General features: G+C 48.2%; 1 protein-coding gene across 2 annotated transcripts; it reads right to left on the bottom strand.

The window, feature by feature from the left end:
* Positions 1-16,911: 16,911 nt before the first annotated feature.
* Positions 16,912-68,093, bottom strand: LOC134966170 (transmembrane protein 11, mitochondrial-like). Of its 2 annotated transcripts, none has more exons than XM_063942717.1 (2): positions 67,920-68,093; positions 16,912-17,472 (listed from the first exon to the last, which is right to left on the bottom strand). In XM_063942717.1, the coding sequence occupies exons 1-2, from the start codon at positions 68,045-68,047 to the stop codon at positions 16,956-16,958; spliced, it is 645 nt and encodes a 214-aa protein (XP_063798787.1). In that variant the 5' UTR covers positions 68,048-68,093; the 3' UTR covers positions 16,912-16,955. The 2 variants fall into 2 exon arrangements, with proteins under 2 accessions (XP_063798787.1, XP_063798788.1); XM_063942718.1 differs by lacking the exon at positions 67,920-68,093 and adding an exon at positions 66,546-66,624.
* Between the last annotated feature and the right edge of the window lie 3,996 nt (positions 68,094-72,089).

Raw genomic sequence — 72,089 nt, 5'->3', positions numbered from 1 at the left:
CATAATAAACATCATTGACTTTTATCTAAGTTGTCGTGGTCACGCCTTCGGGCAGTTATTATTCATGTTACTTACATGTCCAGGGGTCTGATACAACCTCCCAGGTTCCGGTACATCTCAGCCCCTACAACTGAGGCTGCCTCCCGTCAGCTCAGGCCCTCAGTTGTGACAGTAAGCACTGACCTAATGAATCCAGCCGGAGACCAGGATCAAGCGGCCAGGCCGATGCAAGAACTGGCAGCCCGACTAGAACATCAGGAGGCTGCACAGGGCCACATCATCCGCTGTCTCCAGGATCTCTCTACTCGGCTGGATGGGATTCAGACCACTCTCCGTGGATCAGGCGCGTCTGGTGCGTCAACCACAGTGACTCCAGCTATAACCCCACCCACCTTACCCATTCCTGCTCCACGTCTTCATCTTCCAACGCCAACAAAATTTGACGGATCTCCAAGATTCTGCAGGGGATTTCTCAACCAGTGTGAGATTCAGTTTGAGCTACAACCTGGCAATTTCCCCAGTGACCGTACAAAAATTGCCTACATTATTTCTCTTCTCAGTGGCTCAGCCCTCGATTGGGCATCACCGTTATGGGAGAGGTCCGACACCCTGCTATCTTCTTACACTGCATTCGTGTCAACATTCAGGCGCATCTTCGACGAGCCAGGCCGGGTAACTTCAGCTTCGTCTGAGATTCTCCGTTTACGCCAGGGATCACGTACTGTAGGACAATATCTTATACAGTTCCAGATCCTGGCATCCGAACTGGCATGGAACGACGAGGCCCTGTATGCTGCATTCTGGCATGGTTTATCCGAGCGTATTAAAGATGAGTTAGCTACCAGAGACTTACCCTCCAAGTTAGATGAGTTAATCTCACTTTGTACGAAAGTTGACTTACGTTTCAGAGAGAGAGCAACTGAGCGTGGAAGATCATCTGCTCCAAAATCTTCTGCTCCTCCTCCTCGCCAACTGTCACCAACTAAAGATGAACCCATGCAAATTGGCCGTTCCCGTTTAACTCCTGCTGAGCGCCGAAGACGTCTCTCCGAGTTTCTCTGTTTGTACTGTGCAGCTCCGTCTCACACCATTAATGCCTGTCCCAAACGTCCGGGAAACTCCAAATCCTAGCTCGCCAAGGAGAGGGCCGGCTAGGAGTAATGATCTCCTCTCCATCTCCTCAAGATTGTAACCTCCCAGTCTCGCTTCAAGTTGCTCAACGTTATCAGAACGTCATTGCCCTCCTGGATTCCGGAGCAGCTGGGAACTTTATTACCGAAGCCTATGTTAAACGGTGGTCCCTACCCACCGAGAGACTTCCTTCGTCCTTTTCCTTAACTGCTGTGGATGGCAGTAAAATTTTTGATACAGTTATTTCTCTAAGGACTCTACCAGTTCGTCTGAGAGTGGGAGTTCTTCATTCCGAACTTATTTCACTTTTAGTGATTCCAAGAGCCACACATCCTGTGGTCCTGGGCCTTCCATGGCTCCGTCTTCACAATCCTACAATTGATTGGACGACTACGCAAATCCTGGCATGGGGTTCCTCCTGTACTAAGACATGTTTGTTTAAAGTGTTGCCTGTCTGTTCCTCTTCCCCCAGGTCGTCTGATGTTCCACCTCCTCCATATCAAGATTTCACGGATGTGTTCAGTAAAGCTTCTGCTGATATCCTTCCCCCTCATAGAGAATGGGACTGCCCGATTGATCTCGTTCCAGGGAAGGTTCCACCTCGAGGCCGAACTTATCCGTTGTCTCTCCCCGAGACGCATTCTATGGAGGAATACATAAAAGAGAACCTAGCAAAGGGGTTCTTTCGACCTTCTTCTTCTCCAGCCGGCGCAGGCTTCTTTTTTGTAAAGAAGAAAGATGGTGGTCTGCGGCCGTGCATCGACTACAGAGGTTTGAACGACATTACCATCAAGAACCGCTATCCTTTACCCCTGATTACTGAGCTCTTTGACAGAGTTAGCGGAGCTACCATCTTTACAAAGCTGGACCTGAGAGGTGCATACAATCTCATCCGGATCCGTGAGGGTGACGAGTGGAAGACCGCATTTAACACCCGTGACGGACATTATGAGTACCTCGTCATGCCCTTCGGATTGAGCAATGCTCCAGCTGTCTTCCAGCATTTCGTCAATGAGATCTTCAGAGACATTCTATACCGTCATGTCGTGGTCTATCTAGATGATATCCTCATTTTTGCCAACAATTTAGAGGAACATCGTTTCTGGGTAAAGGAGGTTCTGTCCCGTCTCCGTGTCAATCATCTCTACTGCAAATTAGAGAAATGCGTCTTTGAAGTCAAGTCCATTCCGTTTCTAGGGTACATTGTGTCCGGTTCCGGACTAGAGATGGATCCTGAGAAACTACAAGCAATCCAGAATTGGCCAGTACCCTTAACCCTCAAAGGGGTCCAGAGGTTCTTAGGGTTCGCCAATTATTACCGAAAGTTTATACGAGACTTTTCCACCATTGTGGCGCCTATTACTGCTTTCACCAAGAAGGGTGCTAACCCGTCCAAGTGGTCTGAAGAAGCCATGCAAGCTTTTCATCTTTTAAAACAGAGGTTCATCTCTGCACCTGTCCTGAAACAGCCTGACGTCGACTCTCCTTTCATCTTAGAGGTGGATGCCTCCTCCGTTGGAGTAGGAGCGGTGTTATCTCAGAGGGCTAAAGATGGTCATTTACATCCTTGCAGTTTCTTCTCACGGAAGTTCTCCCCAGCGGAGCGCAACTATGCCATTGGCGACCAGGAGTTGCTAGCCATCAAGCTCGCTCTAGAGGAGTGGAGATATCTGTTGGAGGGAGCTTCTCATTCAATCACCATCCTTACAGACCACAAGAACCTTCTATATCTAAAAGGCGCACAATGTCTCAACCCTCGTCAGGCCAGATGGGCACTTTTCTTTTCCAGGTTCGACTTTAAACTCCAGTTCTGTCCGGGCTCTCAGAATCGCAAGGCCGATGCCCTTTCCCGCTCATGGGAGCAAGAAAATGAGTCAGAGTCTTCAGACAAGCATCCTATTATAAATCCGTTGGCATTCTCCACGGTAGGGATGGACTCTACGCCCCCATCAGGGAAAAGTTTTGTGAAGCCGACACTAAGGAAGAAGCTCATGCATTGGGCCCATGCTTCCCGTTTTGCCGGACATACAGGTATCCAAAAAACCCTGGAGTTTATCTCTAGGTCCTATTGGTGGCCAACTCTGAAAAAGGACGTTTTGGAGTTTATTGCATCTTGCCCAAAGTGTGCTCAACATAAAGTATCCCGCCAGTCGCCTGCGGGGCAACTGGTTCCACTATCTGTTCCCCGTCGACCATGGACCCATTTGTCGATGGATTTTATTACAGATTTGCCCATGTGCAACAAGTTCAATACCATCTGGGTGGTAGTTGACCGGTTCACCAAGATGGCACACTTCATTCCTCTCACCGGTCTTCCGTCAGCTTCCAAATTGGCTCAAGTATTCATACAAGAGATCTTCCGACTCCACGGTCTTCCAGAAGAAATTATCTCAGATCGAGGAGTTCAATTCACAGCCAAATTCTGGCGAAGTTTATGTCAAGTCCTCCAAGTCAAGTTAAAGTTTTCCACGGCTTACCATCCTCAGACCAATGGTCAAACTGAGAGGGTGAATCAGGACTTGGAGGCCTTCCTCCGCATCTATGTGTCCTCCTCTCAAGATGACTGGGTTCAATTACTTCCCTGGGCCGAGTTCTGTCATAACAACCAGTATCATTCTTCATCTTCTTCAACACCATTCTTCACCAACTTTGGATTCCACCCTAAAGTCCCTGAGTTCCAACCGCTTCCAGCAACTTCTGTTCCCGCAGTGGATATCACCTTGCATCAGTTTGCCAATATCTGGAAGAGCGTACGATCAGCTCTGCTCAAGGCATCGTTCAGGTACAAGAAGTTTGCGGATAAGAAGCGTCGAGCAGTTCCTGCTCTCAAGGTGGGTGATCGGGTATGGTTATCCACGAAGAATTTGAGGTTAAGAGTTCCCAGTATGAAGTTTGCACCTCGCTACATCGGTCCTTTTAAAATTGATCAAGTCATCAATCCTGTTGCTTACAGACTCCAGTTACCTCCCTTCTTAAAAATACCCAGGACATTCCATGTTTCCCTGTTGAAACCGCTAATCTTGAATCGGTTTCATTCCTCACTTCCACCAACTCCGAAAGTCCAAACTCAACGAGGCGTTGAGTATGAAGTGGCCAAGATCCTGGACTCACGTCACCGTTACGGTCAACTTCAGTATCTCATTGACTGGAAGGGCTATGGTCCTGAAGAACGCTCTTGGACCAATGCCTCTGACGTCCATGCTCCTGCCTTGGTCCGAAATTTCCACGCAAAGTTTCCTTTAAAGCCTAAGAAGTGTCCTGGGGCCACTCCTAAAGGGGGGGGTGCTGTCACGATCCGGGTATCTGGACGCCATTACTTACCCTTCAGATGCCTCCTAAGGCGGGCTCAGCGTTCCAGGACCAGATTCCGCTGTTCCTGAGTTTCCACATGCAGAGTGTCAGAGTGGTGTTTTCATCAGCCGCGGCCTCCGCTGTGCCCGCGTGGTTAAATGTGCATCTATCAGCCTGGCGTCTCCTGTCTCCGGTGGCCGGCGCCGCCATTACTGTTTCCCAGACCACATGGATTACAAACCAAACTTCCCTCCAAGTGTCTGCATGGGCGCAGCCATCTTGGATTCTGTCATCTGATCATTTCCACCAATCTGCTGTTTGTATTGTTGATTTGCATAATTGCCTAGCCAACCCCTTCCTTGCTGCAGGTATAAGTAAGCTGTGCCTGAGCAAGGAAGACGTCAGTGCTTTGGTTGTCAAACCTAGTTCCTGTTTGTCTCTCTTCTATGATTGTCTTCCAGGTTCCAGCTCCTGTCTCAAGACTTCCACCATAGAGACCCGCACCAGCATTCCACCTGCGGTGTAGCCTGACTCTCCAATCCATTGTGGATTCATCTGTTTCCAGCTACAACACTACCTGCTTCCAGCCTCAGCTTCCAGCAGAATACAGCTTCCCTTAAAGGGCCGGTGTCCTTTCTACACTTTACCACTCTCCACCGGAATTATTATTTCTCCGCTCTCAAGTTCTACATTTCAGTTCACATTTCATCGCTCCCAAAGTTCATTTATTATTTAACTGGTTCCAGCCAGTATCCACTCCGTGCTAACAACAGTCTGGTTCCAGCCAGTATCCACAGCAGCTGTTTTACCTTCAGCAACCCAGCTCTTCCTGGAACACCAGCTGGTACAATCCTGGGTTATCTCCATTGCTACAGCCGGGCCTGGTAAGGACTTTCCATCTAGAAGATCATAAGAACTATCCCACACTACCAGTGCCCTGTGGCTCCTGCCATGCTGTAGTACTCAGGAACTGTATTTATTCTTTGCTGACTTTTACGTTTTCCTTTATTGCTGCTGTGATGCGGAGTTGTCATAATAAACATCATTGACTTTTATCTAAGTTGTCGTGGTCACGCCTTCGGGCAGTTATTATTCATGTTACTTACATGTCCAGGGGTCTGATACAACCTCCCAGGTTCCGGTACATCTCAGCCCCTACAACTGAGGCTGCCTCCCGTCAGCTCAGGCCCTCAGTTGTGACAGCTCATGGACAAGTACACCATTCAAAGGAAGCCATGGTGAATAGAGTACAAGAGCATTGGATAGCTCCAGGCTTCAATAAAGCTGCAACAAACTTTGTAGCAGGATGCTGGATCTGTGGAATTAGCAATCCAGGACAAAGAACCAAGACACCTCTAGGAACTATTCCCAAAGCCTTTTACCCATTCCAGAGACTACAAACTGACTATATATAGTGGCCACGAAGCAGTCCATATGAATATGTACTAGTAGCAACGGACATGTTTAGTCACTGGGCCAAAGCCTGGCCAGTAAGCAAAGCCACAGCAAAAACCACTGCAAAGAAACTGATAGCAGAAGTAGTATGTAGATTTGGGATACCTGAGGTTATAGAATCAGATAGAGGTACACATTTCACGGGAGAAGTCATGCAGCATATAATGAAAGATTTGGGGGTACAGCAGGCCTTCCATGTGCCTTACCAGCCCCAGGCGAGTGGGAGGGGGGACATCTGAACTTTGACCTTAAGCTAAAACTACAGAAAATGACAGAAACCAAAAGAACTTGGCCAGAATGCCTACCTATAGTCTTGTTTAATATTAGGACCACACCCATGAAACCTAGTAAACTGACTCCATATGAAATATTGTTTGGGTCAGCTCTAAGAACAGGTTGTTATTATCCACAACAGTTACAACATAATCATGGTGATTTTTACAGGTTATGTACAGGAGGTCTGTAAAACATTGACTAACCTCCATTGCCGAGTGTTTTCTTCCATTCCAGAACCAAAAGGATCAGCTACGCATAAGCTAAATCCAGGAGATTGGGTCTATTTAAAGAGACATGTGAGAAAGACCTTTGAACCAAGATATGATGGTCCATATCAAGTGCTGCTAACCATGTCTACCTTAAATTAAGGTGAAAGGTCGTGATACTTGATTACATGCATCCCACTTGAATAAGTTGACAGTGACTCTCCAGCCAGAAGAATGAAGTTGCTTATCCTTTGATTGTTGTTAGGGGTAATCCCCAAGGTTTGGACTATAAGTCCAGGGGACTGGTTTACTGAAAGAGAATAGTTCAGGCCTAGATAGTGTAGGTAGAATAGGGAGAAAAAGTGGAATCAAAAAGAGGGGAAATGATGGTGTAGGAGCTTCCTTCTTTAATGGCAAATATATATTGATTCAAGCTTTTTCACATTAACTAAGATATTTACTGCTCCTCACTAATATAGGTTCGTGTTTCCTTAAAAGCTTCACAGATATATTATAAGCAACATTGTATTTCAAAGCATGAATTACTCATTGTTATAACGCCAGATGTATCCAAGGCCAGTCAAGCATATCGCCAAAAGTTCTGAACATCGAGGAGGATTTTGACCTGTCCTGACCTCCAGAAAGGATGTTCCGGGAAAGCTGATAATCGCAAAGCAATAAATATATCTTAATTGCAAATTATAATCTTGTTTGACAAATGACGCGTTTCAGTTTTCCAGACATACATGGTGTATTCTGATTGGCTAATTGTATTGGCACACATGAATCCTTTGTTCTTTCACTATAAAATAAAGCTTATATGGCCCCTAAGACAGATCAACTATGAACTGCTTAGGTTACACAATGATCCTGTGTCACCTTTTCATTCACTGATCTCCAACCGGTTGCTAAGGGAAAACAGAATTCTGACTGATGACTGCAGAGAGTTTATAATCAGACCTGAATAGGTTAACATACCCTAACAACTTCAAACGGGCTCTCAAGACCCAGTTCTTCACCAAACTGCCCTCCTAACCCTCGTCTACGCTCACTATCAACCCCCTTCTGTGTCACCACACCTTTTAGATTGTAAGCTGGCAAGAGCAGTGTCTTCTCCCCTTATGTTCTTTCCTTTTCTTACTTACACTATCTTATACTCCATACTCCCTCTGATGGCACCTGACCCCTGGTTTTCTGTATCTGTCCTATATTGTCTTGAACTGTAAGTGCTGTTTTGCTCATTTGTGTATGTACTTTGTAATGGGCGCTGTGGATCCCTTGTGCCATATAAATATAGGACAATAATATCTTTGCTAATAGTCAATCTGGCTTGGCATCCTCCCAAATCTTCCTCCTCAACAACAGTCTGTGTAGAGCACACTGCATTGTGGAAAGCAGTAGGGAGGCATTTATCATAGATTGCATACAAGCTCTACCCCAACTTCTCCCTGCCTCTACCTCCAGCTCTAACCAGCTTCTCCCTGCCTCTCTCTCCATAATATGATGGGACCCAGAAACAGTGGAGTAGGACCCACATTTTTTATAGTAATGGGTCCCTGGGACCCACATTTTTTTTCGCTCACCGCGATCACTGATAACCCTGAAGTAATGCACCGTTTCTTAACTAACACTGTCAATAGACATGTAGAACACTTAAGTGTCCTGTAAAATGCACAGCGCTGATAATGCAGGCGGCTTTACAGAGGAGGCTTTGCCCAAACAGTCCCAGGATCAGCTCAGCATGTGAAGATGGTGCCCAAACACTGATAGGGAGTGAGGGAGAGAGAGATGCAGCTCCAGGGCGGGAACATTTACTCTAAATGGCGCCCTGGGGGAGGGGCTATAGGTCAGAGCCTTATCCCCTTGCTGGACTTCACCACCAGGTACTGTGGGCCATATGAAAAATGTTTTTTAGTAAAACCGACCTGTGCCCCTGCCCTGGTGGTCTAGTGGGGTCCCTGTACTAACACAGTGTCCACGCCAGCGTGTGCTGCCCGCCTCGTAATGGCCGCGCCGGATTGCGATTTCCAGCGGGTCTCCTCGCTGAATGCGGCCACGTGATCCCGGAGAGCTGCGGCTGGTGTGTGTGCCTGAAGTAGAGAACCGGAGCCTCCGTTGTAAGTACCCAGCAACCAGGGATACGGGAGTATACAGCGGCGCTGGGGGAGGTGAGGGAGCTGAAGCAGGAGATGTCAGAATGACATCTAGCACGGACAGCCCTTGAAGTCTTCAATCTTCACTTTTAAAAGCTCTTTTCAGGGCGTCTGTTAGCTGCCTGCACTGCAGGCACCAACTTACAAACTGAGCTCCTGTGCACGGAGGCGGGTTATAGAGGAGGCGGCGCTAAGCATCTTGGGAACAGTCAAAGCTTTAGCCTGTTGGTGCTTCGGATCAAGATGCTACTCTACACCACAATGTTATCCCTGTGGAGCCCAGTGTACCCCGCTGCAGAAATACTGTTTTTTTTGTTTTTGTTTTTTAAATCTGTGGCCCAGAGATAGCTTAAGGCACATTCAAAGCAACACTTGATGGGGGCTACCTTAAATAGACTGCATTAAAACAATTTGCAGTCAAGCAACAGTATCTGAAATATCTTCAGTTAAAGCTTACATTACAAGATGGGGTTCCTATGATAGATAGTAGCCATTAGGTCGACAGAGTCAAAAAGTCAGCAGTCAAAAGGTCGACATATTTTTAAGGGTTTTTTCATGCTTTTTACAACTTTTGCATCATTTACTATTCATGTCACAAACTATTACCTTTAGTAACCGTGTGGCAAGTGAAGACACCGAGTCCGAAGCGTGGCGAGCGGATGCATTTCAACAAATTTGTATAAAAAATAAAAAATATTTAAAAACACAAAATATATATTTTTTTGACATTTTGACCCTGTCAACCATTTGGTCTCGATCTAATGACTGTCTTGTCTTTTAAATGTCTAACTTCTATACCACAACCACAAGATCACCATGAGCTTTGAAAGAAGAGCAGCTTCCTAATCATCTTGCAATTCCTTAAAAAAAAATGTAAGAAAGTGGAATACTGCAATTTACACATCTGGTACATATTCCTGTAGGGCAGTATTAGAAGGAATCCAGGATTTTTCCTTGACGTGCAAAATGCTCCTGGAGGATCATTGTTCCTCAAAACAATTTCTTAAGGCAAATCATTTTGGTCATACTGTTTAGCCTTTTTTCTCATTTAAAATAATTCTTTAAGCACAAATCATTATACTGCTAAGGCATCTTCCCTGGTGCAGTACTAGGGAGGGTAATTAATTACTGAGCCGTACTCCTGCTACCCATATTCATGGGCATACAATTACTTGCTCATAGGTGGGATACAAAGACACAACTGTATATATTTTGAATGATTGATGAGATGAAGGGGGGTATTCAATTATCCACAGTAATTTATTGTTGATAATGGATTAGCCGGGGGGCTATCCAATTAGCCCTGATAATGGCACTTATCAAGGATTATGTTGTACTTAATCCATGACAACAGCCCCATTTTTCCGCAATAACACGAGTCCGGATGCTTATCCCGGATCCCATGTGTTATCGCCTGAAAAAAGGACATTTGTCGGCCAATAAAAACGGACTATAATGACCAGTCCATTTTTAATCAGCCGAAAAAATAGCGCCACTAATTGGATACCCCTAAACTTTGAAAGAGCTTATACTCCATTTGTTTTGTTGAATATTTGATTTTTTTTAATCAATAATTTATATTACTTCTGAACCTGTGATAAAATGGTCAGATGGCTACATTCGTTATGTAAGAAATGTTCATAAACATTTACAGATAATGAAAAAAACAGGATTTTGATATACAGACGGTTCCGCAGGAGCCATGGGCACTCTTAAGACTTTTCAATGGGTGTGAACTGGCTCCTCCCTCTATGCCCCTCCTCCAGACCTCAGTTATAGGAACTGTGCCCAGGGAGACGGACATTTCGAGGAAAGGATTTACTTTAATACTAATGGTGAGATACATTTTAGCTCAAACCTCAACCATGCCACACAACATGGCATTCAACATAACACACGCCAACAGGCATGAACCAATTACAGCAACATGCTGAAAACTAATATAACACAACATGTGTAACCTAATGAACAAAAAACTGCAGGTAAAGTACGCACTGGGACGGGCGCCCAGCATCCTCTACGGACTAGAAGAAAAGGATTTACCGGTAGGTATCAAAATCCTGTTTTCTCATATGTCCTAGAGGATGCTGGGGTCCACTTCATGACCATGGGGTTTATACCAAAGCTCCAGTACGGGCGGAAGATTGCGGATGACCCTGCAGCACCAATTGACCGAACTTGAGGTCTTGATCAGCCAAGGTGTCAAACTTGTAGAATTTTGCAAACGTGTTTGACCCCGACCAAGTAGCTGCTCGGCAAAGTTGCAATGACGAGACCCCCCCGGGCAGCCGCCCAGGATGAGCCCACCTTCCTAGTGGACTGGGCCTTCACCGACGTCGGTAACGGCAATCCAGCCGTAGTATGAGCGTGCTGAATCGTACCTCTGATCCAACGCGCAATAGTCTGCTTGGAAGCAGGACACACAATCTTGTTGGGAGCATACAGGACAAACAAAGACTCTGTTTTCCGTATTCGAGCTGTTCTAATGACATAAATCTTCAAAGCCCTAACCACATCTAGAGACTTTGACTCAGTGAACGTGTTAGTAACTACTGGCACCACAATAGGTTGGTTTATGTGAAAAGATGAAACCACCTTTGGAAGAAAATGTTGACGAGTTCTCAACTCTGCCCTATCTTCATGGAAGATCAGGTAAGGGCTCTTGTGAGACAAGGCCCCCAATTCAGACACCCGACGTGCAGATGCCAATGCCAAAAGCATCACCACTTTCCAAGTGAGAAACTTCAACTCTATCTCTTGTAGGAGGCTCAAACCAATCCATTTGAAGGAACTACAACACCACATTAAGGTCCCATGGTGCCACTGGAGGCACAAATGGAGGCTGGATGTGCAGAACCCCTTTCACGAAGGTCTGAACCTCTGGAAGAGAGGCCAATTATTTTTGGAAGAACACTGACAAGGCCGAAATCTGGACCTTGATTGATCCCAATCGGGGGCCCACCTCCACACCAGCCTGCAGAAAATGGAGAAAACGTCCCAACTCAAAATCTTCCGTAGGAGCCTTCTTGGATTCACACCAAGACACACATTTTCTCCAAATACGGTGGTAATGTTTCGACGTTACTCCTTTCCTGGCCTGAATAAGGGTGGGGATGCCTTGGGAATACCCTTTCGGCTAGGATCCGGCACTCAACAGCCATGCCGTCAAACGTAGCCGCGGTAAATCTTGATACACGCACGGCCCCTGCTGCAGCAGGTCCTCGCGAAGAGGAAGAGGATCTTCTATGAGCAACTCCAGAAGATCTGGGTACCAAGCCCTCCTTGGCCAGTCTGGGGCAATGAAGATTGCCCGAACTCTTGTTCTTCTTATGATCCTGAGCACTTTTTGGGATCAGCGGAAGTGGAGGGAAGACATATACCGACCGGAACACCCACTGGGCCACTAGTGCATCCACTGCTATTGCTTGAGGGTCTCTCGACGTGGAACAATATTTCTAAATCTTCTTGTTAAGACGAGATGCCATCATGTCTACTTGAGGAACTCTCCAAAGACTTGTCACCTCTGCGAAGACTTCTTGGTGTAGGCCCCACTCTCCTGGATGGAGATCGTGTCTGCTGAGGAAGTCTGCTTCCCAGTTGTCTACTCCCAGAATGAAAACTGCAGAGCTCTTACATGTCTTTCTGCCCAGAGGAGGATCTTCGTCACCACTGCCATTGCCGCTCTGCTTTTCGTTCTGCCCTGCCCATTTATGTACGCGACTGCTGTTACATTGTCCGACTGGATCTGCACACGGGATGATCTTGAAGAAGATGTACCTCCGGTTGAAGGCTGTTGTAAATGGCTCTCAATTCCAGCACGTTTATGTGAAGGCAGGCTTCCTGACTTAACCATTTTCCTTGGAAGTTTTCCCCCTGAGTGATAGCTCCCCAGCCTCGGAGACTTGCATCCGTGGTTACCAGGACCCAGTCCTGAATCCCGAACCTGCGTCCCTCTAGTAGGTGAGAAGGTAGCCACCACAGGAGCAAAATCCTGGCTTCTGACGGCTGGATTATCTGCTGGTGCATGTGTAGGTGGGATCCCGACCACTTGTCCAACAGGTCCCACTGGAATACTCCGGCATGGAACCTGCCAAACTGTATGGCCTCGTAGGCTGCTACCATCTTCCCCAACAGCCGAATGCACTGATGGATCGACACACTTGATGGTTTCAATATCTGTTTTACCATTTTCTGGATTTCCAGAGCCTTTTCCACCGGAAGAAATACTCTCTGAACTTCTGTGTCCAGAATCATCCCAAGAAAAGACAATCTTGTCGTCGGTTCCAACTGTGACTTTGGATAATTTATGATCCAACCGTGTTGTTGGAGTATCGACAGGGAGAGTATGATGTTTTGTAACAACTGCTCCCTGGATCTCGCCTTTATCAGGAGATTGTCTAGATAAGGAATTATATTGACTCCTTTTTGACACAGGAGAACCATCATCTCCGCCATCACCTTGGTGAATACCCTCGGCGCTGTGGAGAGACCGAAAGGTAACGTCTGGAGTGGTAATGGCAGTCCTGAACCGCGAATCTCAGATAAGCCTGGTGAGGAGGATAAATGGGAACATGCAGGTAAGCATCCTTTATGTCTACAGACACCATGTAGTCCCCCTCCTCCAGACTGGAAATCACTGCCCTCAGTGATTCCATTTTGAACTTGAATCGTTTCAAGTAGAGATTCAGATTTTTTAGGTTTAGGATCGGTCTGACCGAGCCGTCCGGCTTCGGAACTACAAAAAGACTTGAATAAAACCCCTCCCCTTGTAACACAGGTACTTGTTGTAATTGGGGGTAATTCTGAGTTGATCGCAGCAGCAAGTTTGTTAGCAATTGGGCAAAACCATGTGTACTGAAGGTGGGGCAGATATAACATGTGCAGAGAGTTAGATTTGGGTGGGTTATTTTGTTTCTGTGCAGGGTAAATACTGGCTGCTTTATTTTTACACTGCAATTTAGATTTCAGTTTGAATACACCACACCCAAATCTAACTCTCTCTGCACATGTTAAATCTGCCTCCCCTGCAGTGCACATGGTTTTGCCCAACTGCTAACAAAATTCCTGCTGCGATCAACTTGGAATTACCCTCTATGACCTGATCCTGACATAATTTTTGGATTGCCGCTATTACTGCTTCCCTTTCCGGAAGAGAAGCTGGCAAGGTCGATTTGAAAAATCGGCATGGGGGAACGTCTTGAAACTCAAGCTTGTATCCCTGGGACACTATTTGCAACACAACAGTTTGAGAAGTGCTCCCACCCGAGCGGCTTCCCGCAAAGGAGACCCAGCGTCATGCCGAAGATTTGGCAGATGTAGGGGTAGACTTCTGCTCCTGGGAACCTGAAGCCACTGTGGACTTCCCTTTACCCTACCTGCAAAGAAGGGGGAACCTCTCGCTTTTTTGTATTTATTGGGCCGAAAGGACTGCATGTGCGGGTGATATGTCTTTTTTGCCGGTGCAGGGGGCAAAAATGTCGACTTACCTGCGGTAGCCGCCGAGACTAACGCATCCAGTCCATAGCCAAATAAGGCCTCACCTTTATATGGGAGAGCCTCCATGTTTCTTTTGGAATCTGCATCCGCGTTCCACTAGCGAATCCACAACGCCCACCGAGCCGATACTGCCATGGTAGCAGCTTGAGAACTGAAGAATCCAATATCTTTCATCGCTTCTAGCATGTATGCGGCAGCGTCTTTGATATTCCCTAACTTAAGGAGTATCTCATCTTTATCAATCGTGTCAATTTCTGATGACACGCTTTCTGGCCATTTTTCAATAGCGCGACTCACCGACGTTCAAGCAATTGTGGGCCTGAGCAGCGTACCATTGGCAACATAAATGGATTTCAATGTAGTTTCCATCTTTCGGTCTGCCGGCTCTTTTAGTGAAGCCGTGCCAGGTGCAGGGAGAATTACCTTCTTTGTCAACCTGGACAGTGCACTGTCTAACACAGGGGGTGACTCCCATTTTTTCCTGTCCTCCACTGGGAAAGGAAAAGCTATCTGAATTCTCTTGGGAATACGAAATTTCTTTTCGGGTTTCACCCACATCCCTTCAAAGAGAGTATTAAGCTCGTGAGAAGGCGGGAAAGTGACCTTAGATTTCTTTTCTTTATAGAAATAAGCCTTCTCCTGAGGTACAGGAGTGGCTTCCGTGACTTCCAGAAGTTCCCTTATAGCTACAATCATATATTGTATATTTTTTGCCAATGTATGATCTATTTCTCTGGAGTCACTATCGTCGACACAAGAATCAGTATCCGTGTCGGTATCAGTATTCACAATATTCGCAAATGGTCTCTTATGTGACCCAGAGGGGTCGCCTGCGGATGGAAGAACAGAGCCCTGAAAAATCACATCTTCCACAGATTTTCTCCAGCCCTCAGCATGAGATTCAGACTTATCTAATCTCCTATTGATATGATGCATACTATCACATATTTCTTTCACCCATGCAGGCTCTTGGTGTGCCGGCAGCGCCACCACATTACACTTCTGTGTCCCTAAAATGGTTTCCTCCGGGGAGGAACTCCCTGCCTCAGACATGTCACACACGTTTACAACACCCACACAGACACACTGGGACTTATAGGGGACAGACCCACAGTAAAATCTGTCAGAGGGACACAGTTTAGGAGCAGCCAGTTCACAACCCTAGCGCCAGTATCTAATGCCTGTAAACACAGAATGCCCACTGACATGCAGCGCTTTTTACACAGTAAAAACACACTTGTAAAGCACCAAAACAGCTTGTGCCCCCCCTTTATACACCCTGATATTTGTAGTCAGAAGTGGAGGAGGACCAGCGTTGTCTCTGCAGACTGAGGAGAGAGAAAACGGCGCTGAGCAGTGTGCTGGCTGCCTGAGGAAGAAGCTCCGCCCCCGCAATGGCGCGTTTTTACTTCAGAGACTTTGCATAATATTTATACTGGCGGAGTAGGGCTGTGCCTGGGCATCTTATGCCCCCTTTTTGCCAGTTTATATAGGTATTTTGCTGCCCGGGGCTTCTTCTACTCACCTGTCTTCTGACTTCTGGCTCTGTGAGGGGGGAGACGGCGTGCTGTGGGAGTGAGCATCTAGACACGGCTAGCGTTCAGTACCCTTCAGGAGCTAATGGTGTCCTGTCAGCCAGAAGCAGAGCCATGAAACTCTTCAGGAAGTTGGTTCCTACTTCTGCCCCCTCAGTCCCACGAAGCAGGGAGACTGTTGCCAGCAGTTCTCCCTGAAAATAAAAAAACCTAATATGTCTTTTCAGAGAAGCTCAGTAGAGCTCCCCTAGAGTGCATCCAGTCTGCCTGGGCACAATTCTAAAACTGAGGTCTGGAGGAGGGGCATAGAGGGAGGAGCCAGTTCACACCCATTGAAAAGTCTTAAGGGTGCCCATGGCTCCTGCGGAACCGTCTATACCCCATCACCCTCTAGGACGTATGATAACATTTTTTTAAGTAATCAGCAGTTGTATTTCCAGTTTCCATTACTGTATCATGATCAATTCATTCTCTACCACATATAGATCAGAATGACTGCAAATTGCTTTCTCCTGCTCCCTCTCACTTATACCCCTTTTCCACTAGCTCTAGTGGAAATGGCCCCCCCTGAAAATTCGCGGATCAAGTGATCCCGGGAATCCTACCCGGGTAGCTTGCCAGGTTGAACACGTGTTCAACCCAGTAAGCTGTGTAGTGTAAACGGGAGCCGTGTAGAGGCGACACAGCTCCCGTTCACAGTGAATGGAAGGGCGGTGCTGGGAGATCATGTGATCTCCCAGCGCCGCCCCTGCCGTGACAGCAGCAGCGTCACCAACCCGTCAATATGCCGGGTTGGTGGAGCTAGTGTAGAAGGGGGCTGTAGCACGGGTCGCAGCCGTGTCAGGCTCCCGGCTGTGACCCGTGCTACAAGTGGAAAAGGGGTATAACTAATACCCCTTTCACACATGCAGCTATAACCCGGGTTTTTGAACGTGAATGCGCATCAACCCAGGATTTCTGCATAAGTGAAAGGAAACAATGTGGGACTAAGTCCCAGGTCCGCGACACTGCTCCCGACCAGGGTCATGCAGCTGAGACCTAGGAATTGGCCGTCTTCTAGATTCCGCATATTCCCAGGTCACATGTCTGCAAGCGACATAACACGTGTGTTTTTAACCAAATACAACTTCTTTAAGCATTTAGCTATTTGCCGTACTTCTGGTAGCCCAAGAGGGCTCCGTACAAAAATCTAAAGCAATTCACACCCCTTGCGGCTAATTAAATTGACCCGTTTAAAGGTAACCGAAACAAGTGTCCTGCCAGTTCTAGAATCTCTTATTGGAGAACACTTATTAATCAGCAACAGAATTTTGAGCATGAAATTATACATTTATAACTATATCTCTTTGATATAAAAAAGGAAACCGGTATCATTGATCAATATCTTTACTGTAAGAGCCAGATGTATGCTATTAGTCTGTGCACAATTCAAAAAGCTTCTGGGCACAATATACTAGGGCAGTCAGTGCAATGACATTATGAAGTCTCTTTCTTTGCGTGTCCTCGTTGCGAATTAATACTACTGGTGAGGAAGTCCTTAGCGTCCCCGCAGGGAGTAGTGCAAGCTTTTTCCCGCTCAGATCCACCTGATAATGGCAGCATGGGTCAGACTGCCAGGAGACACCATAAAGAGCAGCACACGCCACACTTAAAGCTCCAGCTGATAGTCCTACATAATGAGCACAGCTATTAGGAAGCCCAAATGGTGATAAGAGGCATACAACCCCTGTTATAACTGAAGTCCTGTGTATGCAGTTGCCCACAGAGATCCAGCGAGCAGTTTCATCTCCCAGGCGTGCTGGTTCAATAAAAATGTACTGATAGTGGTGTTCCAGGGCAGCATCTAACTCCGCTTCAAACTGCTCTTGAGAGAAGTCACCATCATACACTTCATGAATGACATAGTAATCCATATGGGGTGGAAAGATTCTGAATACAAAAGAGGTAAAAAAAAATATATATGTCATTACAACAACATCATGTATTGCAAATTAGACTTAATAGCATTTGATCACATTCAGGAGTATAAAGGTCAATATTTTTAAATGAAAACATAAGGTCAACAGAGTTCAAGGTCAAAGAAAGCCATCTCTCACAAGATATGTTCTTGTGACAGGAAAATAAGAATTTACTTACCGATAATTCTATTTCTCATAGTCCGTAGTGGATGCTGGGGACTCCGAAAGGACCATGGGGAATAGCGGCTCCGCAGGAGACGGGGCACAAAAGTAAAAAGCTTTAGGACTACCTGGTGTGCACTGGCTCCTCCCCCTATGACCCTCCTCCAAGCCTCAGTTAGGATACTGTGCCCGGACGAGCGTACACAATAAGGAAGGATTTTGAATCCCGGGTAAGACTCATACCAGCCACACCAATCACACCGTACAACCTGTGATCTGAACCCAGTTAACAGCATGATAACAGAAGGAGCCTCTGAAAAGATGGCTCACAACAACAATAACCCGATTTTTGTAACAATAACTATGTACAAGTAATGCAGACAATCCGCACTTGGGATGGGCGCCCAGCATCCACTACGGACTATGAGAAATAGAATTATTGGTAAGTAAATTCTTATTTTCTCTAACGTCCTAGTGGATGCTGGGGACTCCGAAAGGACCATGGGGATTATACCAAAGCTCCCAAACGGGCGGGAGAGTGCGGATGACTCTGCAGCACCGAATGAGAGAACTCCAGGTCCTCCTCAGCCAGGGTATCAAATTTGTAGAATTTAGCAAACGTGTTTGCCCCTGACCAAGTAGCTGCTCGGCAAAGTTGTAAAGCCGAGACCCCTCGGGCAGCCGCCCAAGATGAGCCCACTTTCCGTGTGGAATGGGCTTTTACAGATTTTGGCTGTGGCAGGCCTGCCACAGAATGTGCAAGCTGAATTGTACTACAAATCCAACGAGCAATCGTCTGCTTAGAAGCAGGAGCACCCAGCTTGTTGGGTGCATACAGGATAAACAGCGAATCAGATTTTCTGACTCCAGCCGTCCTGGAAACATATATTTTCAGGGCCCTGACTACGTCCAGCAACTTGGAATCCTCCAAGTCCCTAGTAGCCGCAGGCACCACAATAGGCTGGTTTAAGTGAAAAGCTGAAACCACCTTAGGGAGAAATTGAGGACGAGTCCTCAATTCTGCCCTGTCCGTATGAAAAATTAGGTAAGGGCTTTTATAGGATAAAGCCGCCAATTCTGAGACACGCCTGGCTGAAGCCAGGGCTAACAGAATTACCACTTTCCATGTGAGATATTTTAAGTCCACAGTGGTGAGTGGTTCAAACCAATGTGATTTTAGGAATCCCAAAACTACATTGAGATCCCAAGGTGCCACTGGAGGCACAAAAGGAGGCTGTATATGCAGTACTCCCTTGACAAACGTCTGAACTTCAGGAACAGAAGCCAGTTCTTTTTGGAAGAATATTGACAGGGCCGAAATTTAAACCTTAATGGACCCCAATTTGAGGCCCATAGACAGTCCTGTTTGCAGGAAATGCAGGAAACGACCCAGTTGAAATTCCTCTGTAGGGGCCTTCCTGGCCTCGCACCACGCAACATATTTACGCCAAATACGGTGATAATGTTGTACGGTTACATCCTTCCTGGCTTTGATCAGGGTAGGGATGACTTCATCCGGAATGCCTTTTTCCTTCAGGATCCGGCGTTCAACCGCCATGCCGTCAAACGCAGCCGCGGTAAGTCTTGGAACAGACATGGTCCCTGCTGGAGCAGGTCCTTTCTTAGAGGTAGAGGCCACGGGTCTTCCGTGAGCATCTCTTGAATTTCCGGGTACCAAGTCCTTCTTGGCCAATCCGGAGCCACGAGTATAGTCTTTACTCCTCTCCTTCTTATGATTCTCAGTACTTTTGGTATGAGAGGAAGAGGAGGGAACACATACACTGACTGGTACACCCACGGTGTTACCAGAGCGTCCACAGCTATTGCCTGAGGGTCCCTTGACCTGGCGCAATATCTGTCCAGTTTTTTGTTGAGGCGGGACGCCATCATGTCCACCTTTGGTTTTTCCCAACGGTTCACAATCATATGGAAGACTTCTGGGTGAAGTCCCCACTCCCCCGGGTGAAGATCGTGTCTGCTGAGGAAGTCTGCTTCCCAGTTGTCCACTCCCGGAATGAACACTGCTGACAGTGCTATCACATGATTCTCCGCCCAGCGAAGAATCCTTGCCACTTCCATCATTGCCCTCCTGCTTCTTGTGCCGCCCTGTCTGTTTACGTGGGCGACTGCCGTGATGTTGTCCGACTGGATCAACACCGGCTGACCCTGAAGCAGAGGTCTTGCCTGACTTAGGGCATTGTAAATGGCCCTTAGTTCCAGGATATTTATGTGAAGAGACGTTTCCATGCTTGACCACAAGCCCTGGAAATTTCTTCCCTGTGTGACTGCTCCCCAGCCTCTCAGGCTGGCATCCGTGGTCACCAGGACCCAATCCTGAATGCCGAATCTGCGGCCCTCTAGGAGATGAGCACTCTGTAACCACCACAGGAGAGACACCCTTGTCCTTGGAGACAGGGTTATCCGCTGATGCATTTGAAGATGCGATCCGGACCATTTGTCCAGCAGATCCCACTGAAAAGTTCTTGCGTGGAATCTGCCGAATGGAATCGCTTCGTAAGAAGCCACCATCTTTCCCAGGACCCTTGTGCATTGATGTACTGACACTTGGCCTGGTCTTAGGAGGTTCCTGACTAGGTCGGATAACTCCTTGGCCTTCTCCTCCGGGAGAAACACCTTTTTCTGTACTGTGTCCAGAATCATCCCTAGGAACAGCAGACGTGTCGTCGGAATCAGCTGCGATTTTGGAATATTTAGAATCCATCCGTGCTGTCGTAGTACTACTTGAGATAGTGCTACTCCGACCTCTAACTGTTCTCTGGACCTTGCCCTTATCAGGAGATCGTCCAAGTAAGGGATAATTAAGACGCCTTTTCTTCGAAGAAGAATCATCATTTCGGCCATTACCTTGGTAAAGACCCGGGGTGCCGTGGACAATCCAAACGACAGCGTCTGAAACTGATAGTGACAGTTCTGTACCACAAACCTGAGGTACCCTTGGTGAGAAGGGCAAATTGGGACATGGAGGTAAGCATCCTTGATGTCCAGAGACACCATATAGTCCCCTTCTTCCAGGTTCGCTATCACTGCTCTGAGTGACTCCATCTTGAACTTGAACCTTTTTATGTAAGTGTTCTAGGATTTCAGATTTAAAATGGGTCTCACCGAGCCGTCCGGCTTCGGTACCACAAACAGCGTGGAATAATACCCCTTTCCCTGTTGTAGGAGGGGTACCTTGATTATCACCTGCTGGGAATACAGCTTGTGAATGGCTTCCAATACCGCCTCCCTGTCGAGGGGAGACGTTGGTAAAGCAGACTTCAGGAACCGGCGAGGGGGAGACGTCTCGAATTCCAATTTGTACCCCTGAGATACTACCTGCAGGATCCAGGGGTCCACTTGCGAGTGAGCCCACTGCGCGCTGAAATTCTTGAGACGGGCCCCCACCGTGCCTGAGTCCGCTTGTAAGGCCCCAGCGTCATGCTGAGGACTTGGCAGAAGCGGGGGAGGGCTTCTGTTCGTGGGAAGAGGCTGTCCGCTGCAGTCTTTTTCCCCTTCCTCTGCCCCGGGGCAGATATGAGTGGCCTTTTGCCCGCTTGCTCTTATGGGGACGAAAGGACTGAGCCTGAAAAGACGGTATCTTTTTCTGCTGCGAGGTGACTTGGGGTAAAAAGGTGGATTTTCCAGCCGTTGCCGTGGCCACCAGGTCCGATAGACCGACCCCAAATAACTCCTCCCCTTTATACGGCAATACTTCCATATGCCGTTCGGAATCCGCATCCCCTGACCACTGTCGCGTCCATAATCCTCTTCTGGCAGAAATGGACATCGCACTTACTCTTGATGCCAGAGTGCAAATATCCCTCTGTGCATCTCGCATATATAGAAATGCATCCTTTAAATGCTCTATAGTCAATAATATATTGTCCCTGTCCAGGGTATCAATATTTTCAGTCAGGGAATCCGACAAAGCCACCCCAGCACTGCACATCCAGGCTGAGGCGATTGCTGGTCGCAGTATAATACCAGTATGTGTGTATATACTTTTAAGGATATTTTCCAGCTTCCTATCAGCTGGTTCCTTGAGGGCGGCCGTATCAGGGGACGGTAACGCCACTTGTTTTGATAAGCGTGTGAGCGCCTTATCTACGCTAGGGGGTGTTTCCCAACGCGCCCTAACCTCTGGCGGGAAAGGGTATAATGCCAATAACTTTTTAGAAATTAGCAGTTTTTTATCGGGGGAAACCCACGCTTCATCACACACCTCATTTAATTCATCTGATTCGGGAAAAACTACGGGTAGTTTTTTCACACCCCACATAATACCCTTTTTTGTGGTACTTGTAGTATCAGAAATGTTCAAAACCTCCTTCATTGCCGTGATCATGTAACGTGTGGCCCTACTGGAAAATACGTTTGTTTCCTCACCGTCGACACTGGAGTCAGTGTCCGTGTCTGTGTCTGTATCGACCTGAGGTAACGGGCGCTTTAGAGCCCCTGACGGTGTTTGAGACGCCTGTACAGGTATTAACTGATTTGCCGGCTGTCTCATGTCGTCAACAGTCTTTTGTAAAGTGCTGACACTATCACGTACTTCTTTCCATAAGACCATCCAGTCAGGTGTCGACTCCCTAGGGGGTGACATCACTAACACAGGCAATTGCTCCGCCTCCACACCATTTTCCTCCTCATACATGTCGACACAACGTACCGACACACCGCACACACACAGGGAATGCTCTGATAGAGGACAGGACCCCACTAGCCCTTTGGGGAGACAGAGGGAGAGTTTGCCAGCACACACCAGAGCGCTATATATATATATATATATATATATACAGGGATAACCTTATATAAGTGTTTTTCCCTAATATAGCTGCTGTATATATTTATATGCCAATTTAGTGCCCCCCCTCTCTTGTTTTACCCTGTTTCTGTAGTGCAGGACTGCAGGGGAGAGTCAGGGAGCCTTCCTCCAACGGAGCTGTGAGGAAAAAATGGCGCCAGTGTGCTGAGGAGATAGGCTCCGCCCCTTTTTCGGCGGCCTTTCTCCCGCTTTTTTATGTAAAAATAGGCAGGGGTTAAATACATCCATATAGCCCAGGAGCTATATGTGATGTATTTTTTGCCAAAAAGGTGTTTTTATTGCGTCTCAGGGCGCCCCCCCCCAGCGCCCTGCACCCTCAGTGACCGGAGTGTGAAGTGTGCTGAGAGCAATGGCGCACAGCTGCGGTGCTGTGCGCTACCTTAGTGAAGACAGGACGTCTTCTGCCGCCGATTTTCCGGACCTCTTCAGTCTTCTGGCTCTGTAAGGGGGACGGCGGCGCGGCTCCGGGACCCATCCATGGCTGGGCCTGTGATCGTCCCTCTGGAGCTAATGTCCAGTAGCCTAAGAAGCCCAATCCACTCTGCACGCAGGTGAGTTCGCTTCTTCTCCCCTTAGTCCCTCGATGCAGTGAGCCTGTTGCCAGCAGGTCTCACTGAAAATAAAAAAACCTATTTAAACTTTTACTCTAAGCAGCTCAGGAGAGCCACCTAGATTGCACCCTTCTCGTTCGGGCACAAAATCTTAACTGAGGCTTGGAGTAGGGTCATAGGGGGAGGAGCCAGCGCACACCAGGTAGTCCTAAAGCTTTTTACTTTTGTGCCCAGTCTCCTGCGGAGCCGCTATTCCCCATGGTCCTTTCGGAGTCCCCAGCATCCACTAGGACGTTAGAGAAATATGTTTTGCTATCAATTGTTACATTCTGCTAATTTAATGCAATGAAAGCGTTGGATATAGACAGTTAAAAGCACTTTTCACATGAAATAATTTGAAGTAATAGTTTTCAATAGAGCTCTATATGTACCATGCAGTGCATAAAAGACTAGAACATCTCTGTAGATAGGGATGGAGCAGCACCTACTTCCCAACCATCCTGATTTGAGGGCTCTGTCCTGCCTTGGACTGCATTGTCACTATTGGGATGTAGTTTGCATCCCGACAATCAAGATGCCGGTGGTCAGAAGACTGGTGCCGGAACACCGGCAACATCCCGAACGTAAGTATGTCGGGGAGGGTTAGGCTGCAGGTGGTGATGAAGGGTGGGTCTGCGGGATGGGAGGGTTAGGCTGCGGGAGGGAAGAGTTAAGGTTAGGTTGCAGGTAGGGAGGGTTAGGAGAAGGGTTAGCATACTTACTAAAATGTTTCGGATTTTGACCGTCTGGATGCCGCTGTCGGGATCCCGTACCCAACATATCACATTATGCTGCTGCTCAGTGGTGCGTGTAGCAGTGAACATGTGATTGGAGGGGAGCAGAGATGGATAAGACACAGCCTAGCTCTACTCGCCATATCCACAAAGCCTTTCCACATTCTCTCACCTAAGGTGTACAAGACCTATGCCATTTACCAAGTGTAAGCAGGAATTATCACCTAAAAACATGCTTTACTGAGCACGTGTCCTAAGGAAGGAATGACCCAGTATAAATAAAATCATGGTAGTAATCACATCTCTAAACCCCGTCAGTGCACTTTTAATAAAAGTAAAGCTATCCTACATAATAAAAGGTTAACGCTTCTTCTCACCTCTATTGGGGGAATGCAAGTGTTTTGCACGCCAGCAGCCACTAGATGGCATCCGACAGAGCTGACATTAGTTATGTTGTTCCGTCATTTTGACGGGTTGGTAACTAGTTACTTAGAAATGTCTTCTAGTGTGAAAAATGGGCTATTTATACTCCTCCCTAATTCCGTGTGTGAGGACTGGCATGTCTGTTACAGAGAAAGTGTGCAGAGCGCAGAAGAGCACTAGGTTCTCCTACAGAAACCCATGTGCAGCTTACACTATCTTCTCCCCCGTTTTGTTCCACCTCCATTGATCTCACCAATTTCCCTATGGACTGATCTGAGGTTATCCATGCAGTTTTGAATTGTGGTCATCATCCCCGCTCCCCCTTTCTTCACTCGTCCCCCACATCCATCCTCCCCTATAGCTACCTAAGTTTATATTGTTGTTTTTTTTTAGGTTATCATTCATATTAAAATGTGATCACGTTTGTGTCTACTGATATGCATCCATGGGCCTAATTCAGACGTGATCGCAGCAGCAAATTTGTTAGCAGTTGGGCAAACCATGTGCACTGCAGGGGGGAGGGGGGGCAGATATAACATGTGCAGAGAGTTAGATTTGGGTGGGGTGTGTTCAAACTGAAATCTAAATTGCAGTGTAAAAATAAAGCAGCCAGTATTTACCCTGCACAGAAACAGCAACATAACCCACCCAAATCTAACTCTCTCTACACATGTTATATCGGGTCTGGGACTGAGGGTAGACAGCACAAAGGTCGACACACCTTAGGTCGAAGCCAATTGGTCGACACACCTTAGGTCGACATGGACAAAAGGTCGACAGGAACAATGTCGACATGAGTTTTTTATGTTTTTTTGATGTCGTTTTCTTCGTAGAGTGACCGGGAACCCCAATTAGTGCACCGCGTCCCACTGGTGGCACAAAAGGGGGCTGAATATGCAGCACTCCCTTTACAAACGTCTGAACTTCAGGAAGCGAAGCCAGTTCCTTTTGAAAGAAAATGGATAGGGCCGAAATCTGGACCTTTATGGATCCTAATTTTAAGCCCATAGTCACTCCTGACTGTAGGAAGTGCAGGAACCGGCCCAGCTGGAATTCCTCTGTAGGAGCCTTCCTGGCCTCACACCAAGCAACATATTTTCGCCATATACGGTGATAATAAGATTTTACTTACCGATAAATCTATTTCTCGTAGTCCGTAGTGGATGCTGGGACTCCGTCAGGACCATGGGGAATAGCGGCTCCGCAGGAGACAGGGCACAAAATTTAAGTTTGACCACTAGGTGGTGTGTACTGGCTCCTCCCCCTATGACCCTCCTCCAAGCCTCAGTTAGGATACTGTGCCCGGACGAGCGTACACAATAAGGAAGGATTTTGAATCCCGGGTAAGACTCATACCAGCCACACCAATCACACCGTACAACTTGTGATCTGAACCCAGTTAACAGTATGACAAACGTAGGAGCCTCTGAACAGACGGCTCACAACAAAAACAACCCAATTTTTTTGTAACAATAACTATGTACAAGTATTGCAGACAATCCGCACTTGGGATGGGCGCCCAGCATCCACTACGGACTACGAGAAATAGATTTATCGGTAAGTAAAATCTTATTTTCTCTGACGTCCTAGTGGATGCTGGGACTCCGTCAGGACCATGGGGATTATACCAAAGCTCCCAAACGGGCGGGAGAGTGCGGATGACTCTGCAGCACCGAATGAGAGAACTCCAGGTCCTCCTTAGCCAGGGTATCAAATTTGTAGAATTTTACAAACGTGTTCTCCCCTGACCACGTAGCTGCTCGGCAGAGTTGTAATGCCGAGACCCCTCGGGCAGCCGCCCAAGATGAGCCCACCTTCCTTGTGGAATGGGCCTTGACAGATTTAGGCTGTGGCAGGCCTGCCACAGAATGTGCAAGTTGAATTGTGCTACAAATCCAACGAGCAATCGTCTGCTTAGAAGCAGGAGCACCCAGCTTGTTGGGTGCATACAGTATAAACAGCGAGTCAGATTTTCTGACTCCAGCCGTCCTTGAAATATATATTTTCAATGCTCTGACAACGTCCAGCAACTTGGAATCCTCCAAATCGCTAGTAGCCGCAGGCACCACAATAGGCTGGTTCAGGTGAAACGCTGAAACCACCTTAGGCATAAAGTGAGGACGCGTCCGCAGTTCTGCCCTGTCCGAATGGAAAATCAGATATGGGTTTTTATACGATAAAGCCGCCAATTCTGACACTCTCCTGGCTGAAGCCAGGGCCAGTAGCATGGTTACTTTCCATGTAAGATATTTCAAATCCACCGATTTGAGTGGCTCAAACCAATGGGATTTGAGAAAATCCAAAACTACATTAAGATCCCACGGTGCCACTGGGGGCACAACCGGGGGCTGTATATGTAGTACTCCTTTTACAAAAGTCTGGACTTCAGGAACTGAAGCCAATTCTTTCTGGAAGAAAATCGACAGGGCCGAAATTTGAACCTTAATGGACCCTAATTTGAGGCCCATAGACAATCCTGTTTGCAGGAAATGTAGGAATCGACCCAGTTGAAATTCCTCCGTCGGGGCCTTCCTGGCCTCACACCACGCAACATATTTTCTCCAAATGCGGTGATAATGTTGTGCAGTCACCTCCTTCCTGGCTTTTACCAGGGTAGGGATGACCTCTTCCGGAATGCCTTTTTCCCTTAGGATTCGGCGTTCAACCGCCATGCCGTCAAACGCAGCCGCGGTAAGTCTTGGTTTTTGTTGAGGCGGGACGCCATCATGTCCACCATTGGTCTTTCCCAATGGACCACAATCATGTGGAAGACTTCTGGATGAAGTCCCCACTCTCCCGGGTGCAGATCGTGTCTGCTGAGGAAGTCTGCTTCCCAGTTGTCCACTCCCGGGATGAACACAGCTGACAGTGTTAACACATGATTTTCTGCCCAGCGGAGAATCCTTGCAGCTTCTGCCATTGCCCTCCTGCTTCTTGTGCCGCCCTGTCTGTTTACGTGGGCGACTGCCGTGATGTTGTCCGACTGAATCAACACCGGCTGACCCTGAAGCAGAGGTTTTGCCAGGCTTAGAGCATTGTAGATTGCTCTTAGCTCCAGTATATTTATGTGAAGAGACGTCTCCAGGCTTGACCACACGCCCTGGAAGTTTCTTCCCTGTGTGACCGCTCCCCAGCCTCTCAGGCTGGCATCCGTGGTCACTAGGACCCAGTTCTGTATGCCGAATCTGCGGCCCTCTAACAGATGAGCACTCTGCAACCACCATAGCAGAGACACTCTTGTCCTTGTGGACAATTTTATCCGCTGATGCATCTGCAGATGCGATCCGGACCATTTGTCCAGCAGATCCCACTGAAAAGTTCGTGCATGGAATCTGCCGAATGGAATCGCTTCGTAAGAAGCTACCATTTTTCCCAGGACTCTTGTGCATTGATGCACAGATACTTTTCCTGGTTTTAGGAGGTTCCTGACTAGATCGGATAACTCCCTGGCTTTCTCCTCCGGAAGAAATACCTTTTTCTGAACAGTGTCCAGAATCATCCCTAGGAACAACAGACGTGTCGTCGGGATCAGTTGGGATTTTGGAAAATTCAGAATCCACCCGTGTTGTTGGAGCACTACTTGGGTTAGTGCTACTCCGACCTCCAGCTGTTCTCTGGATCTTGCCCTTATCAGGAGATCGTCCAAGTAAGGGATAATTAAGACGCCTTCTCTTCGAAGAAGGATCATCATTTCGGCCATTACCTTGGTAAAGACCCGGGGTGCCGTGGACAATCCAAACGGCAGCGTCTGAAACTGATAATGACAGTTTTGGACCACGAACCTGAGGTACCCTTGGTGTGAAGGACAAATTGGAACATGAAGGTAAGCATCCTTGATGTCCAAGGACACCATAAAATCCCCTTCTTCCAGATTCGCTATCACTGCTCTGAGTGACTCCATCTTGAACTTGAATTTTTGTATGTACAGGTTCAGAGATTTTAGATTTAGAATCGGTCTTACCGAGCCGTCCGGCTTCGGTACCACAAATAGCGTGGAGTAATACCCCTGTCCCTGTTGTAGGAGGGGTACCTTGACTATCACCTGCTGAGAATACAGCTTGTGAATGGCCTCCAATACCGTCGCCCTGTCGGAGGGAGACGTTGGCAAAGCAGACTTTAGGAAACGGCGAGGAGGGGACTTCTCGAATTCCAACCTGTAACCCTGAGATACTACCTGCAGGATCCAGGGGTCCACCTGCGAGTGAGCCCACTGTGCGCTGAAATGTTTGAGGCGACCCCCCACCGCCCCTGAGTCTGCTTGTAAGGTCCCAGCGTCATGCTGACGCCTTTGTAGAAGCCGGGGAGGGCTTCTGCTCCTGGGAAGGAGCTGCTTGTTGCAGTCTCTTACCCTTTCCTTTGCCTCGGGGCAAATAGGAATGTCCTTTTGCTCGTTTGTTCTTATAGGAACGAAAGGACTGCGGCTGAAAAGCCTGCGGCTTTTTCTGCTGGGAGGTGACCTGGGGTAAAAAGGTGGATTTTCCGGCCGTTGCCGTGGCCACCAGATCCGATAGACCGACCCCAAATAATTCCTCCCCCTTATACGGCAATACTTCCATATGTCGTTTGGAATCCGCATCACCTGACCACTGGCGCGTCCATAAACTTCTTCTGGCAGATATGGACATCGCACTTACTCTTGATGCCAGAGTGCAAATATCTCTCTGTGCATCTCGCATATAAAGAAATGCATCCTTTAACTGCTCTATAGTCAGTAAAATACTGTCCCTATCCAGGGTATCAATATTTTCAGACAGTGACTCCGACCAAGCCACGCCAGCACTGCACATCCAGGCTGAGGCGATTGCTGGTCTCAGTATAACACCCGTATGTGTGTATATACTTTTTAATGTATTCTCCAGCCTCCTATCAGCTGGATCCTTGAGGGCGGCCGTATCAGGAGACGGTAACGCCACTTGCTTTGATAAGCGTGTGAGCGCCTTATCCACCCTAGGAGGTGTTTCCCAGCGCGCCCTAACCTCTGGCGGGAAAGGGTATAATGCCAATAACTTCTTTGAAATTAGCAGTTTTCTATCTGGGGTAACCCACGCTTCATCACACACTTCATTCAGTTCCTCTGATTCAGGAAAAACTATCGGTAGTTTTTTCACACCCCACATAATACCCCTTTTTGTGGTACTTGCAGTATCAGAGATATGCAAAGCCTCCTTCATTGCCGTGATCATATAACGTGTGGCCCTACTGGAAAATACGTTTGTTTCTTCACCGTCGACACTGGATTCAGTGTCAGTGTCTGGGTCTGTGTCGACCGACTGAGGTAAAGGGCGTTTTACAGCCCCTGACGGTGTCTGAGACGCCTGGACAGGTACTAACTGGTTTGCCGGCTGTCTCATGTCGTCAACCGACTTTTGTAGCGTGCTGACACTATCCCGTAATTCCATAAACAAAGCCTTCCATTCTGGTGTCGACTCCCTAGGGGGTGACATCACCATTACAGGCAATTGCTCCGCCTCCACGCCAACATCGTCCTCATACATGTCGACACACACGTACCGACACACAGCAGACACACAGGGAATGCTCTGATAGCAGACAGGACCCCACTAGCCCTTTGGGGAGACAGAGGGAGAGTTTGCCAGCACACACCCAAGCGCTATAAATATATATAAGGACAACCTTAATAAGTGTGTTCCCTTTATAGCAACTCAAATATTATAAATATCGCCAATAAGTGCCCCCCCTCTCTGTTTTTACCCTGTTTCTGTAGTGCAGTGCAGGGGAGAGTCCTGGGAGCCTTCCTCGCAGCGGAGCTGGGCAGGAAAATGGCGCTGTGTGCTGAGGAGAATAGGCCCCGCCCCCTTTTCGGCGGGCTTCTTCTCCCGGTTTTTTTGGAACCTGGCAGGGGTTAAATACATCCATATAGCCCCAGGGGCTATATGTGATATATTTTAGCCAGAATAGGTATATTACATTGCTGCCCAGGGCGCCCCCCCCAGCGCCCTGCACCCTCAGTGACCGCTGGTGTGAAGTGTGCGGAGAGCAATGGCGCACAGCTGCAGTGCTGTGCGCTACCTCATGAAGACTGAGACGTCTTCTGCCGCCGGTTTCTGGACCTCTTCTCTATTCGGCATCTGCAAGGGGGTCGGCAGCGCGGCTCCGGTGACCCATCCAGGCTGTACCTGTGATCGTCCCTCTGGAGCTAGTGTCCAGTAGCCTAAGAAGCAAATCCATCCTGCACGCAGGTGAGTTCACTTCTTCTCCCCTAAGTCCCTCGTTGCAGTGAGCCTGTTGCCAGCAGGACTCACTGAAAATAAAAAACCTTATAAACTTTTTCTAAGCAGCTCTTTAGGAGAGCCACCTAGATTGCACCCTGCTCGGACGGGCACAAAAACCTAACTGAGGCTTGGAGGAGGGTCATAGGGGGAGGAGCCAGTACACACCACCTAGTGGTCAAACTTTTAAATTTTGTGCCCTGTCTCCTGCGGAGCCGCTATTCCCCATGGTCCTGACGGAGTCCCAGCATCCACTAGGACGTCAGAGAAAATGCTTTGCTGTCACGTCCTTCCTAGCCTTTATCAGCGTAGGAATAACTTCATCCGGAATGCCTTTTTCCGCTAGGATCCGGCGTTCAACCACCATGCCGTCCAACGCAGCCGCGGTAAGTCTTGGAAAAGACAGGGCCCTTGTTGCAACAGGTCCTGTCTGAGAGGCAGAGGCCATGGGTCCTCTGTGAGCATTTCTTGCAATTCCGGGTACCAAGTCCTTCTTGGCCAATCCGGAACAATGAGTATTGTTCTCACTCCTCTTTTTCTCACAATTCTCAGCACCTTTGGTATGAGAGGAAGAGGAGGAAACACATAGACCGACTGGAACACCCACGGTGTTACAAGTGCGTCCACAGCTATCGCCTGAGGGTCTCTTGACCTGGCGCCATACCTTTTTAACTTTTTGTTGAGACGGGACGCCATCATGTCCACCTGTGGCAGTTCCCATCGATTTGCAATCTGCTTGAAGACTTCTTGATGAAGTCCCCACTCTCCCGGGTGGAGGTCGTGCCTGCTGAGGAAGTCTGCTTCCCAGTTGTCCACTCCCGGAATGAACACTGCTGACAGTGCTAGTACGTGATTCTCCGCCCAACGAAGAATCCTGGTGGCTTCTGCCATTGCCACCCTGCTTCTTGTGCCGCCCTGGCGGTTTACATGGGCCACTGCAGTGATGTTGTCTGACTGAATCAGCACTGGTTGATTTCGAAGCAGAGGCTCCGCTTGACTCAGGGCGTTGTATACGGCACTTAGTTCCAGGATATTGATGTGCAGACAAGTCTCCTGACTTGACCACAGCCTCTGGAAGTTTCTTCCCTGAGTGACTGCCCCCCATCCTTGGAGGCTTGCATCCGTGGTCACCAGGACCCAGTCCTGTATGCCGAACCTGTGGCCCTCGAGGAGGTGAGCACTTTGCAGCCACCACAGAAGAGACACCCTGGCCCTGGGGGACAGGGTGATCAGCCGATGCATCTGAAGATGCGATCCGGACCACTTGTCCAACAGATCCCACTGAAAGATCCTCGCATGGAACCTGCCGAAGGGAATGGCTTCGTATGACGCCACCATCTTTCCCAGGACTCGCGTGCAGTGATGCACAGATACCTGTTTTGGTTTTAGGAGGTCTCTGACCAGAGTCACGAGCTCCTGAGCCTTTTCCTCCGGGAGAAACACCTTTTTCTGGCTTGTGTCCAGAATCATGCCCAGGAAGGGCAGACGCGTCGTAGGAATCAGCTGCGACTTTGGAACATTCAGAATCCAGCCGTGCTGTCGCAACACTTCCTGAGAGTGTGCTACGCTGATCAGCAACCGCTCCCTGGATCTCGCCTTTATGAGGAGATCGTCCAAGTACGGGATAACTATAACTCCCTTCTTCCGAAGGAGTATCATCATTTCGGCCATTACCTTGGTAAATATCCTCGTTGCCGTGGACAGGCCAAACGGCAACGTCTGGAACTGGTAATGACAGTCCTGTACCACAAACCTGAGGTACTCCTGGTGAAGTGGGTAAATGGAGACATGCAAGTAAGCATCCTTGATGTCCAGCGACACCATAAAATCCCCCTCTTCCAGGCTTGCAATAACCGCTCTGAGCGATTCCATTTTGTACTTGAATTTCTTTATATAAGTGTTCAAGGATTTTAAATTCAGAATGGGTCTCACCGAACCGTCCGGTTTCGGTACCACAAACATTGTGGAATAGTAACCCCTTCCCTGTTGAAGGAGGGGGACCCTGATAATCACTTACTGGAGGTACAGCTTGTGAATTGCCGCCAGTACTACCTCCCTTTCCATGGGGGAAGCTGGCAAGGCTGATTTGAGGTAACGGCGGGGGGGAGTCGCTTCGAATTTCAGCTTGTATCCCTGAGATACAATTTGTACAGCCCAGAGATCCACCTGTGAGCGAACCCACTGGTTGCTGAAGATTTGGAGACGCGCCCCCACCGCACCTGGCTCCGCCTGTGGAGCCCAACGTCATGCGGTTGATTTAGTGGAAGCAGGGGAGGACTTTTGTTCCTGGGAACTGGCTGCATGGTGCAGCTTCTTACCTCTACCCCTGCCTCTGGCAAGAAAGGATGCGCCCCTGACCCTCTTGCCTTTCTGAGAACGAAAGGACTGCATTTGATAATACGGTGCTTTCTTAGGCTGTGAGGAAACCTGAGGCAAGAAAGTCGACTTTCCAGCTGTCGCTGTGGACACGAGGTCCGATAGACCGTCCCCAAACAATTCCTCACCCTTATAAGGCAAAGCCTCCATGTGTTTTTTAGAATCAGCATCTCCTGTCCATTGCCGAGTCCATAAGACCCTCCTGGCAGAAATGGACATAGCATTAATTCTAGAGCCCAGCAGGCAAATGTCCCTCTGAGCATCCCGCATATATAAGACGACGTCTTTTATATGGCCCAGGGTTAGCAAAACAGTATCCCTGTCGAGGGAATCTATGTCGTCTGACAGAGTATCTGTCCATGCTGCTACAGCACTAGACATCCAGGCTGAAGCAATAGCAGGTCTCAGTAGAGTACCAGAGTGTGTATACACTGACTTCAGGATAGCTTCCTGCCTTCTATCCGCAGGCTCCTTTAGGGCGGCCGTATCCTGAGACGGCAGGGCCACCCTTTTAGATAAGCGTGTCAGCTCCTTGTCCACCCTAGGGGATGTTTCCCAACGTAACCTGTCCGTTGGCGGGAAAGGGTACGCCATCAGTAACCTCTTAGAAATCACTAGTTTCTTATCAGGGGAACTCCACGCTTCTGTACATAATTCATTTAATTCATCAGATGGGGGAAAAGTCACTGGCTGCTTTTTCTCCCCAAACATATAAACTAGTGATGAGCGGGTTCGGTTCCTCGGAATCCGAACCCGCCCGAACTTCAGGTTTTTTTTACACGGGGCCGAGCGACTCGGATCTTCCCGCCTTGCTCGGTTAACCCGAGCGCGCCGGAACGTCATCATCCCGCTGTCGGATTCTCGCGAGACTCGGATTCTATATAAGGAGCCGCGCGTCGCCGCCATTTTCACACGTGCATTGAGATTGATAGGGATAGGACGTGGCTGGCGTCCTCTCCGTTTAGACTAGAGTACTAGAGAGAGACACAAATTTTGGGGAGCATATTATTAGGAGGAGTACTACTTGCTGCTGATAGTGTGACCAGTGACCACCAGTTTAATTAATCCGTTCTCTGCCTGAAAAAAAACGATACACAGTGTGACACAGTCACATACCATATCTGTGCTCAGCCCAGTGTGCTGCATCATATGTAATACTGTATATCATTATCTGACTGTGCTGAGTGCTCACTGCTCACACAGCTTAATTGTGGGGGAGACTGGGGAGCAGTTATAGCAGGAGTACATATTTTAAGTACAGTGCACACTTTTGCTGCCAGAGTGCCACTGCCAGTGTGACTGACCAGTGACCACTGACCACCAGTATTGTGATTGTCTGCTGACCACCAGTATATTGTGATTGTCTGCCTGAAAAAGTTAAACACTCGTCGTGTGGTGTTTTTATAAACGCATTCTGCAGACAGTGTTCAGCAGGTCCGTCATTACATAATATATACCTGTCCGGCTGCAGTACTAGTGTGATATATATATATATTTTAATTTTATCTCATTATCATCCAGTCTATATTAGCAGCAGACACAGTACGGTAGTCCACGGCTGTAGCTACCTCTGTGTCGGCAGTCGCTCGTCCATCCATAATTGTATACCACCTACCCGTGTTTTTTTTTTTTTCTATCTTCTTGATACTAGTAGCTTACTTTAGGAGTCTGCAGTGCTGAGTCTGACAGACAGTGTCCAGCAGGTCCGTCATTACATAATATATACCTGTCCGGCTGCAGTACTAGTGTGATATATATATATATTTTAATTTTATCTCATTATCATCCAGTCTATATTAGCAGCAGACACAGTACGGTAGTCCACGGCTGTAGCTACCTCTGTGTCGGCAGTCGCTCGTCCATCCATAATTGTATACCACCTACCCGTGGTTTTTTTTTTTTCTATCTTCTTGATACTAGTAGCTTACTTTAGGAGTCTGCAGTGCTGAGTCTGACAGACAGTGTCCAGCAGGTCCGTCATTACATAATATATACCTGTCCGGCTGCAGTACTAGTGCGATATATATATATATATATATATTTTAATTTTATCTCATTATCATCCAGTCTATATTAGCAGCAGACACATTACGGTAGTCCACGGCTGTAGCTACCTCTGTGTCGGCAGTCGCTCGTCCATCCATAATTGTATACCACCTACCCGTGGTTTTTTTTTTTTTCTATCTTCTTGATACTAGTAGCTTACTTTAGGAGTCTGCAGTGCTGAGTCTGACAGACAGTGTCCAGCAGGTCCGTCATTACATAATATATACCTGTCCGGCTGCAGTACTAGTGTGATATATATATATATATATTTTAATTTTATCTCATTATCATCCAGTCTATATTAGCAGCAGACACAGTACGGTAGTCCACGGCTGTAGCTACCTCTGTGTCGGCAGTCGCTCGTCATCCATAAGTATACTAGTATCCATCCATCTCCATTGTTTACCTGAGGTGCCTTTTAGTTGTGCCTATTAAAATATGGAGAACAAAATAAGAATTTACTTACCGATAATTCTATTTCTCGTAGTCCGTAGTGGATGCTGGGGACTCCGTCAGGACCATGGGGAATAGCGGCTCCGCAGGAGACAGGGCACAAAAATAAAGCTTTAGGATCAGGTGGTGTGTACTGGCTCCTCCCCCTATGACCCTCCTCCAAGCCTCAGTTAGGATACTGTGCCCGGACGAGCGTACACAATAAGGAAGGATATTGAACCCCGGGTAAGACTCATACCAGCCACACCAATCACACCGTATAACTTGTGATCTGAACCCAGTTAACAGTATGACAAACGTAGGAGCCTCTGAACAGACGGCTCACAACAAATAACAACCCGATTTTTTTGTAACAATAACTATGTACAAGTATTGCAGACAATCCGCACTTGGGATGGGCGCCCAGCATCCACTACGGACTACGAGAAATAGAATTATCGGTAAGTAAATTCTTATTTTCTCTAACGTCCTAAGTGGATGCTGGGGACTCCGTCAGGACCATGGGGATTATACCAAAGCTCCCAAACGGGCGGGAGAGTGCGGATGACTCTGCAGCACCGAATGAGAGAACTCAAGGTCCTCCTCAGCCAGGGTATCAAATTTGTAGAATTTTGCAAACGTATTTGTCCCTGACCAAGTAGCAGCTCGGCAGAGTTGTAATGCCGAGACTCCCCGGGCAGCCGCCCAGGATGAGCCCACTTTCCTTGTGGAATGGGCCTTGACAGATTTAGGTTGTGGCAAGCCTGCCACAGAATGTGCAAGTTGAATTGTGCTACAAATCCAACGAGCAATCGTCTGCTTAGAAGCAGGAGCACCCATCTTGTTGGGTGCATACAATATAAGCAGTGAGTCAGACTTTCTGACTCCCGCCGTTCTTGAAATATATATTTTCAATGCCCGGACTACGTCCAACAACTTGGAATCCTCCAACTCGTTAGTAGCCGCAGGCACCACAATAGGCTGGTTCAGGTGAAACGCTGACACCACCTTAGGCAGAAAATGAGGACGCGTCCGCAGTTCTGCCCTGTCCGTATGGAAAATCAGATATGGGCTCTTATATGATAAAGCCGCCAATTCTGATACTCTCCTGGCTGAAGCCAGGGCCAGTAGCATGGTTACTTTCCATGTGAGATACTTCAGCTCCACCGATTTGAGCGGCTCAAACCAATGGGATTTTAGAAAATCCAAGACTACATTAAGATCCCACGGTGCCACTGGGGGCACAACCGGGGGCTGTATATGTAAGTACTCCTTTTACAAAAGTCTGGACTTCAGGAACTGAAGCCAATTCTTTCTGGAAGAAAATCGACAGGGCCGAAATTTGAACCTTAATGGACCCCAATTTGAGGCCCATAGACAATCCTGTTTGCAGGAAATGTAGGAATCGACCCAGTTGAAATTCCTCCGTGGGGGCCTTCCTGGCCTCACACCACGCAACATATTTCCTCCAAATGCGGTGATAATGTTGTGCAGTCACCTCCTTCCTGGCCTTTACCAGTGTAGGAATGACCTCTTCCGGAATGCCTTTTTCCTTTAGAATTCGGCGTTCAACCGCCATGCCGTCAAACGCAGCCGCGGTAAGTCTTGGAATAGACACGGTCCCTGCTGAAGCAGGTCCTGTCTTAGAGGTAGAGGCCACGGATCCTCCGTGAGCATCTCTTGAAGTTCCGGGTACCAAGTTCTTCTTGGCCAATCCGGAGCCACTAGTATCGTTCTTACTCCCTTTTGCCGTATAATTCTCAGTACTTTTGGTATGAGAGGCAGAGGAGGGAACACATACACTGACTGGAACACCCACGGTGTTACCAGAGCGTCCACAGCTATTGCCTGAGGATCTCTTGACCTGGCGCAATACCTGTCCAGTTTTTTGTTGAGGCGGGACGCCATCATATCCACCATTGGTTTTTCCCAACGGTTCACAATCATGTGGAAGTCTTCTGGATGAAGTCCCCACTCTCCCGGGTGTAAATCGTGTCTGCTGAGGAAGTCTGCTTCCCAGTTGTCCACTCCCGGAATGAATACTGCTGACAGTGCTATCACATGATCTTCCGCCCAGCGAAGAATCCTTGCAGCTTCTGCCATTGCTGTCCTGCTTCTTGTGCCGCCCTGTCTGTTTACGTGGGCGACTGCCGTGATGTTGTCCGACTGGATCAACACCGGCTGACCCTGAAGCAGGGGTTTTGCCAGACTTAGAGCATTGTAAATCGCTCTTAGCTCCAGTATATTTATGTGAAGAGACATCTCCAGGCTTGACCATACTCCCTGGAAGTTTCTTCCTTGTGTGACCGCTCCCCAGCCTCTCAGACTGGCATCCGTGGTCACCAGGACCCAGTCCTGTATGCCGAATCTGCGGCCCTCTAACAGATGAGCACTCTGCAACCACCACAGAAGAGACACCCTTGTCCGTGGCGATAAGGTTATCCGCTGATGCATCTGCAGATGCGATCCGGACCATTTGTCCAGCAGATCCCACTGAAAAGTTTGTGCGTGGAATCAGCCGAATGGAATCGCTTCGTAAGAAGCCACCATCTTTCCCAGGACTCTTGTGCATTGATGCACAGACACTGTCCCTGGTTTTAGGAGGTTCCTGACAAGTTCGGATAACTCCCTGGCTTTCTCCTCCGGAAGAAACACCTTTTTCTGAACCGTGTCCAGAATCATTCCCAGGAATAGCAGACGTGTCGTCGGGGTCAACTGAGATTTTGGAAAATTCAGAATCCACCCGTGTTGTTGCAGCACTAGTTGGGTTAGTGCAGGCCTGGCCAACCTGTGGCTCTCCAGCTGTTGTGAAACTACACATCCCAGCTTGCTCTACCACAGTTTTAGCATTCCCTAATAGCAAAACTGTGGCAAAGCATGCTGGGAATTGTAGTTTTACAGCAGCTGGAGAGCCACAGGTTGGCCAGGCCTGGGTTAGTGCTACTCCGTCTTCCAGCTGTTCTCTGGATCTTGCCCTTATCAGGAGATCGTCCAAGTAAGGGATAATTAATACGCCTCTTCTTCGTAGAAGGATCATCATTTCGGCCATTACCTTGGTAAAGACCCGAGGTGCCGTGGACAATCCAAACGGCAGCGTCTGAAACTGATAATGACAGTTTTGCACCACGAACCTTCCAGATTCGCTATCACTGCTCTGAGTGACTCCATCTTGAACTTGAATTTTTGTATGTACAGGTTCAAAGATTTGAGATTTAGAATAGGTCTTACCGAGCCGTCCGGCTTCGGTACCACAAATAGCGTGGAGTAATACCCCTTTCCCTGTTGTAGGAGGGGTACCTTGACTATCACCTGCTGAGCAAACAGCTTGTGAATGGCTTCCAATACCGTCGCCCTGTCTGAGGGAGACGTTGGCAAAGCAGACTTTAGGAACCGGCGAGGGGGAGACTTCTCGAATTCCAACCTGTAACCCTGAGATACTACCTGCAGAATCCAGGGGTCCACCTGTGAGCAAGCCCACTGTGCGCTGAAATTCTTGAGTCGACCCCCCACCGTTCCTGAGTCCGCTTGTAAGGCCCCAGCGTCATGCTGAGGGCTTTGCAGAACCCTGGGAGGGCTTCTGTTCCTGGGCAGGGGCTGCTTGCTGCCCTCTCTTACCCCTTCCTCTGCCCCGAGGCAGATATGACTGTCCTTTTGTCCGCTTGTTCTTATAGGAACGAAAGGACTGCGGCTGAAAAGACGGTGTCTTTTTCTGTTGGGAAGGGGTCTGAGGTAAAAAAGTGGATTTTCCGGCAGTTGCCGTAGCCACCAGATCCGATAGACCGACGCCAAATAATTCCTCCCCTTTATACGGCAATACTTCCATATGTCGTTTGGAATCCGCATCACCTGACCACTGTCGCGTCCATAAACTCCTTCTGGCAGATATGGACATCGCATTTACTCTCGATGCCAGAGTGCAAATATCTCTCTGCGCATCTCGCATATAAAGGAAAGCATCCTTTAATTGCTCTATAGTCAATAAAATACTGTCCCTATCCAGGGTATCAATATTTTCAGTCAGGGAATCCAACCAGACGACCCCAGCACTGCACATCCAGGCTGAGGCGATGGCTGGTCGCAGTATAACACCAGTATGTGTGTATATACTTTTTAAGGTAGTTTCCAGCCTCCTATCTGCTGGATCCTTGAGGGCGGCCGTATCAGGAGACGGTAACGCCACTTGTTTTGATAAGCGTGTGAGCGCCTTATCCACCCTAGGAGGTGTTTCCCAGCGCGCCCTAACCTCTGGCGGGAAAGGGTATAATGCTAATAACTTTTTTGAAATTAGCATTTTTCTATCTGGGTTAACCCACGCTTCATCACATACATCATTTAATTCCTCTGATTCAGGAAAAACTACAGGTAGTTTTTTCACCCCCCACATAATACCCCTTTTTGTGGTACTTGTAGTATCAGAGATATGCAAAGCCTCCTTCATTGCCGTGATCATATAACGTGTGGCCCTACTTGAAAATACGTTTGTTTTATCACCGTCGACACTAGATTCAGTGTCTGTGTCTGGGTCTGTGTCGACCGACTGAGGTAAAGGGCGCTTTACAGCCCCTGACGGTGTCTGAGACGCCTGGGCAGGTACTAACTGGTTTGCCGGCCGTCTCATGTCGTCAACTGATTTTTGTAATGTGCTGACATTATCACGTAATTCCATAAACAAAGCCATCCATTCCGGTGTCGACTCCCTGGGGGGTGACATCACCATTATCGGCAATTGCTCTGCCTCCACGCCAACATCGTCCTCATACATGTCGACACACACGTACCGACACACAGCAGACACACAGGGAATGCTCTTATCGAAGACAGGACCCCACTAGCCCTTTGGGGAGACAGAGGGAGAGTTTGCCAGCACACACCCAAGCGCTATAATATATATGGGAACAACCCTATATAAGTGTTGTTCCTTATAGCCGCTTAAATATATAAAAATATCGCCAAAATATGCCCCCCCTCTCTGTTTTACCCTGTTTCTGTAGTGCAGTGCAGGGGAGAGTCCTGGGAGCCTTACTCACAGCGGAGCTGAGCAGGAAAATGGCACTGTGTGCTGAGGAGAATAAGCCCCGCCCCCTATTCCGGCGGGCTTTTCTCCCGGAGTTTTAGACATTTGGCATGGGTTAAATACATACATATAGCCTCAATGGCTATATGTGATGTATTCTTTTGCCATAAAAGGTATTTTATATTGCTGCCCAGGGCGCCCCCAGCAGCGCCCTGCACCCTCCGTGACCGTCTGGTGTGAAGTGTGTGACAACAATGGCGCACAGCTGCAGTGCTGTGCGCTACCTTCATGAAGACTGAAGAGCCTTCTGCCGCCTGTTTCCGGACCTTCAATCTTCAGCATCTGTAAGGGGGGTCGGCGGCGCGGCTCCGGGACGAACCCCAGGGTGAGACCTGTGTTCCGACTCCCTCTGGAGCTAATGGTGTCCAGTAGCCTAAGAATCCAATCCATCCTGCACGCAGGTGAGTTGAAATTCTCTCCCCTAAGTCCCTCGATGCAGTGAGCCTGTTGCCAGCAGGACTCACTGAAAATAAAAAACCTAAAAAACTTTTTCTAAGCAGCTCTTTAGGAGAGCCACCTAGATTGCACCCTGCTCGGACGGGCACAAAAACCTAACAGAGGCTTGGAGGAGGGTCATAGGGGGAGGAGCCAGTACACACCACCTGATCCTAAAGCTTTATTTTTGTGCCCTGTCTCCTGCGGAGCCGCTATTCCCCATGGTCCTGACGGAGTCCCCAGCATCCACTTAGGACGTTAGAGAAAAATGTTGAGGTTCCAAAAATAGGGAAAGATCAATATCCACTTCCACCTCGTGCTGAAGCTGCTGCCACTAGTCATAGCCGAGACGATGAAATGCCATCAACGTCGTCTGCCAAGGCCGATGCCCAATGTCATAGTACAGAGCATGTAAAATCCAAAACACCAAATATCAGTAAAAAAAGGACTCAAAAATCTAAAATAAAATTGTCGGAGGAGAAGCATAAACTTGCCAATATGCCATTTACCACACGGAGTGGCAAGGAACGGCTGAGGCCCTGGCCTATGTTCATGGCTAGTGGTTCAGCTTCACATGAGGATGGAAGCACTCAGCCTCTCGCTAGAAAAATGAAAAGACTCAAGCTGGCAAAAGCACAGCAAAGAACTGTGCGTTCTTCGAAATCCCAAATCCACAAGGAGAGTCCAATTGTGTCGGTTGCGATACCTGACCTTCCCAACACTGGACGTGAAGAGCATGCGCCTTCCACCATTTGCACGCCCCCTGCAAGTGCTGGAAGGAGCACCCACAGTCCAGTTCCTGATAGTCAGATTGAAGATGTCAGTGTTGAAGTACACCAGGATGAGGAGGATATGGGTGTTGCTGGCGCTGGGGAGGAAATTGACAAGGAGGATTCTGATGGTGAGGTGGTTTGTTTAAGTCAGGCACCCGGGGAGACACCTGTTGTCCGTGGGAGGAATATGGCCATTGACATGCCTGGTGAAAATACCAAAAAAAATCAGCTCTTCGGTGTGGAAGTATTTCAACAGAAATGCGGACAACATTTGTCAAGCCGTGTGTTGCCTTTGTCAAGCTGTAATAAGTAGGGGTAAGGACGTTAACCACCTCGGAACATCCTCCCTTATACGTCACCTGCAGCGCATTCATAATAAGTCAGTGACAAGTTCAAAAACTTTGGGCGACAGCGGAAGCAGTCCACTGACCAGTAAATCCCTTCCTCTTGTAACCAAGCTAACGCAAACCACCCCACCAACTCCCTCAGTGTCAATTTCCTCCTTCCCCAGGAATGCCAATAGTCCTGCAGGCCATGTCACTGGCAATTCTGACGAGTCCTCTCCTGCCTGGGATTCCTCCGATGCATCCTTGCGTGTAACGCCTACTGCTGCTGGCGCTGCTGTTGTTGCTGCTGGGAGTCGATGGTCATCCCAGAGGGGAAGTCGTAAGACCACTTTTACTACTTCCACCAAGCAATTGACTGTCCAACAGTCCTTTGCGAGGAAGATGAAATATCACAGCAGTCATCCTGCTGCAAAGCGGATAACTGAGGCCTTGGCATTATGGGTGGTGAGAAACGTGGTTCCGGTATCCATCATTACTGCAGAGCCAACTAGAGACTTGTTGGAGGTACTGTGTCCCCGGTACCAAATACCATCTAGGTTCCATTTCTCTAGGCAGGCGATACCGAAAATGTACACAGACCTCAGAAAAAGAGTCACCAGTGTCCTAAAAAATGCAGCTGTACCCAATGTCCACTTAACCACGGACATGTGGACAAGTGGAGCAGGGCAGGGTCAGGACTTTATGACTGTGACAGCCCACTGGGTAGATGTATGGACTCCCGCCGCAAGAACAGCAGCGGCGGCACCAGTAGCAGCATCTCGCAAACGCCAACTCTTTCCTAGGCAGGCTACGCTTTGTATCACCGGTTTCCAGAATACGCACACAGCTGAAAACCTCTTACGGCAACTGAGGAAGATCATCGCGGAATGGCTTACCCCAATTGGACTCTCCTGTGGATTTGTGGCATCGGACAACGCCAGCAATATTGTGTGTGCATTAAATATGGGCAAATTGCAGCACGTCCCATGTTTTGCACATACCTTGAATTTGGTGGTGCAGAATTATTTAAAAAACGAGAGGGGCGTGCAAGAGATGCTGTCGGTGGCCAGAAGAATTGCGGGACACTTTCGGCGTACAGGCACCACGTACAGAAGACTGGAGCACCACCAAAAACGCCTGAACCTGCCCTGCCATCATCTGAAGCAAGAAGTGGTAACGAGGTGGAATTTAACCCTATATATGCTTCAGAGGTTGGAGGAGCAGCAAAAGGCCATTCAAGCCTATACAATTGAGCACGATATAGGAGGTGGAATGCACCTGTCTCAAGCGCAGTGGAGAATGATTTCAACGTTGTGCAAGGTTCTGCTGCCCTTTGAACTTGCCACACGTGAAGTCAGTTCAGACACTGCCAGCCTGAGTCAGGTCATTCCCCTCATCAGGCTTTTGCAGAAGAAGCTGGAGACATTGAAGGAGGAGCTAACACAGAGCGATTCCGCTAGGCATGTGGGACTTGTGGATGGAGCCCTTAATTCGCTTAACAAGGATTCACGGGTGGTCAATCTGTTGAAATCAGAGCACTACATTTTGGCCACCGTGCTCGTTCCTAGATTTAAAACCTACCTTGGATCTCTCTTTCCGGCACACACAAGTCTGCTGGGGTTCAAAGACCTGCTGGTGAGAAAATTGTCAAGTCAAGCGGAACGCGACCTGTCAACATCTCCTCCTTCACATTCTCCCGCAACTGGGGGTGCGAGGAAAAGGCTCAGAATTCCGAGCCCATCCGCTGGCGGTGATGCAGGGCAGTCTGGAGCGACTGCTGATGCTGACATCTGGTCCGGACTGAAGGACCTGCCAACGATTACGGCCATGTCGTCTACTGGCACTGCATATGATTCTCTCCCCATTGAAAGAATGGTGGAGGATTATATGAGTGACCGCATCCAAGTAGGCACGTCAGACAGTCCGTACTTATACTGGCAGGAAAAAGAGGCAATTTGGAGGCCCTTGCACAAACTGGCTTTATTCTACCTAAGTTGCCCTCCCACAAGTGTGTACTCCGAAAGAGTGTTTAGTGCCGCCGCTCACCTTGTCAGCAATCGGCGTACGAGGTTACTTCCAGAAAATGTGGAGAAGATGATGTTCATTAAAATGAATTATAATCAATTCCTCCGTGGAGACATTGACCAGCAGCAATTGCCTCCACAAAGTACACAGGGAGCTGAGATGGTGGATTCCAGTGGGGACGAATTGATAATCTGTGAGGAGCGGGATGTACACGGTGATATATCGGAGGATGATGATGAGGTGGACATCTTGCCTCTGTAGAGCCAGTTTGTGCAAGGAGAGATTAATTGCTTCTTTTTCGGTGGGGGTCCAAACCAACCCGTCATTTCAGTCACAGTCGTGTGGCAGACCCTGTCACTGAAATGATGGGTTGGTTAAAGTGTGCATGTCCTGTTTATACAACATAAGGGTGGGTGGGAGGGCCCAAGGACAATTCCATCTTGCACCTCTTTTTTCTTTCATTTTTCTTTGCGTCATGTGCTGTTTGGGGAGTGTTTTTTGGAAGGGCCATCCTGCGTGACACTGCAGTGCCACTCCTAGATGGGCCAGGTGTTTGTGTCGGCCACTAGGGTAGCTTAGCTTACTCACACAGCTACCTCATTGCGCCTCTTTTTTTCTTTGCGTCATGTGCTGTTTGGGGAGTGTTTTTTGGAAGGGCCATCCTGCGTGACACTGCAGTGACACTCCTAGATGGGCCAGGTGTTTGTGTCGGCCACTAGGGTCGCTTAGCTTACTCACACAGCTACCTCATTGCGTCTCTTTTTTTCTTTGCGTCATGTGCTGTTTGGGGAGTGTTTTTTGGAAGGGCCATCCTGCGTGACACTGCAGTGCCACTCCTAGATGGGCCAGGTGTTTGTGTCGGCCACTAGGGTCGCTTAGCTTAGTCATCCAGCGACCTCGGTGCAAATTTTAGGACTAAAAATAATATTGTGAGGTGTGAGGTGTTCAGAATAGACTGAAAATGAGTGGAAATTATGGTTTTTGAGGTTAATAATACTTTGGGATCAAAATGACCCCCAAATTCTATGATTTAAGCTGTTTTTTAGGGTTTTTTGAAAAAAACACCCGAATCCAAAACACACCCGAATCCGACAAAAAAAATTCGGTGAGGTTTTGCCAAAACGCGGTCGAACCCAAAACACGGCCGCGGAACCGAACCCAAAACCCGAAAAATTTCAAGTGCACATCTCTAATATAAACCCTCTTGGTATTAACAGGGTTAATCTCAGAAATGTGTAATACATCTTTCATTGCAATAATCATGTATCGGATGGCCTTGGTCATTTTAGACTGTAAATGTGCATGTGCCTCATCATCGTCGACACTTGAGTCGGACTCCGTGTCGACATCTGTGTCAACCATCTAAGATAGAAGGCGTTTATGAGCCCCTGACGGTTTCTGAGTCGCCTGGGCAGGCGCGGGCTGAGACCCCGGCTGTCCCAAGGCTGCAGCGTCATCAAACCTTTTATGTAAGGAGCTTACATTGTCGTTTAAGACCTTCCACATATCCATCCAATCAGGTGTCGGCCCCGACGGGGGCGACACCACACTTATCTGCCCTTGCTCCGCCTCCACGTAACCCTCCTCATCAAACATGTCGACACAGCCGTACCGACACACCGCACACACACAGGGAATGCTCAGACTGAGGACAGGACCCCACAAAGTCCTTTGGGGAGACAGAGAGAGAGTATGCCAGCACACACCACAGCGCTATATAACACAGGGATTTTCACTTATAATAAGTGATTACCCAATAGCTGCCTTATATGTTTTATTTGTGCCTAAATTTATGTGTCCCCCCCTCTCTTTTTTACCCTTCTTGTACCTGGATACTGCAGGGGAGAGCCTGGGGAGCTGCTTCCAGCGGAGCTGTGAAGAGAAAATGGCGCTGGTGTGCTGAGGAAGAAGGCCCCGCCCCCTCAGTGGCGGGCTTCTGTCCCGCTTTCTGTGTAAAAAAATGGCGGGGGTTTTTACATATATACAGTGCCAGACTGTATATATGTATTTTTATTGCCAAAAGGTACTTCAATTGCCGCCCAGGGCGCCCCCCCCCCCCCCCAGCGCCCTGCACCCTACAGTGACCGGAGTGTGTAAGTGTGCTGGGAGCAATGGCGCACAGCTACGGTGCTGTGCGCTACCTTAAATGAAGACAGGAGTCTTCTGCCGCCGATTTCGTCGTCTTCAAGCTTCTGTTCTTCTGGCTCTGCGAGGGGGACGGCGGCGCGGCTCCGGGAACGGACGATCGAGGACAGGTGCCTGTGTTCGAACCTTCTGGAGCTAATGGTGTCCAGTAGCCTAAGAAGCACAAGCTAGCTGCAAGCAGGCAGGTTTGCTTCTCCCACGTAGCAGTGAGTCTGTTGCCAGCAGAAGCTCACTGAAAATAAAAAACCTAATAAATACTTTCTTTACTAGTAAGCTCAGGAGAGCCCACTAGGAGCACCCAGCTCTGGCCGGGCACAGATTCTAACTGAGGTCTGGAGGAGGGGCATAGAGGGAGGAGCCAGTGCACACTAGTAGTACTAAATCTTTCTTAGAGTGCCCAGTCTCCTGCGGAGCCCGCCTATCCCCCATGGTCCTTACGGAGTCCCCAGCATCCACTAGGACGTCAGAGAAATAAGATTTTACTCACCGGTAAATCAATTTCTCGTAGTCCGTAGTGGATGCTGGGGACTCCGTAAGGACCATGGGGAATAGACAGGCTCCGCAGGAGACTGGGCACTCTAAGAAAGATTTAGTACTACTAGTGTGCACTGGCTCCTCCCTCTATGCCCCTCCTCCAGACCTCAGTTAAGGAAACTGTGCCCAGAAGAGCTGACATTACAAGGAAAGGATTTTGGAATCCAGGGTAAGACTCATACCAGCCACACCAATCACACCGTACAACTTGTGATAACATACCCAGTTAACAGTATGAACAACAACTGAGCATCACTCAACGGATGCCACATAACACAACCCTTTATTAAGCAATAACTATATACACGTATTGCAGAAAGTCCGCACTTGGGACGGGCGCCCAGCATCCACTACGGACTACGAGAAATAGATTTACCGGTGAGTAAAATCTTATTTTCTCTAACGTCCTAGTGGATGCTGGGGACTCCGTAAGGACCATGGGGATTATACCAAAGCTCCCAAACGGGCGGGAGAGTGCGGATGACTCTGCAGCACCGAATGGGCAAACACAAGGTCCTCCTCAGCCAGGGTATCAAACTTGTAGAATTTTGCAAAGGTGTTTGAACCTGACCAAGTAGCTGCTTGGCAAAGCTGTAATGCCGAGAGCCCTCGGGCAGCCGTCTAAGAAGAGCCCACTTTCCTTGTGGAATGGGCTTTTACTGATTTTGGATGCGGCAATCCCGCCGCAGAATGAGCCTGCTGAATTGTGTTACAGATCCAGCGAGCAATGGTTTGCTTTGAAGCAGGAGCACCCAGCTTGTTGGATGCATACAGGATAAACAGCGAGTCAGTTTTCCTGACTCCAGCCGTTCTGGTCACATAAATCTTCAAAGCCCTGACTACATCAAGCATCTTGGAATCCTCCAAGTCACGAGTAGCCGCAGGCACCACAATAGGTTGGTTCAAATGAAAAGATGACACCACCTTCGGCAGAAATTGTGGACGAGTACGTAATTCTGCCCTGTCCATATGAAAAACCAGATAGGGGCTTTAACATGACAAAGCCGCCAATTCTGACACACGCCCCAGCCGAAGCCAAGGCCAATAGCATTACCACTTTCCACGTGAGATACTTTAGCTCCACGATTTTAAGTGGCTCAAACCAGTGGGATTTCAGGAGACCCAACACCACGTTGAGATCCCAAGGTGCCACTGGTGGCACAAAAGGGGGCTTAATATGCAGCACTCCCTTAACAAATGTCTGAACCTCAGGAAGAGAAGCCAGTTCTTTCTGAAAGAAAATGGATAGGGCTGAAATCTGGACCTTTATGGACCCCAATTTCAAGCCCATAGTCACTCCTGACTGTAGGAAGTGCAGGAACCGGCCCAGCTGGAATTCCTCTGTTGGGGCCTTCCTGGCCTCACACCAAGCAACATATTTTCGCCATATACGGTGATAATGTTTTGCTGTCACGTCCTTCCTAGCCTTTATCAGCGTAGGAATAACTTCATCCGGAATGCCTTTTTCCGCTAGGATCCGGTGTTCAACCGCCATGCCGTCAAACGCAGCCGCGTTAAGTCTTGGAATAGACAGGGCCCCTGTTGCAACAGGTCCTGTCTGAGAGGCAGAGGCCATGGGTCCTCTGTGAGCATTTCTTGCAGTTTTGGGTACCAAGTCCTTCTTGGCCAATCCGGAACAATGAGTATTGTTCTCACTCCTCTTTTTCTTACGATTCTCAGTACCTTGGGTATGAGAGGAAGAGGAGGAAATACATAGACCGACTGGAACACCCACGGTGTCACTAGTGCGTCCACAGCTATCGCCTGAGGGTCCCTTGACCTGGCGCAATACCTTTTTAGCTTTTTGTTGAGGCGGGATGCCATCATGTCCACCTGTGGCAGTTCCCATCGATCTGTAATCTGCGTGAAGACTTCTTGATGAAGTCCCCACTCTCCCGGGTGGAGGTCGTGTCTGCTGAGGAAGTCTGCTTCCCAGTTGTCCACTCCCGGAATAAACACTGCTGACAGTGCTTGCACGTGATTCTCCGCCCAACGAAGAATCCTGGTGGCTTCCGCCATCGCCACCCTGCTTCTTGTGCCGCCCTGGCGGTTTACATGAGCCACTGCGGTGATGTTGTCTGACTGAATCAGCACCGGTTGGTTGCGAAGCAGAGGCTCCGCTTGACTCAGGGCATTGTATATGGCCCTTAGTTCCAGGATATTGATGTGCAGACAAGCCTCCTGACTTGACCACAACCCTTGGAAGTTTCTTCCCTGAGTGACTGCCCCCCATCCTCGGAGGCTTGCATCCGTGGTCACCAGGACCCAGTCTTGTATGCCGAACCTGCGGCCCTCGAGAAGGTGAGCACTCTGCAGCCACCACAGAAGAGACACCCTGGTCCTGGAGGATAGGGTGATCAGCCGATGCATCTGAAGATGCGATCCGGACCACTTGTCCAACAGATCCCACTGAAAGATCCTCGCATGGAACCCGCCGAAGGGAATGGCCTCGTATGACGCCACCATCTTTCCCAGGACTCGCGTGCAGTGATGCACCGACACCTGTTTTGGTTTTAAGAGGTTTCTGACGAGAGTCACAAGCTCCTGAGCCTTCTCCGCCGGGAGAAACACCCTTTTCTGATCTGTGTCCAGAATCATGCCGAGAAAGGGCAGACGCGTCGTAGGAATCAGCTGCGACTTTGGGATATTCAGAATCCAGCCGTGCTGTTGCAACACTACCTGAGAGTGTGCTACGCTGATCAGCAACTGCTCTCTGGACCTCGCCTTTATGAGGAGATTGTCCAAGTATGGGATAATTGTGACTCCTTGCTTTCGAAGGAGCACCATCATTTCCGCCATTACCTTGGTAAATATTCTCGGTGCCGTGGATAGGCCAAACAGCAACGTCTGGAATTGGTAATGACAGTCCTGTACCACAAACCTGAGGTACTCCTGGTGAGGTGGATAAATGGGGACATGCAAGTAAGCGTCCTTGATGTCCAGAGACACCATAAAATCCCCCTCTTCCAGGCTTGCAATGACCGCTCTGAGCGATTCCATTTTGAACTTGAATGTCTTCAGATAAATGTTCAGGGATTTTAAATTCAAAATGGGTCTGACCGAACCGTCCGGTTTCAGTATCACAAACATTGTGGAATAGTAACCCCATCCCTGTTGAAGGAGGGGAACCTTTACCACCACCTGCTGGAGATATAACTTGTGAATTGCCGCTAACACTACCTCCCTTTTCATGGGGGAAGCTGGCAGGGCCGATTTTAGGTAACGGTGAGGGGGCATCACTTCGAATTCCAGCTTGTATCCCTGAGACACAATCTGTAAGGCCCAGGGATCCACCTGTGAGCGAACCCACTGGTGGCTGAAATTTCGGAGACGCGCCCCCACCGCTCCCGGCTCCACCTGTGGAGCCCCAGCGTCATGCGTTGGATTTAGTGGAAGCCGGGGAGGACTTCTGTTCCTGGGAACTAGCTGTATGGCGCAGCTTCTTTCCTCTACCCCTGCCTCTGGCAAGAAAGGATGCACCTCTGACTTTCTTGCTTTTTTGTGATCGAAAGGACTGCATTTGGTAATACGGTGCTTTCTTTGGTTGTGAGGGAATATATGGCAAAAAATTTGACTTCCCAGCCGTAGCTGTGGAAACTAGGTCCAAGAGACCGTCCCCAAACAATTCCTCACCCTTATAAGGTAAAACCTCCATGTGCTTTTTTGAATCGGCATCACCTGTCCACTGCCGAGTCCACAGGACCCTTCTGGCAGAAATCGACATTGCATTTATTCTTGAGCCCAGTAGGCAAATGTCCCTCTGGGCATCCCTCATATATAGGACAGCGTCTTTTATATGCCCCAGGGTCAGTAAAATAGTATCCTTGTCCAAGGTATCCAGTTCCTCAGACAGAGTATCTGTCCATGCTGCTACAGCACTACACATCCAGGCCGACGCAATTGCCGGACTCAGTATGGTACCGGAATGTGTATAAACAGACTTCAGAATACCTTCCTGCTTCCTATCCGCAGGATCCTTTAGGGAGGCCGTATCCTGTGACGGTAGGGCCACCTTCTTAGATAAGCGCGTCAGAGCCTTGTCTACCCTAGGGGAGGATTCCCAGCGCAACCTGTCCGTTGGCGGGAAAGGGTACGCCATAAGTAACCTTTTGGAAATCAGCACTTTCTTATCAGGAGAATCCCACGCTTTTTCACATAACTCATTTAACTCATGTGAAGGGGGAAAAGTCACCTATTGCTTTTTCTCCCCAAACATATAAACCCTAGTGTCAGGGACAGGGTTTACCTCTGATATGTGCAATACATCCTTCATTGCTATAATCATGTAGCGGATGGCTTTAGCCATTTTAGGCTGCAATTTTGCATCATCACCCTCGACACTGGAGTCAGAATCCGTGTCGATATCCGTGTCAACAATTTGGGATAGTGGGCGCTTCTGAGACCCTGACGGCCTCTGCGCTGTAGGGTCAGGCATGGGCTGAGACCCCGACTGTCCCAAGGCTTCAGCTTTATCCAACCTTTTATGCAAGGAGTTTACATTATCATTTAACACCTTCCACATATCCATCCAATCAGGTGTCGGCGCCGTCGGCGGAGACACCTCATCCATCTGCACCTGCTCTGCCTCCACATAGCCCTCCTGTCAAACATGTCGACACACGCGTACCGACACACCACACACACAGGGGATGCTCTATATGAAGACAGGACCCCCACCAGGCCTTTTGGAGAGACAGAGGGGTATATTTACTAAGCTCCCGATTTTGACCGAGATGCCGTTTTTTCATCAAAGTGTCATCTCGGTAAATCTCGGTCATTTACTAAACACTAATCACGGCAGTGATGAGGGCATTCGTAATTTTTTGCTAGTTCAGGTAAAAAATTACGAATGAATACACCATCGGTCAAAACGCGGCTGTTTAAGTATGAATCTCGGTCATTTACTAAGAAGTGCAAAGCAAAAAAACACAAAACACTGCCGTGAAAAATTACAACTCGTAAAAAAGTCCTAAAAAAAAACAGACCTGCTTTTTTTATCCGTGATTTGAGATGCATGCAGGGATCCATGAGATCCGTGCATGTATATCAGTGGGAAGGGGTGTGAAAGTGCTTATTTTTGCTAAAAAAATTGCGTGGGGTCCCCCCTCCTAAGCATAACCAGCCTCGGGCTCTTTGAGCCGATCCTGGTTGCAGAAATATGGGGAAAAAAATGACAGGGGTTCCCCCATATTTAAGCAACCAGCATCGGGCTCTGCGCCTGGTCCTGGTCCCAAAAATACGGGGGACAAAAAGAGTAGGGGTCCCCCGTATTTTTAAAACCAGCACCGGGCTCCACTAGCTGGACAGATAATGCCACAGCCGGGGGTCACTTTTATACAGCGCCCTGCGGCCGTGGCATCAAAAATCCAACTAGTCACCACTGGCCGGGGTACCCTGGGGGAGTGGGGACCCCTTCAATCAAGGGGTCCCCCCCCCCAGCCACCCAAGGGCCAGGGGTGAAGCCCGAGGCTGTCCCCCCCCATCCAATGGGCTGCGGATGGGAGGGCTGATAGCCTTTGTTGTAAAATAAAAGATATTGTTTGTAGTAGCAGTACTACAAGTCCCAGCAAGCCTCCCCCGCATGCTGGTACTTGGAGAACCACAAGTACCAGCATGCGGCGGAAAAACGGGCCCGCTGGTACCTGTAGTACTACCACTAAAAAAATACCCAAAAAAAGACAAGACACACACACCGTGAAAGTATAATTTTATTACTTACATACACACATACATACATACTTACCTATGGCCCCACGCAGGTCGGTCCTCTTGTCCAGTAGAATCCAAGGGTACCTGTTGAATAAATTATACTCACGAGATCCAGGGGTCCAGGCTCCTCGGCAAATCCAGGGTTAATCCACGTACTTGCCAAAAATAAAAAAACGGTGTCCCGACCACGAACTGAAAGGGGACCCATGTTTGCACATGGGTCACCTTTCCCCGAATGCAAGAAACCCACTTTGCCTTCTGGCTAAGTGGGTTTCTTCAGCCAATCAGGGAGCGCCACGTTGTAGCACTCTCCTGATCAGCTGTGTGCTCCTGTCTTCACTGACAGGCAGCACACGGCAGTGTTACAATGTAGCGCCTATGCGCTACATTGTAACCAATGATGGGAACTTTCTGCTCAGCGGTGACGTCACTTTAGGTCAACCGCAGGGCAGAAAGTTCCCATCATTGGTTACAATGTAGCGCATAGGCGCTACATTGTAACACTGCCGTGTGCTGCCTGTCAGTGAGGACAAGAGCACACAGCCGATCAGGAGAGTGCTACAACGTGGCGCTCCCTGATTGGCTGAAGAAACCCACTTAGACATCAGTCAGAGTGGCTTTCTGGCATTCGTGGAAAGGAGTCCCATGTGAACACATGGGGCCCCTTTCAGTTCGTGGCTCGGCTTTCCGTTTTCTTATTTTATGCAAGTACGTGGATTACCCCTGGATTTCCCGAGGAGCCTGGACCCCTGGATCTCGTGAGTATAATTTCTTCAACAGGTACCCCTTGGATTCTACTGGAGAAGAGGACCGACCTGCGTGTGAACATAAGGTAAGTATGTATGTATGTTTGTGTGGATGTATGTAATAAATCTTTACTTTCACGGTGTGTGTGTCTTGTCTTTTTTTGGGTATTTTTTTAGTAGTAGTACTACAGGTACCAGCGGGCCCGTTTTTCCGTCGCATGCTGGTACTTGTGGTTCTCCAAGTACCAGCATGCGGGGGAGGCTTGCTGGGCCTTGTAGTACTGCTACTAAAAACAATATCTTTTCTTTTACAACAAAGGCTATCAGCCTCCCCATCCGCAGCCCATTGGATGGGGGGGGACAGCCCCGGGCTTCACCCCTGGCCCTTGGGTGGCTGGGGGGGGGGGGACCCCTTGATTGAAGGGGTCCCCACTCCCCCAGGGTACCCCGGCCAGGGGTGACTAGTTGGATTTTTGATGCCACGGCCGCAGGGCACTATATAAAAGTGACCCCCGGCTGTGGCATTATCTGTCCAGCTAGTGGAGCCCGGTGCTGGTTTTAAAAATACGGGGGACCCCTACTCTTTTTGTCCCCCGTATTTTTGGGACCAGGACCAGGCGCAGAGCCCGATGCTGGTTGCTTAAATATGGGGGAACCCCTGTCATTTTTTTCCCCATATTTTTGCAACCAGGATCGGCTCAAAGAGCCCGAGGCTGGTTATGCTTAGGAGGGGGGACCCCACGCATTTTTTTTAATGATTTTACATTGTTTAATTAAAAAATAAAATAAAATAAACACCAGCACGGATCACACAGATCCGGCCGAGATTGATTGTAAAAAAAAAGGCAGTGTTTTGCTAATCACTGCCGTAAAAATAGGTAAAAAAAAAACGAATGACATCGACATCGGAAGAAAAGAAAAACCCGAATACGACAGCTTAGTAAATCCATCGTAATCAATTCAAAAAGTTGCAGTTTTACACTGTCGATGTCATTCGTGATTGAACTTTGACCTTTTTTCGGAAATTACGAATCTTAGTAAATTTACCCCAGAGAGAGAGTATGCCAGCACACACCCCAGCGCTATATAACCCAGGAATTACACAGTAACTTAGTGTTTACCCAGTAGCTGCTGTATATATGATTAATGCGCCTAAATTTATGTGCCCCCCCTCTCTTTTTACCCTCTTTCTACCTTGAGACTGCAGGGGAGAGCCTGGGGAGCTTCCTCTCAGCGGAGCTGTGGAGATAAAATGGCGCTGGCGAGTGCTGAGGAAGAAGCCCCGCCCCCTCAGCGGCGGGCTTCTGTCCCGCTTTCTGTGTAAAAATAATGGCGGGGGCTCATACATATATACAGTGCCCAGCTGTATATATGTTACCTCTTGGCAAAAGTATCATAATTGCTGTCCAGGGCGCCCCCGCCCCTGCGCCCTGCACCCTACAGTGACCGGAGTGTGTGGGTAGTGTGGGAGCAATGGCGCACAGCTGCAGTGCTGTGCGCTACCTCATATGAAGACAGAAGTCTTCTGCCGCCGATTTTGATGTCTGCTTGCTTCACCCGCCGGCTTCTGTCTTCTGGCTCTACGAGGGGGACGGCGGCGCGGCTCCGGGAACGGACGACCAAGGTTAAGATCCTGTGTTCGAACCCTCTGGAGCTAATGGTGTCCAGTAGCCTAAGAAGCGCAACCTAGCCGCAGTTAGTAGGTTTGCTTCTCTCCCCTCAGTCCCACGTAGCAGAGAGTCTGTTGCCAGCAGAAGCTCTCTGAAAATAAAAAAACCTAACTAAAATACTTTCTTATTAGCAAGCTCAGGAGAGCTCACTAAAATGCACCCAGCTCTGTCCGGGCACAGATTCTAACTGAGGTCTGGAGGAGGGGCATAGAGGGAGGAGCCAGTGCACACCAGTAGTACTAAATCTTTCTTAGCGTGCCCAGTCTCCTGCGGAGCCCGTCTATTCCCCATGGTCCTTACGGAGTCCCCAGCATCCACTAGGACGTTAGAGAAACATTAAACTCTACATACTGTACTTGCTGCACATGACAGGATGTCTGTATACAGAGTTATAGGTTAGGAGCATCCCAATTACAAAGCCTGCTATGTGCAGGCAGTGTGTGTAAACAAAATGGCACACACTGCTTATTGTCACTGCACGTGTCACACTAACTTTGTTCATTCATGAGCTCTGCCTCCCACCTCCCCTTTTTCTCCAACTGCTCTCACGCTCCCCAGTAGTTTTCATTTCCATCTCCCTGGTATGCTAATGGGTTCCCTGGCCATCTGCTGATTGCTCCCTGCTTCTGTGCTCAACCCACATATTTTCTCCAAATCCTGCACCAGCTTTCTCGGTCCTCTGCACTTTAGCCTTCACCTCTATTCTCTTTCTTACATGTATCTCCAGCATTGCCCAGTATTGAGTGTTCTTTGTAGAATCCCGGACAGGCACACAGAAGATGGGAGAAATACAGTGAGGTCAGGAGCTGGGATGCTGCTGCTGTAAGCGCAGTCTCCAAGGTAGTTACAGTGGTGCTTGAAAGAGATGGATTTGTAACCTTTTCCAGCCTGAGGAGCATCAACAACTCTTCGTCTGAGGTCCCCAGTTATCTCTCTCGTTCGTGGCAAGATACACTTCCACAAATGTGTTGTGAAAATCAGACTGTTCCCTGTTCTTTTAAAAAGACAGGTTGTCCACTTACACCTTATTGTCATCCCACAGATTGAAAATACCCGACTCTAATTTCACCTTCAAAATATGTGATATTGGATCATTTTCTGCAAAAAAAATAAATAAATAATGAGAACGTCTAATTTTTTTTGTCTCATTTATTTGATTTGGTTCTCTTAATCTACTTTTAGGATTTGTCTGAAAACCTGAGGTAGTTTTAGGCCAAATTTCAGCAGAAATATAGAAAATTCTTAAGGGTTCACAAACTTTCAAGCACCACTGTATAGTTGCAAATTGACAAGCTTGTTATTCACAGTATTACAGGACATATGGGTCTATACATGCAGCAGTGAAAAGCCCTTTATCAGTGATAACAGGGCTTTTCACTGCTTCTTCCCATTCAGAGAAGGGGTTACAGTGGAGAAATCTCAGATTTTTTCCATCGGTGTCCCAAATTAGTTTACATAGCGTTTCCCCATACAGTAATATCGGGAGAGCAATTTAGAGAAGAAGAGAAAGCTCAGCTTTTCATTTCGCTTTTAAAAAAGAATTTGCCATCCAGTATGGCGTAATGAACCTCCTGAGGGGAAAAGAGCAGCGAAAACTGCTGTCTCCATGACTCCTCCACTCCCGCTTCTGAGACAAAGTCAGAGGTGCCTGGGTCTGGGCTACTCAGGTTGTCTGAAGGTTCTGCACTCAGGGGTAGATGTAAAATAGGTCGTTACGGGGGGAGAAGCGGTATCAGCGGAGTTATGTGCGCTGATAAAAATTATCCTACATGTATGAAGAAGTGTGCTTAGTGACAGGAGCGCTATGCACCCCTGTCTGTATCAGTGCTGCTATCTACAAGATAGCACGCCGATATTGTGGGCAATTTATGAACGGTCAGTTGCACTGACCGTTCCAACACCTGCAGCTATCGATTGACAGTTTCAAGTGTCGATGCCCATACACCACAGCGCTGGCTATGGGCTTCATGTGAGGTCTCCCGAGTGTAGACAGATCTGCACTTAGCTGTTCCCCAGCTAGTCTGTTCCCCCCACGGCCACTCGATCTGACCCTGATGATCTGCTGCTCCGCAGGCGGCACTGCCCGTACATGCACAGACAGGACCACCATTCCCACTCCATGGTAACACAGAGGGCAGCAGCAGAAGACAGGATCACCGGAGCCCACTTTTTCGGATTGAGTTAACGGTATACATGAATTGCTACTTAATAAAGCTATATATCACATTGAACAGATATGATAGTGAGAAATAATTCTCTTTTCACATTCCGAATAGAGCACATAGAGTGAAAAGTTACAATCTATAACCCCAGAACTACGAGGGTTAGTGATCCTGCTAGGCTATTTCAGTGGGATCCGGTCTGAAGATCGACAGTGTCTAGGTCGACAAAGTTTAGGTCGACAGTCACTAGGTCGACATGGATGGAAGGTCGACAGGGTTTCTAGGTCGACATGTGCTAGGTCGACAGGTCTAAAGGTCGACATCAGTTTTTCACATTTTTTTTCTTTTTTTGAATTTTTTCATACTTAACGATCCACGTGGACTACGATTGGAACGGTAAAGTGTGCCGAGCGAAGCGGTAGCGGAGTGAAGGCACCATTCGCTCGCCATGCGAGGGGACGCGGTGCACTAATTTGGGATCCCGGTCACTCTACGAAGAAAACGACACCAAAAAAACAAAAATCCTCATGTCGACCTTTAGACCTAGCACATGTCGACCTTCCATCCGTCGACCTAGTGACTGTCGACCTATAGTGGTCGACCTAAACATTGTCGACCTAGACACTGTCGATTTGATGAACCACACCCATTTCAGTGGGGCGCCATGTCCTGCCGGATTTTCATAAGATATAATGTGTCTGCCATCCCCAACCACAGGCCAGTAGTTGCGATTTAGCAATCACCGCCAGTGAATAGATGAAGTGCACATGGCATCTCCACAAGTGCTGGGCTAACCCCAAGAGTGAAGAACAGGGGGGAGGGTATTACGCCCCCTCCATGGGTGGTCACCCTCCATTTTGTACCTCCCAATAGTGGCGTCGTAACAACAGATGCATCAGGTTAGCTGAGTGTGGCCTGGCTTTATCGTGCAGCAATACAACGCAGCCCTGATCATTTTGGAAGAATTGCCCTCCGCAACTGGGTCATTGTGTGACAATAGCAGACAGCATTCACTGTAATTCCCTTGGTGATGAAATCAACTAGAAGCACGCCTTGTGGTCCTACAACACAGTCACCATGAAATTTTTTTGCAGGACTGCACTCCCTCCTCAAGGTACCGCATCAAGTGAACTTCTGCGAGTAGTTTTGGTAGCCAGCGTGAACACTTTTTCCTGTATCCCGTTGCTCATGAATATTGTGCACAGTACCCACTGAGATGTTCAGTTCATCAGCAATATCACTAACTCGAATGGGTCTGTCCTCCTGAATCAGACCTCCAATGCAGCACAAACTGTCATCTGTGGTGGACATGCTTGACTGGACGGATCACTACTCATCTTGAAGGTCTGTAATGCAGTTATCAAAGATAGTGCACCAAATCCAAACCTGTTTCTGTGACATGATGTTATCACCGTACACCTTGACAAGTTGGTGATGAATTTCAGCTACTGATGTGCCCTTTAGATGCAGAAATCTAATCATACTACGCACCTCAATGTTTTATCATGTTTCCGCCAGCCCCGCCAATGTACAACTGATGTTGGAACACTATGACTGATATGATGAGCAGTCTGCTCTGGCCAGGCGGAAGAGTAAAATTAAATAGAGAACACTACACACGTGAGAGGTCTTGTACGAGGGTGGTTCAGTAAGATAACAAGAATAGACCCCTAAATGTTTAATAGCTTTTTCTCAAACTGCCAGTAAGCTTCTTAAAACGTGGCCCTAAGGTTGTAACAGACACATATGGTGATCTCCTGCCAGGTACATAGGATCTCATTCAGACCTGATCACAACAGCAACATTTTTCTCTAAATGGGCAAAAATAAGATTTTACTTACCGGTAAATCTATTTCTCGTAGTCCGTAGAGGATGCTGGGACTCCGTAAGGACTATGGGGAATAGACGGGCTCCGCAGGAGATAGGGCACTTTAAGAAAGCTTTGGACTCTGGGTGTGCACTGGCTCCTCCCTCTATGCCCCTCCTCCAGACCTCAGTTAGGGAAACTGTGCCCAGAGGAGATGGACAGTACGAGGAAGGATTTTTGTAAATCTAAGGGCGAGATCCATACCAGCCACACCAATCAAACCATATAACTTGTGATAAACTACCCAGTTAACAGTATGAACAACAACATAGCCACGGTTCAACCGATAAACTATAACATAACCCTTATGTAAGCAAAAACTATATACAAGTCTTGCAGAAGAAGTCCGCACTTGGGACGGGCGCCCAGCATCCTCTACGGACTACGAGAAATAGATTTACCGGTAAGTAAAATCTTATTTTCTCTAACGTCCTTGAGGATGCTGGGACTCCGTAAGGACCATGAAGATTATACCAAAGCTCCCAAACGGGCGGGAGAGTGCGGATGACTCTGCAGCACCGATTGAGCAAACAGTAGGTCCTCCTCAGCCAGGGTATCAAACTTATAGAACTTTGCAAAGGTGTTAGACCCCGACCAAGTAGCTGCTCGGCACAACTGTAATGCCGAGGACCCCTCGGGCAGCCGCCCAAGAAGAGCCCACTTTCCTAGTGGAATGGGCCTTAACCGATTTCGGTAACGGCAATCCTGCCGTAGAATGCGCCTGCTGAATCGTGTTACAGATCCAGCGAGCAATAGTCTGCTTTGAAGCAGGAGCGCCAACCTTGTTGGCCGCATACAGAACAAACAGAGCTTCAGTCTTCCTGATTCTAGCCGTTCTGGTCACATAAATCTTCAAAGCCCTGACCACATCCAGGGACTCGGAATCCTCCAAGTCCCGTGTAGCCACAGGCACGACAATAGGTTGGTTCATATGAAAAGATGAGACCACCTTTGGCAGAAATGGAGGATGAGTCCTCAACTCATCCCTATCCACGTGAAAAACCAAGTATGGGCTTTTATGTGATAAAGCCGCCAATTCTGAAACACGTCTAGCCGAAGCTAATGCCAACAACATGACCACTTTCCACGTGAGGTATTTCAACTCCACAGTTTTGAGTGGTTCAAACCAAGGTGACTTGAGGAAACGTAACACCACGTTAAGATCCCAAGGCGCCACCGGAGGCACAACGGGAGGCTGAATATGCAGCACCCCCTTCACAAAAGTCTGTACTTCAGGAAGAGAGGCTAATTCTCTATGAAAGAAAATGGATAAGGCCGAAATTTGGACCTTTATGGACCCTAATTTTAGGCCCAAAGTCACTCCTGTTTGAAGGAAGTGAAGCAGACGGCCCAAATGGAACTCCTCCGTAGGAGCAGCTCTGGCCTCACACCAAGAAACATATTTCCGCCATATACGGTGATAATGTTTTAACGTCACGTCTTTCCTAGCCTTGATCAGGGTAGGAATGACTTCCTCCGGAATTCCTTTTTCCGCTAGGATCCGGCGATCAACCGCCATGCCGTCAAACGCAGCCGCGGTAAGTCTTGGAACAGACAGGGCCCCTGCCGCAGCAGGTCCTGCCTTAGAGGAAGAGGCCACGGATCTTCTGTGAGCAACTCTTGCAGCTCCGGATACCAAGTCCTCCGTGGCCAATCTGGAACAATGAGGATTGTTCTGACCCTGCTCATTCTTATTATTCTCAATACTTTGGGTATGAGAGGAAGAGGAGGAAACACATAGACCGATCTGAACACCCAAGGTGTCACCAGAGCGTCTACCGCTACCGCCTGAGGGTCCCTTGACCTGGCGCAATACCGCTTTAGCTGTTTGTTGAGACGGGATGCCATCATGTCGATTTGAGGCAGTCCCCATCGATCCGTGAGAAGACTTCTTGATGAAGTCCCCACTCTCCCGGATGCAGGTCGTGCCTGCTGAGGAAGTCCGCTTCCCAGTTGTCCACCCCCGGGATGAACACTACTGATAGTGCGCTTACATGGCTTTCCGCCCAGCGTAGAATCCTGGTCGCTTCTGCCATGGCCACTCTGCTCCTTGTTCCGCCTTGCCGGTTTATATGAGCCACTGCCGTGACGTTGTTCGACTGAATCAGAACCGGTTTTCTCCGAAGCAATTCCTCCGCTTGACACAGGGCGTTGTATATGGCCCTCAACTCCAGGAAGTTGATGTGGAGACAAGTCTCTAGGTTTGACCAGAGACCTTGGAAATTTCTTCCCAGTGTTACTGCTCCCCAGCCTCGGAGGCTTGCGTCCGTGGTCATCAGGACCCAGTCCTGAATGTTGAACCTGCGACCCTCTAGCAGGTGAGCACTGTTCAGCCACCACAGGAGAGATACCCTGGTCCTGGGAGACAGGGTGATCCTTTGATGCATTCGTAAATGGGACCCGGACCACTTGTCCAAAGAGGTCCCATTGAAAGGTCCTCGCATGGAACCTGACGAAAGGGATGGCCTCGTATGAAGCCACCATCTTCCCCAGGACCCGCGTGCAATGATGCACTGAAACCTTTTTTGGTTTTAATAGGTTCCTGACCATGGCTATGAGCTCCTGAACCTTTTCGATTGGAAGAAAAACCTTTTTCTGGTCTGTGTCTAGAATCAGGCCCAAAAAGGTCATACGCATTGTAGGGACTAGCTGTGACTTCGGTATATTGAGAATCCAGCCGTGTATCTGCAACGTCTTCATGGACAGAGACACGCTGTCCAGCAACTTCTCCCGAGATCTCGCCTTTATGAGGAGTTCGTCCAAGTATGGGATAATTGTGACCCCCTGCCTGCGCAGGAGCACCATCATTTCCGCCATTACCTTGGTGAAAATCCTCGGGGCCGTGAAAAGCCCAAACGGCAACGTCTGAAATTGGTAGTGACAGTCCTGCACTGCAAATCTCAGGAACGCCTGATGAGGGGGGAATATCGGAACATGAAGGTATGCATCCTTTATGTCCAGGGACACCATCCAATCCCCCCCCCTCCAGGCTGGCGATGACCGCCCTGAGTGATTCCATCTAGAACTTGAACCTCTTCAAGTACAGGTTCAGAGATTTTAGGTTTAAAATGGGTCTGACCGAACCATCCGGTTTTGGAACCACAAACAGGGTAGAGTAATATCCCTCTCCTTGCTGGAGATGAGGAACTGTGACAATCACCTGTTGAACATACAATTTTTGGATTGCCGCCAACACTAGCTCCCTCTCTGACGGGAAAGCCGGCAGAGCCGATTTGAAAAACCGGCGAGGAGGCAAGTCTTCGAATTCCAGCCTGTATCCCTGAGAAATAATCTCTAATGCCCAGGGATCCACCTGCGAGTAAACCCAAACGTGGCTGAAAAACCGAAGACGAGCCCCCACTAGATCTGCCTCCCCCCCCCCGGGAAGCCCCAGCGTCATGTGGTGGACTTTGCAGAGGCAGGGGAGGACTTTTGCTCTTGGGAACTAGCTGTGTGCAGTTTCTTTCCCCTACCTTTCCCTTTGGCAACAAAGGACGATCCCCGTACCTTTTTGTTTTTATTGGAACGAAAGGACTGCATTTGATAATGAGGTGCCTTTTTTGTATTATGCGGGGGGACATAAGGTAAGAAATTCGACTTACCAGCCATAGCCGTAGAGACAAGGTCCGAGAGGCCGTCTCCAAACAACTCCTCCCCTTTGTAAGGCAAGGACTCCATATGCCGCTTTGAATCAGCATCTCCCGTCCACTGTCGGGTCCACAAGAGCCGCCTAGCAGAAATAGACATAGCATTTATTCTGGAGCTTAATAAACAAATGTCTCTCTGAGCATCTCTCATATACAAGGCAGCATCTCTGATATGCTCTATGGTCATTTGAATAGCATCCCTATCTAAGGTGTCAATCTCCGTAGATAAGGAATCTGCCCATGCTACAACCGCACTACAAACCCAGGCCGACGCCATAGCCGGTCTAGCAATAGTACCTGAATGAGTGTAAATGTGCTTCAAGGTAATTTCCTGCCTGCGGTCAGCAGGTTCCTTGAGGGAAGCCATATCCTGAGAAGGCAGTGCCACCTTTTTGGACAAGCGTGTCAGCGCCTTGTCTACTTTAGGCGAAGATTCCCAGCGTATCCTATCAGTTTGTGGAAAAGGATACGCCATAAGAATCCTTTTGGGAACTTGTGGTCTCCTATCCGGAGATTCCCAAGCCTTTTCGCACAATTCACTTAGTTCAAATGAGGATGGAAAGGTGACTTCAGGCTTTTTCCCCTTATACATGTGTACCCTCGTGTCAGGGACCGGGGCTTCCTCAGTAATATGCAAAACCTCTTTAATGGCAATAATCATGTGCCGAATACCTTTTGCCACCTTCGGCTGTAATTTTGCATCTTCATAGTCGACACTAGAGTCAGTATCTGTGTCGGTATCTGTGTCATCGATCTGGGATATGGTGCGCTTCTGAGACACCGAAGGGCCTGGTGCCACAGGGACAGGCATGGACTGGCTACCTGACTGATCCCTAGCTTCTGCCTTGTCTAACCTTTTATGCAATAGATTAACATTTGCATTCAAGACATTCAGCATATCCACCCATTCCGGTGTCGGCGTTGCCGACGGCGACATGACATTCAAGCACTCCCCCTCCACATTAAGCGAGCCTTCCTCGTCAAACATGTCGACACACTTCAGACACACAGGGAACCCCTTTCTGAAGACAGTATCCCTGTCAAGGCCCTTTGGAGAGACAGAGAGAGAGTATGCCAGCACACACCCCAGCGCAATGATCCTGGAGACCAACACAAAATGTTTTTCCCCAGCAGCGCTGTATAATATGTTATCCGCCAATTATGTGCCCCCCCCCCCCCCCTCTCTTTTAAACACCCCTTCACCGTGTGTAAGCAGGGGAGAGTCCGGGGAGCTTCCTCTCAGCGGTGCTGTGGAGAGAAAATGGCGCTGGTGAGTGCTGAGGGAGAAGCCCCGACCCCTCAGCGGCGGGCTTCTGTCCTGCTCAAACTTACAAAAATATGGCGGGAGCGCTTTTATATACATGTACAGTGCCCACCTGTACATGTATATTGTCTTTTGCCATAAGAGGTGTTTACATTGCTGCCCAGGGCGCCCCCCCCTGCGCCCTGCACCCTTACAGTGACCGGAGTGTGTGTGGTGTATGGGAGCAATGACGCACAGCTGCAGTGCTGTGCGTTACCTCCGTGAAGCTGAAGGCTTCTGCCGCCTGACGACTTCTGTCTTCTGTTCTTCTAGCTCTGTGAGAACGGCGGCGCGGCTCCGGGGGTGGACGCCCAGTAAGAACCTGCGTTCACCCCCTCTGGAGCTAATGGTGTCCAGTAGCCGAGGAAGCAGAGCCTATCTTAGACAAGAAGGTCTGCTCCTCTCTCCTCAGTCCCTCGATGCAGGGAGCCTGTTGCCAGCAGTGCTCCCTGTGAAAAAGTAGAGAAAAAATCCAAACAAAAATGCTTTTAGGCAGAGAACTCAGGAGAGCTCTCTGCAGTGCACCCATCCTGCTCTGGGCACAGTGTAAAACTGAGGTCTGGAGGAGGGGCATAGAGGGAGGAGCCAGTGCACACCCAGAGTCCAAAGCTTTCTTAAAGTGCCCTATCTCCTGCGGAGCCCGTCTATTACCCATGGTCCTTACGGAGTCCCAGCATCCTCAAGGACGTTAGAGAAACCATGTGCTCTGCAGGGAGGGCAGATATAACATGTGCAGAGAGAGTTAGATTTGGGTGGGGTGTGTTCCAACTGAAATCTAAATTGCAGTGTAAAAATAAAGCAGCCAGTATTTACCCTGCACAGAAACAAAATAACCCATCCAAATCGTACTCTCTTTGAACTGCCTCCCCTGCAGTGCACATGGTTTTGCCCATTAGAGCAAGATTTTGCTGCTGCGATCAGGTCTGAATTAGGCCCATAATCTTCAATCATACAATGATGGCTGAGATCACAAAGCAGAAGGAGATCACCTCTAGTAACAGGATTTGGTGAAGTATTTACAGTTTAAAATAGCAATCTATTTTGTTTTTGATGCATTTAATGTCCCTCCCAACAGTCGTCTGCTTGTACACAAATAAGCATTTCCCACACTTATGGAAGCCAAAAGAAATTGAACACACATTAGTGTTCAACCACAAGCAATGAGCACTGTGGCATAATACACATGGAGGAGACAGGGATTCGGTATATTAAGTCGGCAGTGACCATGTGGATATTCAGAATGTCGACATGATCACAATGTTGACAATGTAGTTTAGAGGTCTGCCTAATGCTAATGTCAACTTTTTATGTCAACATTTCAATTATGGTGACATCATAACTGTCAGCTTTCTGACTGCATACCATAGACAAAAGGGATGAGCTGCTCCTGAGTCCAGTCTTCTGATTGGTGGCAGATTTTTGTTTTTGCATGAAAAATCACATAAGTAAATGCCTCGTATTCGCGATCCCGGGCCCAAAAACACATTGGTTCAGGAATTTATCCCAAGCCTAATGTATTGTCGCCCGAAAAAAAAACAAAAAAAAAAACTGTTGCTCACAAAAAAAAGTATAATTGAAATTGCCGGAAAAAAAATGGGCAAAAAGTTTAACAAATTGTGACAACCATTCCCCCTCCCCGCCCCCATTTTTCTCGTCCAAAATTTTTTAGGGGTTAATCGAATATCCCCCTTAATAATTAAACAAAGTTTCCAGGTAAAATTACACCCCTTGTTAGATAAGCCATCTGCATTGTTTGGGTGAATGCAGTAAATAATATATACTTTTTTTTTGTTCAAGGCTAAGGGGGAGTTTTATCACAGCTTGGAGAGAGATAAAGTACCAATTAATCAGCTTCTGTCATTTCACAGTCTGTGTTTGAAAAAGTACAGTTAGAAGCTGATTAGTTGGTCCTTTATCTCCAAAGTTTGCTAAATAAAATATACCCATGTGCTGCGAGGAGTCCATCGCTGCTGATGTTCGACTGCCTGGCCTGTCTGTCTTTTACAGAGTGTGTCGAGTATAATTGGGAGCTGCTGTACCGCCTGGCTGCCCGCTCTGTACTCAGTGCACTGGCACACAGACTCCTCACAGCGCCAAGCACATCTCAGGACTGATCGCAACACACTTTCTGCAGGAGCAGCACCCGGAGGTAGTGTGAGAGTGGTGTTTGTGTTATATGGGTAAGGGAGGAGCTGAGGCAATTTAATATAGGTTTTAATTTTTTTTCCTGTGTGTGACAGTGTGTTTGCGTTTTTTTTCCTGTGGGGGCAATGTGTCTGAAGTTTATCCTGTGGAGGCAATGTGCTTGAGGTTTTTTTCTTGTGTTTAGTCAATGGGTTTGAGGTTTTACCTGTGGGGGCCAAGTGTTTGAGGGTGTTTTCCTGTGTGTGGTAATGTATGTATTACTGTGGGGGCCAATGTGTGATTTCGGGTGAGACACCCTGTGTAGTGATCCCAGTTTGCTACACCACAACCCCTTTTAGATCACGAAAGCTTTTCAGCTTTCAAATGAGGATAAGCTCTGGATTCCCAACCAAGGCAAAAATAGCAGTATCACTTTAACAAAACTTATGAAAGTCTATTTAATACATAACTAATACCGCTTTTCCACTTACTTCAAATTCCCGGGTTTTTGCACGTGAACGAACATTCACCCAGGATTTTGGTAAGTGTAAAAGCAAACTACTACTCTTTACCAGAGTCGGGCTAAGACAAGGGAATTTTCCAGCTAGTAGACCTGCCAATTTCCTTGGACATAAGTGGAACATTTATATAATATTTAAGTTGTTATGCAGCTCCAATTGAAGCACCTTATTGCCCTCATCTAGCTGAGACACATCATCTTCAGCTGCTTGCATTAGGTTACTTGCAACCCTTTAGTGAGACATTCTGCCAGTAATTATTCCTGCCACATAATACTGGGGTAGATGTATTAACCTGGAGAAGGCGTAAGGAAGTGATAAACCAGTGATATGTGCAAGGTGATAAAGGCACCAGCCAATCAGCTCCAGTATGTAAATTAACAGTTAGGATCTGATTGGCTGCTGCCTTTATCACCTTGCACATATCACTGGTTTATCACTTCCTTATTGGGGGGGGGGGGGGAGGAGACAGACAATTGAATTACCTCCATTGTGTCCTGCTGACAAAGATTTTCTGTTTCCATCCTATCCCATAGAGGTGTAAGCGAAAATTTGTGATGTTGGCAGTACCATAAATGACCAGTATGTGCGCATCTCTTTGAATTTAATTCCCCCCCCCCCCATCACTTTTTTAAACTACTGCTGGAGTAGTTTACTGCTGCGATGAAACCTTTAGTACTTTAGTAATTTATCACGGTTTTAACAGCTATTGATTTTATTAAATTACACAACATGAAGCACAAGAACAAAATGCTTGCGTGCATGCTATAAACTATATTCATTTATATTTATTTCCTTTATGTCTCAATGTGAAATTCACTGGAACGTTAAAATGCCCTTGTGCCCACAAAACTTTTCCAAAGGTCACCCCAGATTAAAATCTTAAATGTTTAGAAGTGGAGCTCGTTTTCAAGCAAAGTGACATTGCAGCACGCTGTGTCCGGTGACTGACTCCCACCTGCATTACTAAAGCTACTGACATTTCTTGAAACAAAAAGAACAAATGTTTGATAACTGCTGACTGAATAAACTTTACAGAACAACCCAAAATGTGTACACTGTAGTTTAGTTACATAGTATACTGTGTGAAAATGAGGAATAACACATAAAAAATAAAATATAAATGAAATCCCTGATTAATCAGCTTACCCTGTGAGGCATCTCAGTGTAATAGTGCACTTCAGTGACTGGTTAGCTTGCAAAGAACACAAAGTTGCAGTACAAAGTGTGATCCATCAAGGACAAATGATCTGGTGCTGAGCTGAAAGGTGACACTAGTACAATAAATACGTTGTTATTGGCCGTTTGCAATTGGTTGATTCGTTTGCAATTGTGTAAATGTGCACATTTTATTTTTCTGCAGAAGGACGAATATTTGGATGATTAAACATTAAGACCAAGTAAAAAACAAACAAACAAAAAACAAAAACAACTTTAAAAGTGAGCCCATGATAGCACGTGCAAGGGATAAAGATATCGCTCAGCCTGCGCATTTAATACAATAAACTGATAGAAAATTCTCAATTATCAATACCCTCTGACCTCTCCGCTACCTCCAGCGCCGCCATTTTATCCCAGCTCCCAGCTGCACGCAGGCCGCCATCTTCCGGCGTCACTAGGACACACAGGGCAGGCTCAGTGCTCCCGCCGAGAGCGGGGGAGAAACGCATGGAGTCCTAACATCATGTGCGCGTGTCTTCACTGCAAAGACCGGGACTCCATCTTGTCGGTGACCAAGACTCCATTTTGTGGAAGAGCGCTCCAGCAGCTGCTTGTGGAACTACAGGTCCCAGAATAATTATTTCACACGTTTAGTTGCACAAGAACAGCAGTGGGGCCGTTGGTTGTCCGCATCTCTTTTATAGCATGTATTTTCAGCTCGTTTGAACCTAAATCCCTCTTCCAAACGTCATATGTATGAGAAAAGATTGCTTTGCCAGAAAACGTTCCTCTTCTTGCAGGGTCCTACTCACCAATTAAGAATAATTTACAAAAAGAGATACATTTACTGTGCACAGAAAATCTTTACACCGCTGTGCCTTGGCCGTTGCCTGGAGGGGGTCCCCACTTCCCCCAGGAAACCACAGCCATGGCTGAATAGTTAGGGGGAGGGGGTCAATATAAAGGCCAGGGGACCAATATAAGCATTTCTACTGGCTGAGGCATTACCTCTCTGGCTAGTGGAGCCCTGAGCTGAGTTCTAAAACACGTAGGTCCCCAAAATGTATTTCCCCCCGGTGATCGTTCTTAAAATACAGGGGAACTTTGCACAGTATTTTCCCTGTAATTTTTTGTTTAACCAGGAGCAGCTTGGGGAGGGAGGGGACCACGTAGCCGCCTTATACAATTGTTCTGCAGACACGCCACGGCGGGCCATCCAAGAAGGTCCAACTGACCGAGTAGAATGGGCCTTAATAGCAGCAGGAGCTGGGAGCCCAGCCTGCGCATAAGTTTGTGCAATCACCATTCTAATACATCTGGCCAAGGTTTGCTTATTAACAGGCCAGCCACATTTGTGGAAACCAAAAAGTACAAAAAGGGTATCTGACCTCCTAATAGAGGCAGTGCTCTCCACATATATACGGAAAGCCGTTACCACATCCAAAGATCGCTCTTTGGAGGACAAGTCAGAAGAGATAAATGCCAGAACCACAATCTCTTGGTTATGGTGAAAAGCCGGGGCAAGTTCAGAGAACTGCTCGGTCACAATGAAATATCAGAAAGGGTGGACGACAGGACAAAGCGCCTAACTCCGATACCCTTCTGGCAGAGGCAATAGCCAATAAGAAAGGACCTTAACCATAAGCCATTTAAGGTCCACTGACTCAGGGGGTTCAAATGCAGACTCTTGCAGGGCATTCAGGACAACAGACAGATCCCATGGAGCCAAAGAGGGACATAGGGAGGCTGAATCCGTAAAACACTCCGAGTGAAAGTATGAACGTCAGGAATAGACACAATTTTTCTCTGAAACCACACGACAAAAGATATGTGAACCTTGAGGGTGGCCAGACGAAGTCCTAAATCCAGGCCTTGTTGCAAAAAAGCCAGCCAAGTTTGAAAGTACTAAACTTGTAAGCATAATGTTACATGCATCTAAGAAACATATCCAAAATACGATCATACCTTACACAAGACACTGCTAAAACCCTAATCCAGCCATGGCCAACCTGTGGCTCTTGAGCTGCATGTGGTTCTTTCTTTATTCAAATGTGGCTCCCGGCATTCAGTCACCTGACCACAACAGATCGTGGAAACTGGTGCACTCCAACCAGACACACAGCAGCACTACAGCGACTGAAAACTGAGGGAGCCAGATACTGGGCTGTAGTGACATATGAGGGTGGGCTGGAGTGACACAGAAGGATCCTGGAGACATAATGGAGGAGCTGACTAGAGTGATACAGGAGGGTGCTGGCTGGAGTGACACATGAGGGTGCTGGCAAGAGTGACACAATGGGGATCTGGCTGGAGTGACAAAGTAGAATCCTGGCAGGAGACACAATGGGGAGCTGACTGGAGTGACACAGGAGGGTGCTGGCTGGAGTGACACATTGATACATGGGGGAGTTGGCTGGAGTGACACATGAGGGTGCTGGCAAGAGTGACACAATGGGGATCTGGCTGGAGTGACAAAGTAGAATCCTGGCAGGAGACACAATGGGGTGCTGACTGGAGTGACACAGGAGGGTGCTGGCTGGAGTGACACATTGATACATGGGGGAGTTGGCTGGAGTGACACATGAGGGTGCTGGCAAGAGTGACACAATGGGGATCTGGCTGGAGTGACAAAGTAGAATCCTGGCAGGAGAGACACAATGGAGAGCTGACTGGAGTGACACAGGAGGGTGCTGGCTGGAGTGACACATTGATACATGGGGGAGTTGGCTGGAGTGACACATGGAGGAGCTGAAGTGTATTATGTGAATATGGCTTTTTCAATATATTTTATGTGGATCTGGATTTTTAAATTATTTTATGTGAAAGTGTCTTTTTCAATGTATTTTATGTTGATTCTGGCTTTAAAATTTATTTTATGTGGTTCTGGCATTTTCATTGTCTTTTATACCAGGGGTGTGGCCTAGCAGGCACAAGGTCACACCCTATTTTTGCACACGCGCCTTCGGCTTGAGGTCAGCTCTTTGACGTACCTAACAGGATTTCTCTGACGTCCTAAGTGGATGCTGGGGACTCCGTCAGGACCATGGGGAATAGCGGCTCCGCAGGAGACAGGGCACAAAAGTAAAAGCTTTAGGATCAGGTGGTGTGCACTGGCTCCTCCCCCTATGACCCTCCTCCAAGCCTCAGTTAGATCTTTGTGCCCGGCCGAGAAGGGTGCAATCTAGGTGGCTCTCCTAAAGAGCTGCTTAGAGTAAAAGTTTTGTTAGGTTTTTTTTATTTTCAGTGAGTCCTGCTGGCAACAGGCTCACTGCATCGAGGGACTTAGGGGAGAAGAAGTGAACTCACCTGCGTGCAGGATGGATTGGCTTCTTAGGCTACTGGACACTAGCTCCAGAGGGACGATCACAGGTACAGCCTGGATGGGTCACCGGAGCCGCGCCGCCGACCCCCTTGCAGATGCTGAAGAGAGAAGAGGTCCAGAAATCGGCGGCTGAAGACTTCCCAGTCTTCTTAAGGTAGCGCACAGCACTGCAGCTGTGCGCCATTGCTCTCAGCACACTTCACACCAACGGTCACTGAGGGTGCAGGGCGCTGGGGGGGGCGCCCTGAGCAGCAATGAAAGTACCTATGCTGGCTAAAAATACATCACATATAGCCCCTGGGGCTATATGGATGTATTTAACCGCTGCCAGGTTGTCAGAAAAACGGGAGAAGAAGCCCGCCGAAAAGGGGGCGGGGCCTATTCTCCTCAGCACACAGCGCCATTTTCCCTCACAGAACTGCTGGTGGGAAGGCTCCCAGGCTCTCCCCTGCACTGCACTACAGAAACAGGGTTAAAACAGAGAGGGGGGGCATTTTTGTGGCGATATTATTACATATTAAGATGCTATAAGGGAAAACACTTATATAAGGTTGTCCCTGTAAAATTATAGCGTTTTGGTGTGTGCTGGCAAACTCTCCCTCTGTCTCCCCAAAGGGCTAGTGGGGTCCTGTCCTCTATCAGAGCATTCCCTGTGTGTGTGCTGTGTGTCGGTACGTGTGTGTCGACATGTATGAGGACGATGTTGGTGAGGAGGCGGAGCAATTGCCTGTAATGGTGATGTCACTCTCTAGGGAGTCGACACCGGAATGGATGGCTTATTTAGGGAATTACGTGATAATGTCAACAAGCTGCAAGGTCGGTTGACGACATGAGACGGCCGGCAAACCAATTAGTACCTGTCCAGGCGTCTCAAACACCGTCAGGGGCTTTAAAACGCCCATTACCTCAGTCGGTCGACACAGACACGGACACTGACTCCAGTGTCGACGGTGAAGAAACAAACTTATTTCTCTATCGTCCTAGTGGATGCTGGGGTTCCTGAAAGGACCATGGGGAATAGCGGCTCCGCAGGAGACAGGGCACAAAAAGTAAAGCTTTAGGATCAGGTGGTGTGCACTGGCTCCTCCCCCTATGACCCTCCTCCAAGCCTCAGTTAGATTTTTGTGCCCGGCCGAGAAGGGTGCAATCTAGGTGGCTCTCCTAAAGAGCTGCTTAGAAAAGTTTAGCTTAGGTTTTTTATTTTACAGTGAGTCCTGCTGGCAACAGGA

The sequence above is a fragment of the Pseudophryne corroboree genome, chromosome 10 (genome assembly GCF_028390025.1).
Source record: "Pseudophryne corroboree isolate aPseCor3 chromosome 10, aPseCor3.hap2, whole genome shotgun sequence".
NCBI classification, from domain to species: domain Eukaryota; kingdom Metazoa; phylum Chordata; class Amphibia; order Anura; family Myobatrachidae; genus Pseudophryne; species Pseudophryne corroboree.
This window is presented reverse-complemented; position numbering and strand designations above follow the sequence as displayed.

Excerpts from the sequence above, each read along its gene's own strand:
- LOC134966170 (XM_063942717.1), bottom strand. The coding sequence starts at position 68,047 with ATGCGTTTCTCCCCCGCTCTCGGCGGGAGCACTGAGCCTGCCCTGTGT. Across the intron at positions 17,473-67,919 it reads GCGCTGGAGGTAGCGGAGAG|AATCTTTCCACCCCATATGG; the intron begins GTCAGAGGGTAT and ends TTTTGTATTCAG.